The sequence below is a fragment of the Ailuropoda melanoleuca genome, chromosome 1 (genome assembly GCF_002007445.2).
Source record: "Ailuropoda melanoleuca isolate Jingjing chromosome 1, ASM200744v2, whole genome shotgun sequence".
In the NCBI taxonomy this organism is placed as follows: domain Eukaryota; kingdom Metazoa; phylum Chordata; class Mammalia; order Carnivora; family Ursidae; genus Ailuropoda; species Ailuropoda melanoleuca.
Genome location: NC_048218.1, coordinates 92,111,579 through 92,174,756, shown reverse-complemented (window position 1 = coordinate 92,174,756; position 63,178 = coordinate 92,111,579). Strand labels below are relative to the sequence as shown.

The 63,178-nt window shown below is 39.7% G+C and overlaps 2 protein-coding genes and 1 pseudogene across 2 annotated transcripts; all 3 read left to right on the top strand.

Moving 5' to 3' along the window:
• Positions 1-17,355: 17,355 nt before the first annotated feature.
• SEC62 (SEC62 homolog, preprotein translocation factor) lies at positions 17,356-43,161 on the top strand. Its single transcript, XM_002920845.4, has 8 exons — positions 17,356-17,503; positions 24,853-24,961; positions 26,181-26,286; positions 30,667-30,871; positions 31,117-31,209; positions 33,642-33,702; positions 35,942-36,061; positions 40,238-43,161. The coding sequence occupies exons 1-8, from the start codon at positions 17,468-17,470 to the stop codon at positions 40,705-40,707; spliced, it is 1,200 nt and encodes a 399-aa protein (XP_002920891.1). The 5' UTR covers positions 17,356-17,467; the 3' UTR covers positions 40,708-43,161.
• A 3,598-nt stretch (positions 43,162-46,759) lies between these two features.
• On the top strand, positions 46,760-48,259 carry LOC105238376 (RNA polymerase II subunit L). Its single transcript, XM_011226993.3, has one exon. The coding sequence runs from the start codon at positions 47,274-47,276 to the stop codon at positions 47,700-47,702; it is 429 nt and encodes a 142-aa protein (XP_011225295.1). The 5' UTR covers positions 46,760-47,273; the 3' UTR covers positions 47,703-48,259.
• A 4,054-nt stretch (positions 48,260-52,313) lies between these two features.
• On the top strand, positions 52,314-53,546 carry LOC100478161 (annotated as a pseudogene).
• Positions 53,547-63,178: the final 9,632 nt, after the last annotated feature.

Genomic DNA, 63,178 nt, shown 5'->3' with positions numbered 1-63,178 from the left:
GGCTCTTGAAGAAGCCAGCCTCTGTCGCCACGCAGCCCTGCAGAGAGGCCTGAGCGACTGAACATGGAAATGGATCTTCTGAGTCCTGTCAACAGCCACACGAGGGAACTCCCCAGCCAGATGTTGACATGGCGCTGCGTACAGCTCCTGGCCACCGCTTAACGGAGGCCCCGAACCAGGGCCCCAGCTAAGCTGCTCCTGGATTCCTGACCCACAGAAACGGCAAAATAATAAATGTGTTGTCTTCAGCCACTACGTTTTGGAGTAATTTATTTCACAGCCATAGATAACTGAAACAAGCAAATAAATTACATTGATAAACATGTGATTTGGAAAGTGGGCTTTTAAAGTTATTTCCCTACAAACCATGCTAACATAACTCAGCTTGGCTTTGTTTCACTTTTAATCTGAACACAGCAGTGTTTTTTGCCAACATAAAATTGTATTATACCCTGAAATACGCTTGTGACTTCCTAGTTTACCCTCTATGGAGAGAGAGAGAGAGAGAGAGAGAGACTGAGGAGAGAGAGAGAGAGAAATTATCCCTCCAAATTTCAAAGTTTTAAGAACGTTTGTCATATGACCTTCCAACTGTTATGATTCTCAGTGTACAGAAGTTTCACAGGATGCCAAATGTGAGTTAACAGATGTTATGGCGGGGGATAAGAAGGAAAGCTTAATTAATATTTTTAGTGGCAAAGGGATCACGTGGTTCCATCCATATGATGGTTTTGAATTTCTTATCCCTGCTTATTGAGTCAGTTGAGTTGGCAACTGGTTCACTTGAACAGATGTGTCTCAATGTTGCTCCAAGGAAAGTGTTCTGATACGCCTTCCTGGCATGTACTATCACCAAAAAAAGCACTGTGCTTAATCTTACATCCCTACATAAAAAAGAAGCAGAGGACACAGGTGAAGGAGGTGGTCCCCAGCTCCCCACACTCTTCTGTGGAAGAAAAGAGGCTGGAGTTACTTGCCCATGCTCAGGTTACTTTCTTTCCCGATGAATGACTCCAGGGTGTGTTTTAGCAACAGATCCATTTTAGGGACAGAAATAATATCGGGGGATGAAAATGTCACTCAGGTTTTCATATAGAAATAGTGTTTAACTTTTCTGCAAATACTACGTCAGTCTTGAGCACACTCTGCACCCTTTGTGGGAATATAACAAAGGACAGCAACCTATGTGTGAAAACCAATCCCAATGAAACTGTGTTTGCTAAATAAGATCTTTGACTTCCGAAATATTCTATTGAGACAGGTTGAGTAAACACCCACACAATGGAGTACTACGCAGCTATTTCCCCTACAGAAGTATTACAGCTATTAAAAAGCCAAAATAGAATTTGAATATCACCATTTTGCACCCCTGAAAAATAAAAGATCTAGATGATGATATGAATGGCTGCTAACATCACAAAAAAAGAACCAACCAGACGTTACACGCCTCCTTACGGAAGTCCATGAGACAGTGATGAAAACAGCAAAACCCAAGCTATGGGAAACTGCACAGTAGAAGCTGTTTAGTAACTGTGTAGTAGAAATGACCTGATTTTCTTCAACAAATTGCGAAGAAAAACAGAGAGAGGAAAATGGAAAATCAATAGATTAAAAGATGCTAAAGATTCAAATCACCCAGATGCAAACATTTTGGGAGCAGGTAGTGACGATGGTTGCACAACATTGTGAATATAATTAATGTCACGTAACGGTACACTTAAAAATGGCTTAAATTGCAAATTTTGTTATATATAGCCACAAAAAAATTATTTTAAGATTCAAATCACCCAGTACAATTATTTGGGTACCTATCGAATGCACTGTAAAAAAAAAAAATTAAACAATTGGGAAAATTTGAATACAATCGGAGATATCCAGTACTATTAAAGAATAATTACCTTTTTTAGATGTAATAATACTATGAAGGTTTTTTTTATTGTAGTAGGAACATTGAAAGTGAAATCCTTCCTCTTAACAAAATTTTCAGTGCACATAATAATATTGTTAACAACGGGCATAATGTTATAGTAGATCTCTAGAACTTATCTCTTTTTTAAAGAGTTCTCATCTTTTAGAAATGTATACTGAAATACGTACAGATAAAATGATATATGTTGGATCTGGGGTTTGATTTTACCTTAGCTACAACCTAATAAATTACCCACTTAGCATTTTATGGAGGCTGGCAGAATACTCAAGACTCTTGAGTCAGAGACAAGGGACTTTATTACTCATGACACAACAAGCAGCCCAAACATTAACATATTTGTGTTGGTTTCCCTTGCTCTCAAGTGCCACAGGGGTAACAAAGATGGGTCTAGAGGAGGTCTGCATGTGCAGCGTCTTGCTTCACAGTTGAGGATCACTGAGTTTGGGAAACCCACTAATTTGGATTCACTCTTTCTAGTCACACCAACAAGGAAGATGAATGCCCCTGGGACAGCACCTGGTCGATGGTCATCCATCTTTGGCTCATGGCCTCTCCCCCTTTTCCCACAGCTTCCTCCTACTGAAATCATTCCGAGGTCTCCTGAATTAGCGCTCTGAGTTTTGGCTGTGCCTTTCCCAGATAAGCAAATTCACGCCAAAGAGTTTTGCCCACTGTGAGAATCTCAATTCTCAGGAGTCTCACCGATCCCACTCTGTGGAGGGATATCCCTCCCTGTCAGACAGCATCCTTTGTTCTGCCTCTTGACTCTAAACTCCTTAGGCCACCAGCCCACCCATTCTAAATTCAGCCTGCCTCACTCCTGAGCATTTCCTGTTAACAGCAGGATATCCATTCTTGCTTCTAAATTGTTCCATCTTCCTACAGTGGTCACCTCAAGCAATCTCCCACTCACTGTCCCGTTGTCCTGAGGAAATAACTTCAGGGAGACAGGATCAGAATCTCTTCTTTCCTGTAGGAAACAGGCCTCTTCACACACACACACACACACACACACACACACACACACACACGGGTACAGAATCTATGAGCTATATTTATCATGTGGCACTGAAACAGCCTTCCTTCTGGGTCTGCAATCCATTCTGCTTCTTCTCTCTACTTATCTGGGTCCTCAAATTCTGTTTAAGGCATTTCTTTTTTTTTTTTTTTAAGATTTTATTTATTTATTCGACAGAGATAGAGATAGCCAGCGAGAGAGGGAACACAAGGGGGGAGTGGGAGTGGAAGAAGCAGGCTCATAGCGGAGGAGCCTGATGTGGGGCTCGATCCCATAATGCCGGGATCATGCCCTGAGCCGAAAGCAGACGCTCAACCGCTGTGCCACCCAGGCGCCCCTGTTTAAGGCATTTCTAAGTCTTTATTCCATAGTGTTGTAGAGCTAGTTGATAAATTTAATGGGACACATTGTGCAGAATCTATAAGGCAAAGTTCCTGTGTATGTTGTACATCAGAAGGCTGTTTCTTTCCTATGGTAGGCTATGCCACCAGCTGCCTTGAATCAAACTAGCAATGCCATTCAACTGTTCTCTGAACACTGCAAAGTGTTCTGTAGAAACTTGGCATTTCAGTGCTTTCTATATGGGCCAGGCAGATAATGTGCTCAACTGTCAACCTGTTTTTTGACGTTGTATGACTAATCCAACCAGTTCTACGAAGAAAGTGCAATATTTGCTGGAGTTCTGTCAGATACAGTGCCGTGCTTTGCCTTGATAACAGAACCCTGCTGCAGTGTTTTTTCACCTACACGACAGAAATTGCAAGTGTTTACAAAAAGCATTGCTACATTTGATAAATAATAGTTGAAAACAGTTCCGCCGATATTTTTAAAACTCCAGTTGCAGATTTCTTTTGAAAAAAAGCCACATTTTCTTTTTAGATACACATTTAGCTCCCCGGACATTGAATAAATAGAAGTAACTTCATTCAAACATCAGAAAGCAATTTGGTCCCTGTTAGTTTTGTTTTGTTTTTATAAATTAGATGATGATCAAGTGGTTGGTTCTTGGTCTTATGAGACTGAAATTACTATGGTAGTCTAACAGGTGGAGAACCTTCTAACATTCTGCTTTTCCTAAGTCTGTTGGTTCTCAGCACTTTATATTCACAGCAATGGTTTGCCACTAAAACCACCCATTTAAGTGAGTAAGCAAATAAAGATTGATAGCACAAGAAACAGAATAAATCAGCCAACATCTGACTGTATAGGTTGTACCTAAGAGAGACGTCAGCCACTCCAAAGGACAGATCCATAAAAGGCCTTTTTAGTCCTGGGAGCATATTTAAAAAGTCCTTATTTTTGGCCTGATGACGATTCTCAGAGGCATAAAAAAAATCATTATTCACACACCTTTGTCTACGCTGACCAGGACTTTAGGCAAATGGCATCCGCAGAATAGATTCTAAGCAGTGCTTCCCTTGTGGAGAATTTTCCAAAGCGAATGGTCTGATTGGGTTGCTTCTTATGATGATGATTATTATTATCTCTGAAATATTTAATTCAAAATCAAGGCTTTGTTTTAAAATTTAGGATAAAGAGGGGTGCCTAGGTGGCTCAGCCGTTTAAGCGTCCAACTCTTGATTTTTGACTCAGGTCATGATCTCAGGGTTGTGAGATAGAAACCCGCATTGGGATCTGTGCTGGGTGTAGAGACTGCTTGAAATTCTCCCTCTCCCTCTACCCCTGCCCCCTGCTTGTGTGTTCTCTCTCTTTCTCAAATAAATAAATAAATAAATATTTAAGATAAAGAATAACAATAAAATGCAAACATTCTTGTGAAGATTCAAACGTTTTTCATGAACATGAAAATCTTTTATTTAAAAATAGTAGTTTGTTTCAATTATCTTGTTTTGGGATGGTATGTCAATTTGGATGCTTTATGATGCAAATGCTGTACCTCTCTGTTCCCAAATGCTTCCCAAATGCTGACTCCTCTTGCTGAATTCAGATAACAGAGAGACTGAGGAAGGCCAGGAGCACTACCAGTAAATGATTTTAACCAAGGACAGCAAAACATACCCCAGGTTTCATTTTTTGAAATTAAAAGACTTTCACGGTACGCACAATGTTTCTAATAATACTATAATGTCAAAGTTCAAAAACAAGATAACATAAAGTATGCTTAAACACTTCCCATTGTTTCAAGAACTTTGTTTTTCCCTGTGTACAATGGCTGGAGTTGCCCTCATTAAACTGAAATGCTTCTATGAGATTTAACACAGCTGACCTCTCAAAAAAAAAAAAAAAGAAAAAGAAAAATCATCGTTTGAGTGTGTCCTGTTGTTTCAAGCTGCTCCAATGACAGCAGTTTGGCCCTTATTTAGCATGGACAGGTATAACAAGTAATGTCACCGTGAGACTTAGTGCAAAGCGCTTGATGTCCAAGATGTGGCCGATGGGGCAAGACAGGGCCACGTGAATACAGGAACAATGCCCTGCCTGTTCCTGCTCTCATGCGGCCAGGGCTTCCCAGAAGACACAGCTTTGGGGGAGACTCGAGACCGCTAAGGACACTTCAGCCTGGGGCTCGAGAACACCTGTGCACAGTCCACCTCGCTCTCTGAAGAACTCACACAGCATATCTTAGTCAATTGTTAAAACTGAAAATAACTTTCTTTCCTTATTCCTAAAGCAATGCATGTTAGTTATGCAGAATGCAGACATTAAAAATTAAGCCCCTCCTCCAAACGGGAGGTGGGAGGGAGTAGCCCTTAATTCCCCCCACTCCCCGGCACCCAACCCCCCCTTCTTGGTTAACATTTTGGTGTATAGTCAAAGTTTGCTCACTCCTCTCCCAATCTTTCTAGGATCTTATTGTAAATATTCTTTTGAGTTTCTTTACACGTTATTAATTTTATTCATCTTTCATTTCTCACAGAACCTAATACAATCCTTCCTGAGTAAGCATTCAGTAAAAGGATAAATAAGTGAAAGTCCGAACCAGCTGCTTTTTTCCCCCATATGCCCCTGGCAATGATATAGGAACCGCTGTAGCACATCTGTTCCCAGCGCCTGCCAAGGGCACACCAGGTATTGGCATTTATTTGAAACCATCGAGAAACCACAGTATTTACTAACTCCCCCAGAAGATCCCTCCTTAAAAAGAGTACTTCACAAGTGGAGAAGCCTGTAATTTGGAGGTAGAAGGTCTAAGTTTGAATTCCAACTGGGTCATTGTATTTCTCATTTTACTTCTTTTAAACCTCCACCTTCCAGTCTGTGAAATGAAGGCATTGACCTATACGACACTTAGCAGTTAATATCCTATGATCTATCACCTATTTGTGTTTCTATGCAAACATACACACACACACACACACACACACACACACACACACATATAATTTTTTAGTGAAGAAAGGGGCCAGAAACTAGTCTTTGAGGTACTAGTATGACAGATTCTGGTTTTGTTTGCGTATTTTCTAAAAACTGAAAATCTTTTTTTTAAATATTTTATTTATTTATTTGAGAGAGAAAGAGTGAGTGAGAGAAGGAACGGGGGTGGGGGGGCAGAGGGAGAGGCAGACTCCCTGCTGAGCAGGGAGCCCAACCCTGGAACTCTCGGATCATGATCTGAGCCCTAGGCAGACACTTAACTGACTGAGCCACCCAGGCCCCCCTAAAAACTGAAAATCTTATAGGAAATTGGCCTATAAACACTTTCCATGGCTGGGGGGCCTGGCTGGCTCAGTTGGTAGAGCATGCAACTCTTGATCTTGGGGGTCGTAAGTTCAAGTCCCACGTTGGGGGTAGAGTTTACTTAAAACAAAATAACAACAACAACAAAAACCCAAAAAACCCACTTTCCATGGCTAAGTCGGGAAAACTGAAAGCATGAAAACCAACAAAGAAAAACAGAACAATAAAAACAACTATGTGTGTGGCTTTCATTAATTTTTAGTCAGATTCTCAGATGAATGTTGTAGTTTTGTCTGAGGCTCCCTCTCTTGTTTCATGGCCTTACATTTTGCTGTGTCATTTTCGAAACACCTGCCTCCCTCCACCCCACTCCCAAGGTTAGAATCAGAGAACAGCTCTTCACCGATCTGTGAGTGATGAGCTCTGTTTAGTAAAGGAACTTTAACAACTGAAGCAAAGAAATCCTAATATCAAAAGACGTTGAGACAGGAAAATGATTAGTAACTCAAGTTACTGGGTGAAGAGAGTAAGAACCATCACTGTTTACTCTTTCTGGCCCATCAAGCTTGGAGTCATTTTTAAATCCCACACTCATTCCTGGAGAGCATTTAAAAAATGAGATGTTTCCAACATGATCTGGGCTATTCTGGGGTCTCCCGCATGGCCGTGCCTCTTCCCCTGCCTAAATGGAGGGTAAGTGAAGTGTGGTGGGGGGCACTGGGGAGAACCATGCTGGGAAAACCCTGCTCTTTGAAAGTTTATCCACTCAAATGCACCAAGGCTTTGAAACTCACCACCTCCAGTGTCTGCTTTTTCCAAATGACCAATCAGAACAGATTTGCCCATTCCAGTCTGACTGAAATACACCCAATTCTCACTCATTTCCTCTAGCTTGGGACATTTTGACCCTCTGCTTGTAGCACCACGCGCCAGGCCTGGTCCCAAGTGTTGTCTTTGATTCCTGGGGTCTAGGCCATGTCTTGCTGATCCAGTTATCACTATGTGACCACCAAACGGGATGTGGGCTCAACACCTGGGCCCTTCTGTTCCTGTGGTGGTGGGGCGCCAGTTCTGCTTCCAACAGGGCGAGGAAAGCAGTCCTTTGTCTTCAGCTACGGTTGCTGCTGCTACGGCGGCTGCTCCTTCTCCTCCTCCTACTCTTTTGTTTTTTAAATTTGAAATTTTAAAAAATATTGTATTTATTTATTTATTTATTTAGAGAGGGCGTGCATGCAGGGGAAGAGGGGACAGAAGGAGAAGGCGAGAGAGAATCTCAAGCAGACTCCCTATTGAGCACAGAGCCCAATGCAGTGCTCGATCTCATGACCCTGAGATCATGACCAGAGCCAAAATTAAGAGTTGGACACTTAACTGACAGAGCCACCCAGGTGCCCTGCAGTTTGACTTTTATGATTAAAAAAAATCAGTGCATAGGGTCACATGGCTCAAGAAGGTATACAGTGAAAAACCTCTGCTCCAGTCCTACCTGCCGGCTGCTAATCACCCGCCCCTAACAAGCAAAAATGTTACATATATTTTTATCCCCTTTTTATGAAAGCATTAAAATGTTGCGCTTGGCTTTTTTTTTTTAAATGTAACAGAATATAACACTGTTGCCAGCAATGGGTGAGTGCCTATTGCCCCGCACTCTTGCCAACAGTTTTATCAAAACTTTTGATCTTTGCTAGTGTGATAGGTGAAAAATATCAATATAGTTTTCTTTGGTAATACCCTATAGGAAGTAGCAAAAATGTCTGCTGGAGGAACCTGTTCATTCTCTACCTCCTGAAAAGGAGGACAGATGGACCCCAGTGTTCCTTCATCAAGCCAGCCCACCCACCAGCATCCAGCATTATCCCACCCTTGATACTCTTCTTCCTAGAGAGCTCTTTGCCTCTGTCCTCAGTCTAGTAGCAGCTGGAGCCTACCTTATGCCTAAGCCTGAAGGGCCAAGGGGAGGGAACTGTTTCCAGAACCCCAACTGAAAGATTTGAATGGAGAGGGCCACCTAACAAGACCTGTGATCTTCAGTCAAGGACACAACCAGACCACTGCCTCCCAGCAGGGAAAAGAACTGGCAGACTAAGCAACCTGACCCTCTCTCCCCTCCCTCCAATCTCCTGCTGGCAGTCTCCATTGGCTGAATGTGCCCAGAAGCCTGAGCGGGAAGAAGACCCTGATCAGCCTCCTGATCACAAAGTAATGGAGAAGGGTGAGAACGGGGTCTAGAAAAGTGAAAGACACCCAGCATGCTCCCAAAATGGCAAACCTCATGTTCCTTTGGACCTTGTTTCTCAGATTCTTTAGTTTGTCTCCTGAATTTTCCAAGCTACTGAAAGATAAAGGTTTTCAGTCATGACTGTCCATGCCTTACCCCATGTTAGATTTTTCTGGTAGGTGGGCATCGTAATCACAATTGCCTCTGGGTTACTTATGCATTTTATAAAGTTCAACAACCAGATCATGGATTAGCACAATTAAAGTCATATAGAAGACAAAGTTCTGAATAAGGATGATGCAATTATTATTATTCATTTGCAACAAAAAGATAATGTTTCATGAAAATCTGCTTGTTTCTCCATGGGTTGGAAATAGCTAATATGTGTGCTCTGAAGACCAAGCAGACTAGGGTAAATCATTGTTTTAACCCTAGATCCTGGTGCCTCGTTATCTTAAGACAACAGGTACAAATGAAGCCCTATAGATATTAATATCGAAATCTCAATTATACCTCATTCCCACTTGCTCAACTCTCTGTAAGAGGTCCAATTTTTAATAGTGTCCTTCTTTCTAGAAATTGCTAGAATCCTCGGGGGTCTTCCATGTGTCCATGTGTCGGTAATGTTCATGTATTGCCATTCCTGTGATTTCGACTAGTATTTCAACCTCAGGGGCAGGCGATTCCGTAGAAGTGACACCCAGAACTGAAACTGCTCCTGCACCCCTGGCTGTCCCCTGGATACCGGTGGAGCAGAACCTCGACGATGCCTAGCGCTACCCCTGGTGCCCCTCAGCTAGAGCCGCGTCGCTGGTCTGGTGGAGCTGGAACTGAAATGTTGTGCTTGAGCTCAGAGGTCCAAATGCCAATCTTCCAAAGCGAGGAGGAGAATATTCCCTCTGGGTGATACTCAGGAGCAGCGACGTAGGATCCCACAGTCAGGGTGTGTGGATCCACCGTGCATTTAGTCTCACAGTTATTTTAATGAATATGCTAAACAACTTTTGCCGAGGGTCACGCCCCCCGCCGGAGGTCTATGTTGGGGTAAGTTCTACAACAATGATCAAAATCTCCACCCTCTCTGAGGCTCTGTTACTGGGTCTGACTTCCCTAACCAGGGTCCTTCTTCTCTTATAAGGTGCTCCTATGGCTCTCATGCTCCACGTTATTCCTTCTAAAATTCTGGCTCCTGGGAAGACCCTGCCAGTCTATCACACATATTGTATATGCTTTCACAGAGTTCAAAGCCGCCTTCTTGCAAAGATGTCCAGCCTTAATGTAGATGAGTGGATGCAAACAGATGGATAATGAGAGATGTTCTCTAGGTCCTCCCCACAAAGACACGGGAGCTCTTTTCCAGACCCTCCCCCCACAATACGACGCGCAAATAGCACAAAGGGAGTAGTTCTTATGGGATGGACTAGAGAGCATAGTACCCAAAGGTCGCTGTGTTGTCTCTCCTTCACAAACCATTCCTAAGTGATGGTCTCCAGACAGTCAAGCCAAATCCATAACTAACTAAGTAACTAACTAAACTATTCCCTATAGCAGTATCCCAATTAACACATATGGAGGGAATGATGGAAATAGAAAATCACTGTTGGCAAACATAATAGTAATAATTACTTCAGGCAGAGATAATTAATGGACCCTAAGATAAGTTGTCCAAAAGTATGATGAAAAGCAAAATATTCATGTAGTTTCAAAGTATCACCTCATTTGGTCCACCTGGGTGGCTCAGTGGGTTAAGTGTCTGCCCTCAGCTCAGGTCATGATCCCAGGGTCCTTTGATGGAGTCCCACATCGGGCTCCTTGCTCAATGGGGAGCCTGCTTCTCCCTCTGCCTGCCATTCTCCCTGCTTATCCTTGCACCCACGCTCTCTCTCTGGCAAATGGATAAATAAAATCTTTACAAAAAAAGGTATCACCTCATTAGGTGCTTATTAATTTAAAAGGGAAGATAGTAACTTTCCAGTGGTGAAATGGCAGCTGGCAGATGCCGCCTTAACTAAGTGATCAAAATTAGCATCACCAGTGATAGGACACATCAACTATGTTCCTCTTGATAGGATGAATTGAGAGGCACGATGTCACTTCTATGACATTCTTGATTAAAATGTGTAACCTGAATGTAATCATGAGGAAATATCAGACAAACCCAAATTGAGCAACGCTCTCACTGACCAGTCCTCTTCCAAGAGTCAAAGTCATGAAAGACAAAGAAAAACAGTATTTTGTTTTTTAAGATTAAAGACTAATGAACCATGAAAGCTAAACGCAGTGCAAAATCTTGGATTGGATCCTGAGCAGAAAAAAAGATACATTAGTAGGACATGATAAAATTTGAATAAGTAAATTTGAATCTGTAGATTACTAGGTAGTATTCTGTCCAATTAATGTCCTGCTTTGAAAATAGTACTGTGCTGACATTTGTAAGCTGGATGAAGAGTATATGGTAATTCTTCATACTATTTTTTTGCAAGTTTTTCATAAGTCTGACAGTATTTCAAAATGGGGAGTTGAAAAAAAATTGAAATAAACTTTAAAAGCCATGGCTGAGCAAAACAGACTCATTACAATATCGGTTTTTGAACAAAATAAAAATGTACATGTTAATTAAAAGAAATAACTTCACTCTTGAATTTAAGACTAGACAAGCAACCTTCTCCTTTGATTAGTCACGTGTAGAGTTATTCAGGCATTTCTTAAAAGCATGCTCTAAGCTTTAGCACTTATTTTATTATCAAAACTTGAATATCAGAATAGCAATTGTATGTGAAAGTTCTTAGGTAATTCAGGTCTGTCCTTCTAACAATATGAAAAGACATCAGCTGGGACTTGTTTTATTATGACAGTAGAATTCTAAATACACTGACCTTCAGATCAGCAATTCCTGGGTGGAAGGGGGATGGAAGAGGAAAGTTTTCCAGTTGGCAGATTAAAAAATGAAGTCCCCCCCCCAATCCCTTTTCTTACAAAGTATAGCTTAGGAAAGGAACCTCGTACTTTTTTTGCTGTCTTCCTTGAAATATACCGCTTCAAATGCAGTGAATTCTTTTGGGGGGGCAGGGGAGAGGCTGCATAACTTAGAAACAACCTGTAGGAAAAAAAGATAACAATAATTGGAGCCATGGGAAGCAAAATATCTTACGTGTCACACAGGAATAGAAAATGTTATATCTTAATAGTTGCCTACATAGATAAACAAGGAAAAATAATTGAACAGCTGTAGCTTTAATTTGGGGGTAGACCCCATAATTACCACAGCCTCCAACAAGTTATTTAGATAACTACCTAAAAGCTAAAATATCCAGTCTCTAAGATTTACTGGCCTATTGTTCTTTCTATTTCAGAGAAATCAGCCTTATTGAACTAGTTCTCAAGCACAAGAGCTGTCAGAGGCCAGTGTAAGGAAGGAAAAGGTTCGGATTTTTCTCCCAATGTCCAGGCTCTCCGGCTTTAGAAGCCCTGGTTTTCTTGGCCCCCCTCACTTCTATTCCATGAAGTCTGTGCCAGTTGGACCTCTGTTCTTTATTGCCGATCCTCTCCTCTCTTCCCATCTTCATAGATGTTGGGTTTGCACAAAAAACAAGTTCCAGGTATACTAATAACCTCCGAGGTTTAGCTGCCTTTCAGTATCCAAAAGGCTGTAATCTGAGGCATTTAGCTTTGCCAAACCCTGTATTTCCTCTCAGATTGCTGGGTTGGAGGTAGGTTGAGAGGGTAGATCTTCACAGGTCTCTCTTCTCAGCTAAGACTACACTTAAGAAACCGGGCAAAATGACTGATAGATTGATTCTCTCTTCCATTATGGGACATTATGGGACATTATGGGACAGTGCCTCCTCAACCTAGTCTGGGGGAGCTTCTTATTAAGTCGATTTCCTTTTACATTTCAAGGGGACTATCGAAATAATAGAAGCCTTGGGATATAATGAAGACTTCCCAATATAATTTTGTCTGCCTTATAAGAATATTTCTCTCATTTACTAAAGCTCCAGGGGATAAGGACCTGTCATTCTCATCATTTATCATCTACTCCATCGACATCTATTCACTCTGAACCAGGCACTGGACTAGACATTGACAACAGTCTGAGTGTTTCACGATCTGGTAGAAAGAAAAACAACAAATTACAATGTAAATTTATATACTATAGCTGTGAGTGCACAAAGTGTTATGAGAGCCGTAGAAAGACACAATTGAGTCTGTTGAAGAAAAAATTCAGGGAAGGTTTCACCGTGGAGGTGATATGTTGACTGATCATTGAAGGATATGGTAAGTGGGAAGGAGAAAAAAATGGGAAACATGTGAGTGTGAACGTGCACATGGCAGGATGGGGGAGTGGGAGGAGAAATGTAGTCTTTTTTTTTTTTTTAAGATTTTATTTATTTATTTGACAGAGATAGAGACAGCCAGCGAGAGAGGGAACACAAGCAGGGGAGTGGGAGAGGAAGAAGCAGGCTCATAGCGGAAGAGCCTGATGTGGGGCTCGATCCTAGAACGCCGGGATCATGCTCTGAGCTGAAGGGAGATGCTTAACCGCTGTGCCACCCAGGCGCCCCAGAAATGTAGTCTTGATGAGGGATAGAAGCGGGAAAATGTTTACCTTTCACCCAGAAGGCTGACCTATAGCCTACATAGTTTTGATAAGGATCAAATACACAGTGGTTGCTCCATTGTTAAAGGGTCTCATGATTGCCTGTATATCTCACTGATAGTCAAAATCAAACCCAATGATAAGCAGCAGAGAAATGTAGCCATTAGCTTTATACAGCAAAAGTGCAGCCCTTTCCGCCCATGGGTCTTCATGCTGCTTAAATGAATATTACTAAGTTGCACCCTGAAATGTCTCAAGATTTCTTTCCTGGCCCTTGCACTCCACGACCCTGCGACAGTCTCACAGCATCAAAGACGAAGGAAGAAAGGTAGACATGAACCAGGTGATTCTAAGGAAGAAGAAAATGGTTGGATGTGGTCAACTAGCACACAGCAGAAGATGGAAAGCTAACGTGTTCATTTCCCAACTCCCTTACAATTAGAGTTCTGGTTCTAATTCGATGCACTGGCAGGATATCAGGACAAAAGTAGTGGGGAGGCCATCTTCCTGGCCTTTACTCTGCTGGCAAGCAAGGCCATGGAGACACAGGGCTTTTCTACAGCTTTGCTCCAGTGTCCAGTCTTGAGTGTGGGAGTTAAGAGGCAGTCGTAGCAGTGCTGGCAACAGTTTCTGATTCTGGCTTCTTAACAGCTGGGTCACAGTTATCCTAGTAGTTTCTTTTTTTTTTTTTTTTTTTTTTTAAAGATTTTTTTTTTTTTTTTTNTTTTTATTTATTTATTAGACAGAGATAGAGACAGCCAGCGAGAGAGGGAACACAAGCAGGGGGAGTGGGAGAGGAAGAAGCAGGCTCATAGCTGAGGAGCCTGACGTGGGGCTCGATCCCATAACGCCGGGATCACACCCTGAGCTGAAGGCAGACGCTTAACCGCTGTGCCACCCAGGCGCCCCTATCCTAGTAGTTTCTTGAACTCAGTGTGGCTAATTCTGGATTCCTGTCTCCCCAAATGTAGAGCTGCAGGGTTCTGGCAGTCGCTCAGGCAGCCCCAGACTTGAATCTGCTCCTCCAATCTTTCAAGGATTTTGGAAACATCTAATTCCCCTAATTAAGTTCCTTTCTTATTAAAATATCTAGATTAGTTTCTTTTTACGCACTGAACCCTGACTACTAGGGTAAAGGAAATTGTAAGTATCCAGTATCTGAATGAGATTGGTGCTGCTAGCATTTGTGTTTGAAATGACAAAATCATTACCATTTCAGTTAAAAAGACAAAGTGATTTTTTAAAATATTTTTTAATATATATTTTTAAGATTTTTATTCATTTATTTGAGAGAGAGACCATGGGTGTTGGGAGGAGCAGAGGGGGAGGGAAAGGGACAAGCTGACTCTGTTGAGGGTAGAGCCCAATGGTTTGGGCTCCCTGCTCAGTGGGGAGCCTGCTTTTCCCTCTGCCTCTGCCACTCCCCCTGGTTGTGTTCTCTCTCTTGTTCACTCTGTCTCAAATAAATAAATACAATCTTTAAAAAAAAATTAAATCAATTTTCAAATAAAGTAGGGCTTACTGTATTTTATTTAGTATTAAATACATTTATATTACATTTATTTTTCTTTGTAATAACAGCTCTAAGTCCTTGACATTATTAACTATATATTTTTAAATGCTCTTATAAAAACCATGCCCCCAGGGGCGCCTGGGTGGCATAGCGGTTAAGCGTCTGCCTTCGGCGTGATCCTGGCGTTATGGGATCGAGCCCCACATCAGGCTCCTCTGATATGAGCCTGCTTCTTCCTCTCCCACTCCCCCCTGCTTGTGTTCCCTCTCTCGCTGGCTGTCTCTATCTCTGTCAAATAAATAAATAAAATCTTTAAAAACAACAACAACAACAACAACAACAACAAAACCCATGCCCCCAAAAGTCCTGGCCATTTGTTTGCTATACTTCCCTATGATTTCTTTCTTTTTTATTTAGTCACACATATATAACATATAAAATGGACCCAGAGAAAGTGTTATTTAAAACAAAAATCTGAATGTACCAGTTTACCGTTTACTTAAGTCTGACCAGTGGGAATACTTCTATGTACTATTCCCTTCCAATTACTGGGATGGTAGAACCCAAGAAACTGAATTTTTCAAACCCCCCACCTGTTCATCAGTCCTCCAGAAATGAGATCCAAAGTGGAGAACCCTTGTTTAGTAGAGCATGGTAATGAGTCTTTTAATCTATATGCCCAAAGGAATCCAGTAGAGAGTGAAGACCTCAATTTCTCTATTCTGTGAAGCAAGAGAAATCTAACTTTCAGAGGGAGCCCTAGGGAGAAGAAGTGACAGAGCCCGGAGGCAAAGAGAAGTTTTGCTTTGGCAGAAGACAGGAAAAGAGGCAATGCTTCTCCTTTGGGAAAGAAAGAACGGTCAATTGCCAAGAGCGAGACTGTAAATTCAAAGGGAAATCAGAGCAAGAAGTGGCTAGGAGAAACTCCCTGCTACCACCATCAAATATATAAATGGAGCGCTGGGAAGAGTCTTTGAGCTGTTTTTATATAAATACTAAAGAGAAGAAATGTGAAATTTGGCTTATACATATGAACATTAGCTATCTTGAATGCTGTACACAATTGGGGAGCCATGGGGTGGGAGAGTGGAAGACCTTCAGAGTGTAGTGGAGAGGGTAGGTGGGGCAAATGATCAGGAGTCTTTTGCAACAATAGTCCAGGTAAGTAATGCTAAAGACCTGACAAAGAAATGGCAGTAGGAATGATGAAGAAGGAAAGAATTCCAAACATCTCAGTTGTAGAATCAGTCGGATTGGTGACTGATTAGCAAAGCATGGTTGGGATACCTCCAAGGTTTCTAATATGAGTAAATGAGTGAACAATGATAAAGTTATCGCAGATTCAAAATACAGCCAAAGGGGCAGGTTTTGTTGGGGAAATGGTAACTTTTAATTGAAAGTTCAGTGGAAATATCCAGAAGACAGCTAGAAATAAACCATGCAGTATATTTTGAAATTAAGCTGTAAGCATGATTGAGAATCTCCGGGTTAATAATAGTAGTAAGAGTAATTCACCAGACTTTAAATAGCCTGCAGTCGTCTTCACTCCCAACTTCTTAAGACTTTCTCTCACCTATCTTACTAGTTGCTTGTACTTCCCTAAGTTCTGACTCGGATTCTAAAAGTGAGTTTTGAGAAACAAGGTAGAAAATTGAATGGAGGGGCGCCTGAGTGGCACAGCGGTTAAGCGTCTGCCTTCGGCTCAGGGTGTGATCCCCGCGTTGTGGGATCAAGCCCCACATCAGGCTCCTCTGCTATGAGCCTGCTTCTTCCTCTCCCACTCCCCCTGCTGTGTTCCCTCTCTCGCTGGCTGTCTCTGTCTCTGTCAAATAAATAAATGAAATCTTTAAGAAAAAAAAAAAAAGAAAGAAAGAAAAGAAAATGGAATGGAGAATCCAAACTTTAAGATAAGCTGTACTACCCCGCACTTCGCATGGAAAAAGAAAATTGGTTTAGATCTCAGCTTCGCCGGTCTACCAACTGTGGAGACTTAGAAAAATCAGTCCATATCTCTGCCCCTCAGTTGTTTTCCCATCTCTTAAATGGGTTTAAAAGAATTTGCACTTCGGCCAAGTCTTGTTGGTGGGTCAGAACTCATTGACAATGTAGTAATTGTCACAGAGAGGTCCGGAATTCCGTAGATCTTAGTAAATCTCTCTGTGAAAGGCCCCACCCCAAATGTACTGACTCTGAGCGGGGTGGGGCCCCGGGAATCTGTATTTTAGTAACTTCCCAGGTGATTCAGATGCTCACTGGGGTTGGAGAACCAAGAACTCTTTGCAGCCCTCCTGTTCTCTGAACCACTTCTCAATTTCCCTCTGGTCCCACAGATTCCCAGTTCTCGCAACAAAAGGAGACGCGTGAAGAGAACGAAGGCGCCAACAAAACCCTCCCGGTCGCCAGGGTCCCAGCCTCTCGCCGGCCTTTCCCGTCCCCAGGCGCCCGGCGCCAGCCGCCAGATTACATAACGGGCCCACGCGCACTCTCGCGAGGTTTCCACCGCCCCCCTCCTCGCTCCACGTCAGAAGGAACCGGGCGGAGCGGCCAACATGGCGGAACGCAGGCGACACAAGAAGCGGATCCAGGTAGTAGAGGCGAGCCCTGGGATAGGGGGCTTCAGAGCGCTCGGCAGTAGAAAAAGCGAGGGAAGCCCCCGGAAGGGCGAGCGAAACCGAGGGCGAGACGAGCTGGGGTTCCGCTGCGAGGTCTACGGGTGTGGGCTGCGTCGTTGTGAGGGACCTGGTGGGGGGGCGGTGTTGGCGACGGTGGAGAGCGAGGCGGACGTGGTGGGGCAGCGGCGGAAGGCGAGAGGCGCCGCGCCCCGAATCGGCCGTGGAGGCGCGGCTGCCAGCGTAGGGTTCCTGTGACTGCTCCGGCCCAGGCCTGCGCTGGGAGGTCAGCCTCCTCCCGAGCTCAGACACCGACCTCCCCGAGCTCTCCTCCCCTCCTTTTTCTGCCTCATCCTGTCGCCTTAGTTATCCCGAAATTAAGGCCATGGTAATTAGAGTAGAAGGAGTTGGAGGACCTATTGACCTAAAGCAGCCGGTTCTTTGTGCGTAAATAGGCAGAACGTAGGAGAAGGAGTAATCTAGGTTTGGTCAGCTGCCCCGGGGGCCCAGGCGACGGTCCGCCTATCCAGATGTTCAGTTGCGTATACCCTCCTTTCTCCTCAATGTTACTAACTTAATAGTCCAATTGAAGCTTTTCGGCTCGCTTTCAGGCGACACAGTGTAAATAAACACAACGTCGTTGGTACTGCAGCGTCCTGGTCGCGCCCAGAAACCTTTCACATGCCAGTGTGTTAGCCTCATAACCTACATAACATCCCTCCCTCGTTCCACATGCATGTCATCTGTGCACTTCTTCCCTGCAGTTTTCCCCGTTGTTCTAGCTTTTTGCCAAGAGGATTAAATACGTGGAACATTTTAGACTCAGGATGTTTTTTATTAGTTATCTCATCAGCTTATCTGCCTAGAAACCTTCATATGTCATCATATTGATAAAATGTTGTAATTTGTTAATATACTAATCACAAATTGTAACACTTATTGTCTTTTTGTTTCTTTGTATTTCATTGCTTAAAATGACTTTTTCGATTTAATGTTTCATTCCTGCATTAAAAAAAAAAACAACTTTGCCACTTAATTGGCCTACACCACAGGTGATTTGAGCCATGCAGGTTAAAATTCTCTGGAAAACTGTGAAGTACTAGGAAAAAAAGATGCCAGTGATCAGTAAATTTGGAATTTTGGAGTTGGGCAGAAGTAAGAAAGTAGTTCCAAACAGAGTACAGAAGAGAATCAAGAAGAGACAAATTCTCCCAAGTTCTAACAGGTCATCAAACTAGAGCTTAAGGTTATTATGGAAGAAGTTTCTAATTATGCTATTCCTTGTTTCAGAATTTAAGGTTATTCGTTGGGTATGGATATATAATACTTTCAGTATAATGTGTATTGAAGTTGGTCAGAATTGCTGTTACTTAAATTTATACATAAAGTACATGTTATGCCCTTTAATACACATTATTTGTACATTTCAGCTTCTCTTTAACATTGTTGTAAAGGTGATCCTTACTCACTTTTGAATAGCTGCTCTTTTTTTCAGTTTTGATCTACATTAGACAGTAAGGCAGACTAAGAAGCTGCGTAGTAGTGGCAGTGGCAGGGAGCTAAAACTTGAGCCAGACTGTGCCTGTTTGTACCCTCGTTTCACTAATTATTAGTTGTGTAACTTTGGGCAAGTTACTTAACTTTTTACCTCTATTTACAAATTGTAAGAAAGGATATGTACTTCAAAAAAGGGTTGTAGAATTGCGAAAATTAGATGAGTCAGTGATTTGTTATTAAAGGTTGTAGAAGTTAGTAAGGGTGTTTGGCATATAACTCCTTCCTTTTCCTTTCTCCAAAAGGAGGAAGGATTTAGGCTAGTTTGTTTTGGTTTTTGTTAACCACTCTGATATGCTGAAGAAAGATTAATAGCTATCTAGTCAGTAAATAAACCATTAGGTTGAGAGTTATTGTTTATTTGAGGATCAGATAAATATGTGAGGATCTAATTGTTAAAAATCAGCTGGACATATTGCTAAATGAAAATATATAACAGTTACTTTTCCCATCCTGGAAGTTTATACATAGCTGCGCTAGAAGGCTGTGGAGATCTTGGGAGTGCTACTTGGAGTACTACTATGCAGTGTTAACAAATTAATAAAAATGTAAAATATCTTATAACATCCTTGGGTTTCTCTCCACCCACCCCACCCCGAATCAGAAACTATAATTTTGGCATCACTTTAGACAAAAAGATCAAATGGAATGACAAAGTTCAGAGCTTAAGTTACAGAAAAGATTCTATTGTAAGACTTTAGGGCAAAAAGGTCTGTAATATCAACTGAATTTCCTGTTGTTTGTTACTCGATGTTTCATGTTTAGAAAAGATTTTTATGTTTAACAGATTCAAGTAACCTTGAATTGTAATTTGTACATTTGGGGAAATGATTGATACAATTTCAGGGTTTGGAAAAGTAGCTAATACATTTGCTTTTTCTAGTGTTGCATAATTTCAGATTCTGATATCCCATCAAATTTGGAAGGAAGGGGACTATTTTGTCACATTTTCTTCCTGGATTCACTTTACTGATCACTAAAAACTGGAAGTGAGCCTATATGTTTATTAATGTTATAATAGGAAATTTTAATGATTGAGATTCTCAAATGAGAATGATGTCAATCCAAAGTAATGGACCATTTGAAAGTAAATAATTTTAAGATTTAAGAAATGAATTATGTAAGTTTTTAAGAATATACAGTATGTGCTTGTTGGTTAACAAAGTGCTTACTGGTTTGGAATCCTGGTGTCATGAAATTTTAGAGTTAAGAAGGATTTTCAGATAATAGAATTTGTTTGGAATCTTTTTGCACAAATGCAGTTTTTATGTAAAAGCAGGATGATGGGCCCAAAGCCCTATCACCTCAGTACCCTACTACCATCATCCCATACCTCATGGTCCTTTAAGCTATTTTTAGGACTGACATCTACAAGTTTATTAGGTATAAAACTTACTGATCTAATATATCACCATCATTTTATAAGATAAACTAAGGTTCAGTGAGGTTATGTGATTTGACCCAGGGTCACTCATCAAGGTAGTAGTAAAACCAGATTTAGACCAAGTCTTCTAATTCCCAGTTGAGTGTTCTTTCCACCTCCCCAGTGATAAAATAAAAATAAATTGTTCAAAATACTTTAATCCAGAAATACTTATATTTAATTGTATAACATAAAGATTTAACATAACTTGTCCCTGCTAAAGAGAGAAACATCCCATTTAGTATTCTGCTTATGTGTATTCAGTTGAGTTTTGGGACATTTAAATGGGTTGCTAATTCTTAGAACTTTTATGATCTTCATCTCAGTTAATTTTATTGCACCCACCTGTCTCCCTGATAATAAAACCCTGACATATCATGGGCCTATATGCTTAATTTCAGAAAAGGGAAGGAAAGAGAAAGTTTGTGACTATACAGTCTGACTCTCTGAGACCTTCTGAAGAAAATAGAAGGATCCCAGGAAGCCAGTCCTAAATCTGAAAACTCCCCCAGAGGCTTAATGGAGGGCTTGCAATAGGAGTGAAACAGTGGGGTATTTACAGAAGGGCACTGTCATAGTCAAGATGCAGAGACTCCTGAAAAGCTTTATTAGTAATGTGCTGTGTGACTTTTAAGCAAATGATTTATCTAAGGTCCGCTCCAACTTTCAGATTTTACTCTGTTAATCTATTTGCATTTCACAAGTGTTTTATACTGCTTGTATGAAGATAACAAATTTATGATTTGTGAACTAATCTTTTTCTGTTTTGCTTACTTCACTCGACAAATCAACCAAGCTTATTTCTACTGAATATAACAATTTAGAAAATTCTGTAAGATTGAAGACTGGTTTATTGACTCTTGATCTAATATTTTTTCCTAAAAAGATTATCGTAGGTACTGGCTAAAATAATATGTCGTTAAAAATGGTAACCCCTATTTCATTATAGTATTTGCGTCTTGATCTATTCTAAAGTAAAAATAGTATTTGTTAACTAATTTAAAAAGAATGTTCTAACCAGACTTTCAACTTAATATAATTTTGGATTGTGAGTTGAGACAGCCAGCATTTTGGTATTTGGGTGCAAAGATGGCAGGCCAGTCTCAAAACCTTTTGGCTCTTTGCTTTCTCTTTCTAAGACATTTGCACTCACTCATTGAGCTATGAAGCTCTTGTCGTTTGAGGGTTGATGAGCTGGCTTCTCTTAGTGCTATTCCCAAAAGGCCTTCACTTTTTGTTAGAAGGTTTCTAGAAAAGTTATGAAAATATTCTGAAGATTTGTTCACATCAAAAGGGAACAAAGAAGGGAAGCACTATATTCTAATGGATAAGACAGGAAGAGGATAAGACTGTTTTATACTCTTCAGGCTGCAGCAGGGGAGCAGTGAGAGTGAAGACAACATGCAAGATCTTCTAACCAGCTTCCCATGGTGGTGTTCTCTTGGTAGTCTTTTATAGCGAACTTTCTGTCTTCAAAGCCCCAGCAGATGGCACAAATTCTATCCTTTTTGCCTACAGGCATTCTACAATATGTATAACTTGTATGTGGTATAATGAACATTTCATAATTCACAAAAGAAAATAGAAACTTATTAAGGATTTGAACTTGAAGAAGGAGCAAGGAAGATTATCAGTTCTGTTATACCAATATCTTGATAGACTTCATTACTTTTCTGGTCATTTTCAAAGGAAGTTAGTGATACTTTAAAAAAGTTATCGGTGGATAAAGTAACTGTGTCTACTTGGGAAAGATTATCCAAGTCCATGTTTTCTGGGTCTCCTCTGTTTATTGTAACTTGGTAGTACTTTTACCAAGGAAGGGAAAGAAATAAAAATAGATTACTTGAGTGTATCTTGAGGTTGTTTGAAGAGTTTGGTGAACTTCAAGTTAATTGTTAAAATGAGGTTTAAGTGTTGTGGATTCATGTAGTATCAGATTCCCTGGTATATAATAGTAGAACGGACTTTTGTGTTTCTTGTGTATCCTTATATCAGATTTTACATGTGGTGCCTCTGTCAAAAATCATTACATTAGTACATTTGTACCTCTGTTTAGTAAATAGTCTAATTGAGCTGTAGTATGAGTATAAACTTGTCACATCTAAAGTTGATGTGCTTGGAAAATATGTACGATATGTTTCTGGAAAATAACAAATGCTATTTTGGATAGTTGTAACAGAGTATAGGTATCATGCCTTACAAATTTTTGTATTAACTGAAACACCCAAAGGTATTTTAAGGTATACACTCAGTAAGTATGTATTTGAACAATTTATGTTTATTTAGACTTATCTCCCATGGTCATTTTCAGTCAAGCATATACCAGTAACAACTTATCAGTTAATTACATAAAACTTTTGACAACAGATGTATCAAATGAGAAAAAAATTGAACGTATGTGGTGTGATTATAAAATAGAATTGGTTTCCATAAACCAATTAATAGTATCACATTATTTTCAACTGTTTATAGTATCACTTTTTTGGCTGTACCATGAATATATAGTTTATTACATACTAGTAGATGAGCCTCCTAGAACTGCATTGTATTGTACAACTATAATTAAATACTATCGTTTAACATATGATACTGACATATATTAATATATTTTACTGTGATTTCAAAAATTGAAGTATAGGCTTTTCACTTTTTACTTTGTCAAAAAGTATATTTTGTGGCTAAGCCCCAAATCATTATGAACCTTTTAGCTGTTAGTGAACTTGGAGTGTTAAATTCTGTTAATTAATTTTGTGAATAGTGTTAATTTTGAATTTGCAGTTTTTTAAGATTTTATTTTTCTGTGATGCTTTTTATATAAAAACTAAAACCTTTTTATTCACACAAATATTTGTTTTTTACTGTAGTCTTCATTTGGATTGAATGGTTTGAGCTTTTAATTTTTATTGCCACATATAACCCACATATGGAGTACTAGCAGAGTATAAGAATCATGCACTGTTAATTGGGCACTTGGAAGTAGAGCAGTTGGAAAACACAGAGGAAGAAATAGGAGAAGTAGCTGCCAGGTGATCTAACAATCAAAGCACAGGCTTTCACCTCATCCAACAAATTACTCCCTTTCAGGATAAAATTAAAGCTGGAAGCTTGGTTTGTTCATTGTTTCCTCATTTTCATCAAACATAACTGAATTCAGACTTATCTAAAATTTACAGGAAAACTGACATAAAGGCAGGTGATTTGGGTAGATTATTTTTTCCATTTTGTGTTATTAGGAGGTCTTGTCTGAAACATAACTGTCTTTAGTAGCATTAATTGTTTTCAGCATCCTAGATTCTCGGCAGATAATTCTTTACTAATATTTGGCATTTCATTTAGTTAAGAAATAGACCCTCCTGAAATCATTCACATTTAGATTATACATTGCTGGAAATATTGCTGGAGTGCTCTGTGTATCATGCTTAAACATGAAATTAAAGACAGTACTTTTGTTCCAGTAACTTATAACAATAAGACAACTTATAAAAGTTTATATACAAGATCTGTAAAATGTAGACTGCCTTCATTTTCTTCAGTATATGAGTTGTGAGAATAAGTACACAGGAGGAATTGTCAAATTAAAGGAGTAGTTCACAATGTAAGGAAATAAGAAGATAGGGAATGACAAACAATGAAGAAAGTAATAGAAACTTTGGAGAAAGGAGTGGAAGAAAAAGAATAGGGAAGGATTAAAGCAGGCTTTCCAAACTCCTTTGTGTACTTCCATTAATGAGTTAAATTAGATTATAATTTATCTCTTCATCGCATTTTTATTTTTGCTTCACCCCTACTAGGGAAGAAAAGAAAGACAAGGTGAGAAAAAGAGTTTCAAATAGTTGTATGGCTCCCACACTGAGACAGCTCTCTTTGTTTAATCTAAGAATTCCTCCTGTGGTCCTTTGTCCATTGTTCAAGGTTCATAGCTTTGACTATTATTTAACATTTATTTATGGCACCTGTTTCTACTTACTTTAACATTTGGGCACTAACTATTGGCAACCTCTTAATCTTTTAAATTATTGCTTTGTGGCTTATAAAAAGAGATCAGGCAAGAGTGAAGGTGAGCTAGTACAAAGTAGTTACCATACTGGAAAAACAACTCGAAATAAATAAATGCCTTGTAGCTGAGACAAAGAGACAGGTTTTGGCCCTCTCAACATGTATTTGAAAAACATGTAATTTTAAAAATCTCTATTCTGTCTTTTGTATACATTACCAGGTCTGCTCCATAGAAAGCTTGAAAGAAAGGCTTATACTTCACTTTAAAAGATTTGCAGAACACATCTGTAAATTCACTGCATGAATTTGTGAAGTAAAATGATTATATGAAATTAATATTCTTATTTTGCAGGAAGTTGGTGAACCATCTAAAGAAGAGAAGGCTGTAGCCAAGTATCTTCGATTTAACTGTCCAACAAAGTCCACCAATATGATGGGGCACCGAGTTGATTATTTTATTGGTAGGATTATATCAGTAAAATTATAGTAGTGTACATATTTTATGAAGATAACTAAATTTCAGTTTTGTAGATGTTTTAAAAGTGCTTTCCAAGTATGCTTGATGATGCTGGGTGATGGGCATATGGCAATTGATAATTCTGTTCTTTCCTTTTATGATTGGAAATGTCAATAGCAGAAGATAAAAGGGGCACCTGGGTAGCTCAGTCCACTAGCCGTCCAACTCTTGATTGGGCTCAGGTCATGATCTCAAGATTGTGAGATTGAGCCCTGCTTAGGCTCCTCACTGGGCATGGAGCCTGCTTAAGATTCTCTCCCTCTCCCTCTGCCCCTCCCCTGCTCTCTCCCTCTTTAAAAAAAAAAAAAAGACAAAAGATTAAAGAAAGTGCTTTATAATAACATTTGTTGCAGCTTTTAAAAATAAGATTTCAGTATTATTACTACCTTTTGTTCAGATAGTGTATGTACTTGGAAAAATAATCTTTTTTAAAAACTCTGGATTAGAATTCATTGTGAAACAAGTCTGTTAGAACTAATGTAGGAGCTTTGGTTCTTCACATAATCCAGAGAACCTCATTATAAGCTAATGTCATCTATAATATAGCCCCATAATTCAACCACTAACCACTAAGTGGTTGAGTTTGCCCGTCTCATTGATTAAGATTGAATTGCCATTATAAAGAAGAAATTTCTTTATCTTCTGTTTCTTTGGTGTTATGATTAATGATTTCATGTTCATTAAAAATAAAAATAAATGCTATTCTCTTCAGATCTAACATATTTAGCTTCTAGTGGTAGCAGTAGGTTGTTCACAGAGCTTATTTCTCAGTGGGTAACAGTAAAGCTTGATAACAATTTCTATTACCGTGGGAGAGGAAGATTTTTGGTTTGTTTAGCCTACATTTAATTGTGATTATTTGATTAAGAGTGATACTTAACATTTAAAATGTTTTTTAGAACATTTTCCCATAATATATCTTGTTTTACTTAATATTTTTGAATGTCAGTTTTTTCCCACTATTACTTTAAAAAGACCCTTATTGCTATGTTTCATAAATTGAGGTTTTGAGAAGAGCTGCTTATTTATCATGATCATGTCCAACTCTGGATTTGTTTTTATTTTGTGATACCAGAATGTTGATATTTGTCTTATAAATTATTATTTAGATAGACATAAATTCCCGTGTACACTAAATTTAAAATGACAAATTTCTTCTTTAGCTTCAAAAGCAGTGGATTGCCTTTTGGATTCAAAGTGGGCAAAGGCCAAGAAAGGAGAGGAAGCTTTATTTACAACAAGGGAGTCTGTGGTTGACTACTGCAACAGGTAGTGTTTATTTCTTAGAGACAGATAACATAAGTAGTAATTTCAAAATACTCGCCATAGTCTGGAAGCTCCTTACCCATTTTTATTATTAAATATAGTGATATTATGACATAGCTCAAACAGAGCTTTTACATGCAACCTGGATTTTTTCATTACCTCTAAAATGGCATTTATTTGGTGTTAGATACGATATTTTCATTTTAATTTGTGTTCTGTTATATTTGTACATTTGCCAGGCTGACTGAACTGAAGGATCAGCAATAAAAATCATATACCAGTGCCAAAAGTAACTAGAAAATGCTTTCTTTTCTAGGGCAAATGGCTAGGGAGTCTTTTCCAGAACTTTGGCAGGGATTCCTAATAGACCTGTTATCACTCGGTTGGTTGGTTGGTTATTTTTGTGCCTACACAGGGTTATTAGTCAGGCACCCCTCCTTATTTTGTTAGGTGATTGCTCATGTATTCCCGGTAAAATCAAGGCAACTATAACATCTGCCTTTTCTTGATTCCATGGTGAAGTATAGATAGTTCGGTAACATATCCATGTTTTTCATAATAGGTGCTTGGGAAACGTCAAAACTGAAGTTTATAATCAGTAGGAATTTAACATTTCAGATTATTTTATATCCTTGGTAGGGAGATACAGTATTTACTAATGTATTGTTTAATGGCATTTAAAGTATCAGCCAGATAGACCCATCTAAAAACCAAACCACTGTTTCACAACCTGGTTTTAAAACTGTGAAGTTAAAGAAGTATCAAATATTTCTTAAAATTTTTAGTCACTGGAGTCACTATTGGACCTTTCAAAAACAGTGAAAGTTTCACTGTTGGGGCAGGAATGAGCTAACAGTGATGTACCTGGCATTTTTCTTTACAGCCATTTATGTAGAACTCCAAATTGCAAATTTCCCTGCCTGCCTCAAAGTAGATTTATTTTGTACATACGGTGTGAAAATTAAGAGATGCTACACATGCAAAAACAGAATTTACCCAAGGTCACACAGCTAGTAAGTGGTAGAGCCAGAATTCTAAATCCAGCACTTAAATTCCATAGTCATGCTCTTAACCACTGTGGTATATTACCTCCTCCGACAAAACCAGGATGCATTTAATGAAGCAAAAATTAAAATGAAGATTTCATCTCTCACTACTATTTGAATATTAAATCTGTGAACCCAGACAGAGCAGCTAGTATTAATCCACATCTGTTGTCCTTTTAGGAGCCTTCATACTGTGTTCTATGAAAAGCCCTAAAGACATAGAAATACACTCACTTTTCATTGTATATGTTATTCCCATTCATACCAGGTTGTGTGTGTCCTTTCTACACTAAAATAGAGAAGCATAACTACCTAAATTCTTCAGAGCCACTTCTGATAACAACCATAGCCAGCCCTCACGGGTTCCAGCCTGACTACAAACAAAACCAGGAAGGGACATTTGTCTAGTCTCATTTTATTATGAAGCTGATAAGTGGACTTGAGGGAATCTGGAAAAAAAAACAAAAAACAAAACAAAACAAAAAAGAAAACAGGAAAGTGTAGGATGATACACAAAGCAACATTTTCCAATATGCTGTGTGCCTCTTAATGGCCTGATTTGAGTATGAACCTTTGATTTAGCACCATTCTAACTCCATATGACTTTGCATCTCCAACCCACTAGCCCAGTAATGTCCTTCTCACTCTCATTCATATACCACTTAATAAAACTTCACCATTGCCACATAGGCGAAAGTCTTGAACACATGTCTGGCTTTACTAAGTGTTTGTAAAACCTGGAAAAAAAAAAAAAAGAGGTGAGGAAAAATAAAAGCAATTTATTAACTTTGTACAAAATGCTTTTAACAGTCCATTTGTGTATTTAACAAACATTACCAAATATCTATTGTATTCCAGGCCCCAAGAATACAAAGATGACTGTGACTTGGAGCCCATCTCCAAAATACATATTCTAGCCTATTAGAGAAGATTCATGACTAATTACAGTGCATTGCATTCAGTAAGGAGGACAGGGATGAGAAAACTTTAAGAATGGCTTCACAGGGAAAATGTTTAATCAAATTTTGAAACATAGAGGTGATTACCCAGGAAACAATGGGAGAAAGGACAGTCAATCCTGGCAAAGGGGACAGAACATACTGGGAGAAGGAAGTAGTTCTGTGAAAATCTAAGGGAGCTTTGTGTGAGTGATTTGTATTATATGATGTGTTAAATAAATGGAGACACTGATTTTATAACAATAGTAAATGTCATCTCACTTTTCCAGCCATTGAGTGAGTTGAAGTAGGCATTCTCTGAAGACCTATCAAGGAATAAGTCAATAATTTTACTTATTACTGAATAGATTGATGCTGTAATGTAATAATATGAAACCAAAGTGTGTGTGTGTGTTCCATAACTGTTAAACAAAACTCAAGATTTTGCTATAGCAATAATAATGCCTGACTTTGAGTACATATATTCCAGGCACCATGCTATAAGCAATGTATGTGCTTCTCATTTAGTCCTAGAAGCCCCTGTGAGGTAGTTACCCCATTTTAGAAATTTTACTAAAATTAACTAATTTACCAAAACCCACACAGTTAAATGGTAGACATGGTATTTGAACTCATGTACCTGAATGTGAACTTTTCAAAACCAGTTTGATTGGTTAATAGTCTGCAGTTGACCCTTGAACAACATGAGGGCTAAGGGGTGTCAACCCCCACACAGTCAAAAATCCGTATTTTCAACTCCTCCAAAACTTAACTACTAATAGCCTACCGTTGACCAGAAGCCTTACTGATAACACAGTTGATTAACACATATTTTGTATGTTATATGTGTTATATGCTATATTCTTCCAATAAAGTAAGCTAGAGAAAAGAAAATGTTATTAAGGAAATCATGGGGGGCACCTCATGTCAATGCGGCTCAGGTCATGATCTCAGGGTCCTGGGACTGAGTCCTGGATCGGGCTTCCTCAGCAGAGAGCCTGCTTCTGCCTCTCCCTCTGCCTGCCTCTCCCCCTGCTTGTTCGTTCTCTCTCTGTGTCAAAGAAATAAAAATCTTTAAAAAAAAAAAAAAAAAAAAGGAAATCATGGGAAAGAGAAATGCATTTACTGTGCATACCATATCTATCGAAAAACAAACGTGTAAATGGATATTTGTAGTTCAAAACTGTTTTGTTCAAGCGTCAGTTGCACCTGGGTAGTAGATATTGGCGGTAGGCTCTTTGGGGCATTTCAGACAGTTGCGCAATTATACGCTATATAGATCTTCTGAACAAGTGGAAGGCCAAATGAGAAAACCTAAAAGTTAGTTTTGTGGAGATGTTCATGGGGCGGACCTAATCGGGCTGCAGAATGAAGCCCAGCCAGGCAGCTGAAAACATAGATGCTTCAGAGGGCACAGCATAATGACCAGAAATAAGTGGTCGTTGGGCAGGAGGGAAGCATCTGGTTAACAAGTGGTATGATGTGCTGGAGGTAGAAAGGTGGGTAGTCAGCAGGCACAAATAGTGGCAATAAGACCTAGCTTGTAGGTTGTGTTTTGGTAGTTGTACATTATCAAGGAAATCAAGGAAAGAATGAGGGAGCAAATCAAGAACTCTGAAATTGGAACATAGGATTTGATTTGAAAGGATGGCTTTTAGGTAACAAAGGTAAGGGCAACCCAGTTTCTTGAGTAGGATTGTGAGGTTAGAAAGGAACTACCACCTAGATTGACTTAATTTTGGGTCTTCTAAGCTCATCAGATAAAGAAATGAATAAAGACAGCAAATATCCCGTAAGTAGTTTATAGTCTAGTGAAGGGGGCAGACAGACATAAATTGTATATTAAGTTGGAAGATAAATGCTATAGATATGATAAGAGGTAACAGGAGGGAGGGTAGCAGTGGGTTTATAATTTTAAACAGGGTAGGGCTTGTTGCGAATTTGAGGGAAGACTTGCAGGAAGTGAGGGAACATCGAGAAAGACAGCGGAAGACATGGTTTAGATCAGTCAAATCATGGGTACATTTTTAATCTATTTTCTTATCTCCTGTTTTATGTCTGCTCTTGAATTTGACAATTAACACTTAAATAAAACAATTTTGATTTACTCTTATGAATTCAGAGGAAAATTTCATAAGGCCTATAATCTGTTATATCTAATTTATGTAGTTGAAAAATGAAAATTAGGTTGACAAACTATTATATATTCAAATTGGAAATACAGTTGTTTTTTTATCAGAGGTGGGGTTGACTATTTTTCTGTCGATTTACTAGTTGTAATTTCTTTTGCGAGTTGCCGATGTAGTCTTGCTCATTTTATTTGCGTTTAGTGTTTTTTTCTTTTCAGTTGGTATCTGTATAGTTGATAAGGAATATAATGTCATACATTTTTTCCATAGGCTTTTAAAGAAGCAGTTTTTTCACCGGGCACTGAAAGTAATGAAAATGAAGTATGATAAAGACATAAAAAAAGAAAAAGAGAAAGGAAAGGCTGAAAGTGGAAAAGAAGAAGATAAAAAGAGCAGGAAAGAAAATCTAAAGGATGAAAAGGCAAAAAAGGAAAAAGAAAAAAAAAAAGATGGTGAAAAGGAAGAATCCAAAAAGGTGATTTCAGCTACATTTAAGTAGAAATAAATTATGTGCACATGATCACTGGCATATGAGCACTTTTGAAATGCTGTGCAACAAGCACTTAAGATAACTATATTATTAGGGTTCTTATAAATACCATGGTTGAGAATTTTTATTTGTGTCTCAAATAGTGAAACTTTTTTTGACTATGTGAATGTCTTACTGTTTTTTGCTTTTTGTCAGTGTTTTTTTCTTCTGTTTAACTTGTATTTTAATAGGAGGAAACTCCGGGAACTCCCAAAAAGAAGGAAACTAAGAAAAAATTCAAACTTGAGCCACATGATGATCAAGTTTTTCTGGATGGAAATGAGGTGAGAGTATCAAGCTTATAAATAGAAATTCAGTTTTCCTTAGGAGTTTTTAGAATATTCTTTGATAACTTTACTAAGAAAAGAAGTACTTTTGGTAAATCTAACCACGTAGATACTACTGTTTTTTAAAAAAATGTAATTTCTCTGAATTTAGAGTTACCAAAAATATGTAAGAAAATTAGTCAGAATTAAGTTTAGCTGTCTATGAGTGATAGGAAATCTGAAATAACCATGACTTAAAATAGGTGCTTGTTTCTCCCTCATCAGTGAAATCTGAAGGTAAGTAGTTACAGATCTGGTAGCTCTACGGTGGAGCTGTTTGAGGCAGTTAGTAAAGGTTACCTTATGGTCCAAAATGACTGCCAGCCTTATATCTGCAGCCAAAGGAGCAAAGGAGAATGAGGGACTTGCCTCCTCCTTAAGGACACCTTCCAGGAAGCTAGCAGTTGCATTTCTGTATGGATTCCAGTGGCCAAAACCTAGTCCCATGGTCATGGCCTACATGCAGTCAAATCTTAGAAATGCGCTTTTTATACTGCTGGTCATTTGCCCAGCTTAAGTGCAGTATTTCCTTCACTATCAAAGAAAAAAGAGTAGAATGGTTAATGGAGGATACCTACAGTTTTGTGCCTCTTATAGTCAGACACACTACTTTAGGGGCCTAAAATTTTCAGTGTTACTTGATGCTTTACTCAAGGAAGTTGTTTTTATTCTTTTGTGATGGGAGATTTATGTGATGGTAGCCTTCCATGAAGATTGCTTAGTCATTTAACAAAAACATTATAAATGTTTTTAATGTTTTTTAGTCAAAAACATTAGTTACATACTGGCCCTTGAATTCTTGTGAATTTCAAGACATATTTCTTCTGCTATACCTAATACAAAAGTAGTATATCTAAAGTGGTGGTTCCTAGAGCTATGGGTTTGATATTCTGTGAAGGCTTGTCAGGAAGTATGTGCCCTTGGCTCATTCCAGACATACTTGCATGAGAATCTGTAGTACGGAATCTAAGGGGGGGTGTGGGTGTGGGTGTGGGTGTGTGTGTGTGTGTGTGTGTGTGTGTGTGTGTGTGTGTGTTGTATGACGTGTCCCAGGGTGATTCTGATGTGAACCACTGGTTAAGAACCACCGTAATAGAAGATAACAGGTCTTCACTAATGTGAAAGCGCAAATACCTTCAGTTAAACATCAAGCATTAGCTATATGCAAAGACATTTTTATAGGTGCTGGGAATAGCATGATAAATAAGCTAAATTCTTTTCTTGGAAGTGCTTTATACTCTAGCAAAGATACAAGCATTTTAACATTATCACAGTGTGGTGAGTGTTATGATATGAGAACATCAATTAAGAATAGTAGATTTAATCAAAACAGGATAAGGAGGGTCTGGAGACCTTGAACACTTGAGCTGAGATTTGAAGGACGACTGGCAGATTACCAGGTGCACTGGGCAGGAGTTACAGATCTATTAGATGAAGGAAACAGCCTGAGCGAAAGCCGGGCTGCTTGCATTCTTAAAAAGACTATATTTTATTCTATGGAAAGCAACATGCTTTCAAACTTTTAAAGCTGGGAAGTGTCTTTAAAAACATTGTTTTTAGAATGCTAACTGGCAGAAGTGAGGTCTGTGGATCTGATTTCCAGGGGAAATGTGCAGTTAAAAAAGAGGAATGTATCCCTCTGTGTTAGAAATAGAACCACATCAAAAAGACAATAACAACTCTGGTCAAAATAAAATCGGGAAATGGAAGAGTATTGATATTTATAGAAACTAAGATAAAACTAGGAGGTTTAGATGGTGATTGACCAGAGTTCTGATTATTCTGAAAGAAGTAAACTTCTCTTGTGCAAAAGTAAATTAAGCTTTAAAGCAGTGGTTCCCAACTTACAGGCTACAGACCCTCCACAAGGGAGTAGGCAGTGTAATTATTGCAGATAGTCGTAGAATCTTTATATTCACTAAGCATGATCTTCATTAATGATTCTTTGCATTTCATTGATGGGAGGGAACAAGGTAGAGTTGATTGCTGCTGGATCTCTAATAGGGCCTGGCTGGATCTATCTTAACTGCGCTCTTAGCCCAGACTGCTTCTGCTTATACCAGTGTATAAGGGACAAAAAGTGTATAATTGCTAGTCTTTGGGTTGAAAATAAGTAATGGTTTGCACACGTGAACAAATTGTTAAATTCATGTAAGTATGTGGCAATTTACTTAAGTGTATTACAGAATTTATAGTTTTGAAAGTAATTTTCTAACTAAATGGATACCCAAAGAAACCCTACTTACTGAAGGAAGGGTCTTTGGAATTTGTTTACCTTAGGAAATAGTTCTTATATGTTAAGAAGTTGAAAGCGACTGTTGTAGAGGATATAGAATTAAGCTTACCTTACTAATGTAACCTTAAGCACTGAGGTTTCTTGATTTTTCTAGGTATTTGTGTGGATCTATGACCCAGTTCACTTTAAAACATTTGTCATGGGATTAATTCTTGGTAAGTACAGTCTCTAAAATTTAGAAAGGAAAATAAAATACAAAAGCCATAAAGAAAAATATTCAACATAAAATAGTTATTTTAAAAGAGGTAGGCTTTAAATATATTCAGAAGATAAATGATAAACGAGGAAAATATTTACAAGACATGAAAGCAAAAATTAAGAGATTAACAACCTGGTAGAAAAATGGTAAAGGTAGCCCGCAGATAAAGAAATACAGCGATCAGTAATCATGAACAAAACTTAATCACACGTAATAAACGTACATTAAAGCAACCATGATGTAGAGGATTATAAAGTTTGATAGCACTGAGTCTTGGTGAAGGTCCAACACTTAGGAGAAACCAACACTCCCCAACAATTGATGATATGTCCATTGTTTTAGTTTTTGTGGAGAACAGTTTGGTGATGTCTTTCAAATTTTAAATGCATACACACTAATGCAGCTGTTCTAGGAATTTATCCCATGACTGTTCTTAATACAGTTACACAAAGTATCTATTCAAAAATGTTCATTGACACATTATTCCTTTTTTTTTTTTTAACATTTTATTTGAGAGAGAGCTTGTGCCCATGACTGGGGCAGGGGGAGGGAGAGGGGGAGGGAGAAGCAGATTCCGCAGGTCCCCAGGGAGCAGGGAGCCTCTATGCAGGGCTCCATGCAGCTTCCAGGACCCTGGGATCGTGACCCAAGCTGAAGGCAGCCACCTAACTTACTGAGCCACCCAGGCACCCCCCATTGACACATTATTCTAATCCAAGTCCCTCAGACTATATTTAGGGTAATTAGCAAGTATCTTTTAAATTTTAAATGTCTATACTTTTTAACCTAATAATTACACATCAAGGAATTTATCCTATGAACTTATCCTGCCTATACTACCCTAATCATAGTTGCACAAATATACCATACTTTGGTATTTCTTGCACTCTTGTCTATAATAGAATAAAACTGGAAACAATTCAAGTTCCTGCATAGGAGAATGGTGGAATAAATTATAGCACAACTGCACACTAGAATATCATGCAGCTTTTAAGAATTAGGTAGGATATGCTGATGGAAAAATATCTAAAATAGATTAAATGAAAAAAAACTATAAACATAAGAATCCAAGCTAATTTTTGCAGAAAAAAATGTAGCTAGTTTTAATTATGCATAGGCAGTCTCTGGCAGTATGAATTAGAAACATAATAGTAGCAACCTCAGGGGGGTGGGTAGACCAATAATTGAATGAAAATCTCACTTTATACCTTTTGGGTGGTTTTTCTTACCATGGGTATGTGTTATTCTTGTAAGTTCAGGGAGCTTGGGGAGGAGGGTATTTAACAAGTAGAAAAAATAGATAAGCGGTCAAATAAGTAAGTGTGATCAATGTGATAGCATAGGATCCCATTCAAAATAACTCAGTTAAACCCTACCCCAAATTGCTAATAACTATTGATCACTTACTATGTATTAGTCACTTCGCTAAATATTTTACATGCATTATTTTATTTCATCCTCATGACAACCTTTAAAAAAGTGGAAGAGGCACATATTAAATACAAGGTTCTTAGCCTTGAAGGGGTTAAATAACTTCCCGGAGTTACTTAGCTTAAAAATGATAGAGCTAGAATTTGAATTCTGGTCTCTCTCGCTCTAAAGACCTAAAACCAGACTTCTGATTTCTGCTGATTATTCCATGTGATACCATGGTACTTTAGAAAAACACTGGAGATGTTTGTATCCAGTTTCCCTAACTACCAAAAAACCATCAGAATCACCTGCTGAGCTTTTCGGTCTCTAGATGCCAACACTGCACCCCAGACTCACGCCTCCCCTGAGGGAGGGATCTTTGGAATCATTTTTGGTTGGTGGTGGTGTTTGGTGATGTTCTTTAAGCTCCCCTATTCGTTAGGCACATATATTAAAAAAATACGATAGACATTGCTTGAAAACAGTAGCAGTTGATTATTTAAGGAGCTAACAATTACACATTTTTAGATACTTTTTTCTAATCATATGTACTTTGTACTAGAAAAATCCTAACCTAAAAGCAATAGTTAAAATGTTAGGCTGAACTATGTGAAATGGCTGATAATTTACCATTTTTACCTATAAAAGTGGCAATTTTATATGTTTCAGTGTGTTTATATTTCGGTTTTGCCCCCTAGGAAGATATTCACTGTTATTACAACCAAGCCATTTAGAATTTTAGTCTCAAGTGATCTGTGTAACTTTGTCATTTCTTGTTCTAGTGATTGCAGTGATAGCAGCCACCCTCTTCCCTCTTTGGCCAGCAGAAATGAGAGTAGGAGTTTACTACCTCAGTGTGGGCGCAGGCTGTTTTGTAGCCAGCATTCTTCTTCTTGCTGTTGGTAAGTATTGTTATTAGTAAATTTGAGCTTAGTAAGGTAGATACCAAGTGGTTTGGACTGTAATCTGGTGCTTTAAGTAAAGCTTAACAGCAAAACTAATGTTGGCAAATCAAGAAGTATATGGACCTACTTTTTGGGTCACACAAAACTGACTCGGGCTTGAAGTAGAACACGTACCTGGTCAGGTGCGGTCTGTTGTGAAGGAAGAGTGATGTCTCTTCGTCTGCGTGTAGATATGTTTTAAAGTTTAGCTGTCACAAAGACTTCAATATTTTACAGTGGTTGATCATTTATGAGATGTAATACTTTTAGTAAAGCATTTTTATATATTGACTTAAGGCAAATGAAACTTATATTAAATATGTAAGTTCTATGTGTGTATTCAATAAATGATTCTAAACAATTGATTTACCATTTTGGGGAAAATTTTAAAAATTAAACAAAACATAAGTAATGTTTTTTTACACTTCTGAATGAATAGGGTCTTTATAGCCAAAAACAAATCAATATAAAAATAACTCACTTCAAATGAGGAAATTAAAAACAAATGATTGATAAATACATGAAAAATTCTCATCACCAGAATCAATAAAATTAAGATAATGAAGTATTTTTTTGTTTGTTTAATTAGGAAGATTTTTTTTTTTTTTAAAGATTTTTTATTTATTTGACAGAGATAGAGACAGCCAGTGAGAGAGGGAACACACAGGGGGAGTGGGAGAGGAAGAAGCAGGCTCCCAGCCGAGGAGCCTGATGTGGGGCTCGATCCCATAACGCCAGGATCACGCCCTGAGCCGAAGGCAGAAGCTTAACCGCTGTGCCACCCAGGCGCCCCAGGAAGATTTTTTTTTTAATGGAAATACTCAATGCCAGGGAGGGTTTGGCTGGAAGGAGATACACCTAAATATAAATAATGGTGATAGTTGTGAATAATTTTAATGTTGTTCTTTATACTTCTCTGTATTTTTTACAATGAGTATGTTACTTACCGTGAAAAAAACCAACAAATATTATTTTACTTAAAATCCTGGTCTTTGAAGATTTTCCCATATAGGGTGGACAGGTCTAATTTAATTTTTACTTTGAGAAAGAAATGGAAATTTTTCTCAGATTATCTAAAGCTGTATATTGATTTTTAAACTTATATATATAATCCTTTGGTTCATGTAGAGTTTATATTGGCATATGATACTAAGTTCTGATTATTTTCCCCAAATGACAAATCCACCTTCCACCAAGACGTAAGAGAGTATTTCCTGTACAAAAAGAAAACACAGCACCACATTAGTGACCTAACACCTGTTGTTAGAGGACGTACTTTGACTAAGATTATCCGAGCCGAGTACACGTTATTCTGAGGTTCTGTAATATATAATAGATTCCTTTATTATAAAGCATTACTCATCTATCCCTAGGCAATTTTCCTCTGCATGTCCATTCACGCTGGATATCAGGGTGTCCTGAATTAGTGCCACCATCCCTGGACCCAGTGGCTCATGTAGGATTTTCATTCAGTTAGCATGTTTATGGGCCTCCCTTTTTCTCTGTGATCTCTGACTGTGTGAAGCTTTCTTCACCCACCTTTCGTATTTTCGTCCTCTAGCTTAGTCACCTTGACAAAATCCCCTGATGCTTCTGCACGTAACACAGCACATTTGTAGACCAAGAAATTAGATCTAAGATTGTGAAGCAGCTAACTAATAGTAGTATACTACCTGCATCAAGAATGAGAAGCTAGGGGCGCCTGGGTGGCTCAGTCGTTAAGCGTCTGCCTTCAGCTCAGGGCGTGATCCCAGTGTTCTGGGATCGAGCCCCACATCAGGCTCCTCCACTAGGAGCCTGCTTCTTCCTCTCGCACTCCCCCTGCTTGTGTTCCCTCTCTTGCTGGCTGTCTCTGTCAAATAAATAAAATAAAATCTTTTAAAAAAAAGAATGAGAAGCTATAAACTTTGATCTGACATTCGATAGAATCAAATTGGTATCTCCAGGCTCTCAAATCCCTGAAAATTTAGAAGGTCTTTGAAAAATTTTAGTGAAGATTTAATTCTACTGAATAGAATTAACCCACTTACTTATTTTTTATTTAAACTAGTATTCACAATAATTTATGGTTATTATATCATTTTGCTCTTTACCATTTTTTCAGTAGTGTTTTCTATCATTTTTCACTTTAAATGTGCTATGAATTAAAGTATGCATTGTGGATTAATAATCTTGTGAATTAAACCAGAAAACAAACCCAACATTTTGTTTCTGTTAGAAAATGCAATTCCAAATATACTTTCAAATAGTTTTCATCTGTAGCCCACTTATAAACTGGATATTTATTTTTTATTATCCTGTGAAGTGTTGCATATTGGTCAAAATTTATTTGGCGACCTTTGGCAGTTTTCTAAATGTGTCCTTTTTAGTTTAAGAGCAGTATGACAGTAAATACACAGTGGTTTTCCCTGATTCTTCTATGTTTGCCCCGGTAATTTAATGCCACATAAAACCTGTTAGAATTCTGCTGTGCCCAGTTTATATATGTGGAAAATTTAAGTTTATTTGTGCCATTTCTGTATTGTTTTTTTGTTGGATTTGAATCAAGATTTCCAATTATGGACAGTCTGTCTTACAACCCTACAATGTCTATCATAGTATCATAATTTTATTTGGAGAAAAAAATGTGCAGCCTCCTTAAAAGACATTCATTATTTTTATCAGTGGAATTTATTCTTAAATCATAATTTCAAACATATTTGCCTTTTCTGTTTGTACCTCAAAAGGTACTAATGTGTACAGACTTTCAGAATATTTATCTTCTTTGTGAAAATAGCAGTTACTACTTCATAAAAGTCAAGGCAGTTATAACCATTTCCTTTTATTTATCCAAAGCAGACTAATGGAGGAGGCACAGATAGCTGAGCTTTTTTCAGACTTAATATGAAAATGGTGATATAATTGTAAAGAAAATGAAAAGCAAAGCAAACCAAAATCTGTCATTATTGTTTGTCCAAATATTCACATAATCACTATGACCTTCAGAAAAAAAAAAAAAAAAAAGGGGGGAAAATCACACAGCTCTGTATAACTGGTAAATTAAGAGAAAAGTATATGAAATACTGGGGTTTGTGTTTTGAAAACTCATTACTATAAAATTCTCAAATTCTTCCATTATCTTTTTTTTTTTTTTTAAAGATTTTATTTATTTATTTGACAGAGAGACAGCCAGCGAGAGAGGGAACACAAGCAGGGGGAGTGGGAGAGGAAGAAGCAGGCTCATAGCGGAGGAGCCTGATGTGGGGCTCGATCCCAGAACGCCGGGATCACGCCCTGAGCCGAAGGCAGACACTTAATGACTGAGCCCCCCAGGCGCCCCAAATTCTTCCATTATCTAAGCACAGTTTTGAGTGTGAGTTTTGAGAGTATTAAAAGTCCGTTTAAGCAATCTGGCTTAGCCAGATTAGCATAGTATTATTTCCTAATATTAGGAGAGGAATGGTCCCTAAATAAGCAGAAATTATTTAACTTATAAACAAAATTGTAGTTAGGAAAATGTTCTCTTACTGTTGAGAAGTATGTAATTTTACTTAGAGGACTTATCTTTCAGGCAGAGTAGGCACATGCCTTGGATCCATGACATATTTAGGGCCCTGTAGAAATGTATTTCCGTTTCTTTTAAAATCAGAAGTAGTAATATATACATATGTATAATAACGAACCTATGCATATTTCCGTTTATACCATATTTGTATTTGTATCATAAAGAGTATAATTTTTAATATTTCTTTACGGAGGAATTGCTTCACAAAGGTAAAAGTGCCAAGAGTCCAGGAAAGTCATGATGCAGCCTTGTTTTTTCCCTTTTAAGGGTTTCGTAAGATATCCTTCATCCCTGACTACATTTATTTCCTTTTTCTTAAACCATGGCCTCGTGCATCCTTAAACGTCCGAGCGAGGCTATGCTTGTTGACCTACAGCATAGCAAAGTGTGCCCGCAGGGTCAGAGCAGAATGCTCTGCACCAGGAACACTGTGGTTGCTGCTGTAAACTAGCCAGGATGTAATTGTCTGTATTCAAGGTACATGTAATGTGCAAATAATAAACTGAGTGTTTTTTCAGTTTTGTATTAAAATATTCCCCTCTATCTGAGTCAATGCTTGAATTATTCAATTAGAGACTTTTTTCCTACAGCTCGTTGCATTCTGTTTCTCATCATTTGGCTCATAACTGGAGGAAGGCACCACTTTTGGTTCTTGCCAAACCTGACTGCTGACGTGGGTTTCATCGACTCCTTCAGGCCTCTGTACACACATGAATATAAAGGACCAAAAGCAGACTTCAAGAAGGATGAGAAATCTGAAACCAAAAAGCAGCAGAAGTCCGACAGTGAGGAAAAGTCAGACAGTGAGAAAAAGGAAGATGAGGAGGGCAAAGTAGGACCAGGGAATCATGGAACAGAAGGCTCAGGTGGAGAACGGCATTCAGACACAGACAGTGACAGGAGGGAAGATGACCGATCCCAACACAGTAGTGGAAATGGGAATGATTTTGAAATGATCACAAAAGAGGAACTGGAACAGCAAACAGATGGGGATTGTGAAGAGGAGGAGGAAGAAGACAATGATGGAGAAACAACTAAATCTTCACATGAAAAATCATAATCTGACTACTTTGGGACTAAAGTGCAAGAGGTTGGATTTTCTATGTTGGCTGATCATCCTAATACGCAAATGACGTTTGTAGCATTCTTTAAATCCGTTTGCTGAAATGTATTTGACATCCAAGCAATTATATTCAGTCCTTCATTTCATAGAATACTATTACTGGTACAGTCTAAAGCCATTTATAAGTTGTATCTATTTAATAATTTTACAATAAATAGGTCTTACTCATTTTGATAGTTATCAGAGATGCATTTTCCACAATGATATTTAGATTAATGGCATTTTTGATAGTTGTACGGCTTTTTACTATTAGATTAATCAAAATAACTAAAAGGGATAAAAGAGAAACATCAACATTTCAGATTATGCATAGTTATGTAGCCATTTCACAGTTTTCTTTAAAAATGAAATGCTTAAAGTCCTTGTTGATAGTTAAGCTTTGGTTGATTGTAGAAGTATACCAGGAAATTTCTAAGATGCTGAGTTAGCAGGGTTCAAAAGCATTTTGTGGAAACAAGCCAACTAGTAATACAACAACACTTTTAGTTTAGCTACAAATTCTCCTTTTCCAACTTAGGAAATCCAAACTGATTTGTACATCTGACTCAGAGAAAGACAGTCCTCTCCAACAGAGAAAGTAAAACAGCATTGGTTAGAAGGCGATGGCTCTTCTTCCCATTTCCTTGTCGTAAAGTAAAATGTATTCTGTACATAATTTACAAATAAACATTTTATTTTAATTGTTACTTATTATTTAGACATTTTCTCAACACTTAAATTTGTAAAATTAAGACCATGTAAGGGTATGTTTTAGAGAACTGGAAGTTTCAATAACCCACAGAACGTCTGTGATCTTTCTACAGCGGCTTCAGTTTTGTGCCAACATTCCATGTATTTGAATATGAGTTAAAAAGATCCTTATTAAATAAGAGCAGACTTAAATAGCTGTTTTTACGCCTTAATGTTCATTTTGATTTATCTTAAATCTCTACATTTAGAAAGGAGGTACTATATTATCAGACCAGGAGGCACTGCTATGAAAGATAATTTACTGTTCTAAAATATCAATTTAAAATAAAGAACATAAAAGAAAACATAAGAGAACCATTGGGCTCTAATTGCTTTGAACTAGTTTTGCAGTTTGATTTTATGTTTTGCACACCTTAATTACAAGTCTTTCAGAAAAATCTTGTGTTTACCTATGAGCCTAATACCATTCCTTGGACTTCTATTCTTATGATAATGAATATTAAATTATTTTCCTTCAGTCACAGAGCATTTTGCTTTGTAGTTGAAATAGGTGTTGTGGATAGGTCTTTTTTTTCTTTAGGCTGTTTCCCATCTAGTGTTTGACTAAAGATGTTAAATTTTTCTAATTGTGAAAAAAGACATTTTCTGTATAATGACACCTTTTATTAAATATGGCTTGACTGCTTCTTTATAGTATTCCTTGTAAGTGGACAGAAATATGGCTATTTGGTGTTAATGCAACTCTGTCAAGGCTGCAAACAGTCATTTAAAAAGTTTCCTCCTAGCAAATGTTCGTTGATTTAAGTGCCTGGGTGTTTTCCCCTCACATTTTCAGAGCTCTGCTGCTTATTTCCACAGTAAGAGTATGCATAATTACAGCTTCTGAGCTTCTTAATCACCAATAGCACTAATACCTATTTTGGGGTATGGTAATGGTACCAAAAGTGTTTTTTCAAAAATAAAAAATGACTTAACTTTTACTACTATGATAATACCCAGGCACTCAATATTTATCCTAAAGCTCTTTATAATATAGGTAGTATGTCTAGTCTTAAAGACATTTGGAGCATGGCAAGAAAGTCAGCTTCTCATTGATGTTTGTGGATTCTTACAGAATGTTAATACAAAGTTTTATAAATATTTGGTGGTCCCTGGGGGAAAATATCATTCTTACTATGGTTAGAAAGTGAGTTAGAAATTTCAGCTCAGTGTCTTCTACTATTCAAGGTTGTATACTTTAAACAACTATAAAAATCAAAAGGTTGCCACTATTAGATGCCTCAGAAGAATAGCTGGCTGTCTTTGTTGACTAACATTAAATATTCTTAGGCCAGAGCATGGAGGAACTGTTTACATTAGTCAATGAAATGGTGATTTTTTTTTTAAAAAGGAACTTCAAGCTTGCTATGCTACTGTTAAGTCGAAGCATGAAGCTTTTGGATGATGTAGGATTTATTGTGGAGTAGATATAAATTGGCCTAACTAAGGATTGACTTAACCAGCTGAGTCCAGATAATAAGAATAAAGCATATGTAATTGTTCTTAAAGTCAATGTATTAAATAGATTGTTTTCACTTTTCCCTCCCACTAATTTCTTTAATTTTCCAACTATATGGCCTTCTAGAGAACTTTAATTGAAATAATTTGGATTTAGTCAAATACTATTCAGAAACTAATAAATTTTAATGTAACACATCCAAATTATGCAGTGGTGATGGGTTTTAATGTTTCTCCCCTTTTTAGTTTTATATTGTAAGTACCAATTCGCTGCTGACCTAGAAAAATCATGTCTTTTGTAAATTGAATTTTCTTTTTTGAATCTTTAGTGGGAACTGGAAAACAGCAAGTACAGTTGATTTGTTCTTCGTGGCAGTTAGATTCTATAGTCACCACTAACACAATTAATACTGAACCATTGCTCCTAGGGGAAAAACAGGGCTATTGTTCTGCAAGCTTCTGGTCACATTTTTATCAACTAATCAATACATAAGCTTATTTCAGGCGTCTTTCTGTTTTGTTGATTTACTAACGTTGAACTATGGTCAATAGCCCTATAACTTCGTGCTTGACTAAAGCTCACCTAACACATGTCATTTTCTCCATGAGGCATGTCATAGCCTTTTGTACCTGTTAGGAATATTAGACAGCCCCTTCAGCACTACATCTGAGGGCCATTTTAACCAGGGAAATCACCAAAGAAAGGACAAAAATGCAAAAAACATGGCACTGACTAGAGCAAAGGATACTCATTTACAATATGAGAGCTGGAGCACCTTGTTCAACCTCAAGTGGGAACATACGCATTGAGTAAGTCAAAATTCTTACTCCACGGGTGACCATGAAAGCACCAGGAAAGTTTTAAAGAAAAGGTGAACATCCAAATACAGAATCCATGAATAATGGGCTCAATTGTACTTAACTAGATTACAAAGCTATGATATCTATCTGCCTGATCTACAGAATATATTGCTAAATCATGTTCCTGTGTGTCCGTAATATTTTAAAATTTTTTTTAAAGATTTTATTTAAGTAATCTCTCCACCCAACATGGGGTTCAAACCCACAACTGCAAGATCAAGAGTCACACACTCCACTGACTGAGCCAGCCAGGTGCCCCTCCGTGACTTTTTTTATTATTACTATTAAAGGTTTTATTGGTTAGGGACGCCTGGGTGGCTCAGTCGTTAAGCGTCTGCTTTCGGCTCAGGTTGTGATCCCAGGGATCTGGGATCAAGCCCCGCATTGGGCTCCCTGCTCAGCGGGAAGCCTGCTTCTTCCTCTCCCCTCCCCCTGCTTGTGTTCCCTCTCTCGCTACCTCGCTCTCTGTCAAATAAATAAATAAAACTCTTTCTTAAAAAAAAGTTTTTTTGGTTAGGAATTATTTATTTATTTATTTATTTTAAAGAGAGCGTGTGAAAGGGTTCCGGGGTGGGTGGTGGCAGAGGAACAGAGAGAGAATCTCAAGCAGACTCCCACTGAGCATGGAGCCCAATGTAAGGCTTGATCTCACGACCCTGAGATCATGAACTGAGCCGAAATCAAGAGTTGGAAGCCTAACCAAGTGAGCCACCTGGGTGCCTTCCCCTCCATAACATTTTAAATGTCCATTGTCTAAAAGTAAATAGTTCCTAATTGTAGTAGATAGTTTGGTTTTACTCTTTGTTTCAGCAACATTTCAGTTCTCGGTTTAATCAGTAATACTGAGCACTTACTGTGTACCAGATTTTTATTAGGCACAGCCATGAATTTAAAAATTACAGTTCTGCCCCCTCAGGCCATCAAATGGTGTGATACGTGTTCTGGTAGGGACTAGTCAAATGTGCTGGATATCTGTCCCCCTCCATCTTTTCTCTGCCCTCTTTCCCATGAAGCTGATGAATGGACAGCAGCAGTGAGCTCCTTTGCTTCCTGGCTTCCAAGTGGGCTTGGCTGAGGAGTGTCCCGGTCAGAGAGAGAGAGATGGTCAGCGTGTCTATTCTTTTGGCTCTGTCATCACTTCTTCCTAACTCGCCTTCACTAATTTCCTTTGACTTGCCACTCCCTATGCTTTTTCCTTCTGGCCAAGAGGTAATGTCATGTCTGCTGCCACTAACCTGGGGCTGCTAATGCTAGTGTGCTTCCTGTTGTAGCTCCCCGCACCCATGCCTTTGTACAGTCTCCTCGGAGTATCTTACTTTAAGGACCATCTACTTCCTGTTGGAACCAAGACCAAGATACCAAAGAGGAATTCCTAGAGAACAAATACTCCAATGACTTTACCTCTGACAGGTCCTTGTCACCAATTACCAGGACCTCATATATGACGGAGTATGTCCTAACGGTTTTGAGAACCCGAATCCTATTCTAGTAGATATCTATGCAGATACAGCATAAAGAAATGAATTTGTTTTCTCGGACATCTCTTAAGCCAATGTCTGCAGCACTTAGTTGTGAGTTTATGAGCAGGTCTAAATGCATTTACTCCACTCTTCCAGCCTACCCTGGGGACCCTTAGAAACTTAAATAAGTCACACAGCTTTTCTATCCAAAAAGATTTTCCATCTGAGAAAGGACATCTTTTCTTAGATCTATAGTTTTAGAATTGTCCAAAAGGCCTGTGATCTCTATTCTTAGCCTGGAAGTAGAGAGGGCAGGAGGGCTAGGTTTCTCTGGAGTCAGATCACCACACTTTGGTCTCATTTCATTTTAAGTGAATGCCAAGATCCATTCAATTTTCTGTACCATGGATCCTTTTTCAGAATAATGTTTTCAAGTGCAGAAAATGAAATGCAGGGGATTACAATGAAAACCAATTATATTGACGCATAAGCTATCAAAATATGCAAATGTGTGACTAATAAATGTGTTCATTTAATACCCACATCTAGCAGGAGGTTTAATAACTGCTCTGACATCGAAGTAGCATAAACACTGTATTGAGATCTCTGCAACAACTAATGAGATATGAAAATACCTGCTTTTGTTATTGACAAAGTCACAGTCACTGTCTGATAGGGCTCTGCATTGTTGCATTTGTAACCAAAAGAAATACTAACTTCCACTTACAGTTTAGAGAAAATGATTTTTGTTCCCATCCAACTTCACATATCCTCTGAATTCTACCCTTAAATCTGTTAGAGGTCTGTGGACTCCAGGTTAAGAATCCCTGACCTAGGGTGCATGGATGGCTCAGGCGGTTAAGTGGCTACCTTCTGCTCAGGTCATGATCCCTGGGATTGAGTCCCACATTAGGCTCCCTGCTCAGCGGGGAGTTTGCTTCTCCCTCTGCCTGCTGCGACCCCTGTTTGTTCTCTCTCTCTCTGTCAAATGAATAAATAAAATCTTAAAAAAAAAAAAAAAAGAATCCCTGACCTAGCTAACCAGATATGGGTGGCAATATTTCAAGTGGGACTATAACATCATATTCAAAGGCCAAAGATACTTAATTCAGCATAATTTGGTATTTAATATTATTCACATCTCATGTTTACTTGATTAACATGTATGTAGCAAATTACATGTGTGAGGTTTTACTTAAAATAGGTTGTACCTTGGGGTGCTTGGCTGGCTCAGTCGGTAGAGTATACAACTCTTGATCTCGGACCTGTGGGTTTGACCCCCACATTGGGTGTAGAGATTGCTTTAAAGAAAAAATTAGGGGCTCCTGGGTGGCTCAGTTGTTAAGCGTCTGCCTTCGGCTCAGGGCATGATCCCGGAGTCCTGGGATCGAGCCCCACATCAGGCTCCTCTGCTGGGAGCCTGTTTCTCCCTCTCCCACTCCCCCTGCTTGTGTTCCCTCTCTCACTGGCTGCCTCTCTCTCTGTCAAATAAATAAAATCTTTAAAAAAAAAATAAATAAATAAAAATTAAAAAATTTAAAAAAACTTCAACAAAAAGTAAAATATTCAAGAAATTCAAGATTATTTGTAGGAACTTTATAAATGGGGAAAGCAGGGTATGATCTGATCCATACTGACGTTTTCTTCCAATCACTCAGTAAACATTTGTGGACCATTCATTATGCAATCACTGAACTCGAGGAGCTAGTTCAGTGAGGGAGAGACAAATGCTTACGTAAACAAGTCCTTGCAACAGAATGTAGTGTGATGTCGAGAGTATCAATGATGTGCTTGTGGGAGCACGTAAATGTACACCCAGCCCCGAGAGGATCAGGAAGAGCTTGCAGGATGAGTCGGCAGTAGGTAAAGAATAGAGGAAGGCCACTTGTGGCCAAGCAATGAGATGCACAGAATAAAAGACAATGAAGTGAGTCTGCCACGTTCCTGGAACTGAAAACAGTTCAGGCGCAGCTAGGAAAGAGATGAGTCTGGAGAATGCAGAGTGTGGCTGATGGTCGGACAGCCCAGGGAACCAGCGGGCTGCCATGCAGCTGCCATGGCCATCCTACATGCTGCTTCACCTGTGGCAAGATCGCCGGCAACAAGCAGGAGGCCTACCCGGGGTGCTGCAGGCCCTACACCGAGGGGGCTGCCCTGGATGCACTGGGCCGGAAGTACAACTGCAGGGGTGGCATGCTGCTGGCCCACACTGACCTGTTCGAGAAGCTGCTCGAGTGTGCGCGCCTGGAGAGTGACCATGCTGGAGCCTCCCGCTGCCCTGCTGACCACAGGCAGGCCGGGTCGGGCCCAGAGTGTGTTCCACTGAGGCAGAAGAGCTGCAAGCAATGCCTGACCACAGCCACGTGGGCCTGTGGACTCCCACTCTGGAAGGAACCATCCAATAAAGGTCCTTGCGGAGAGTGAGAGAGAGATGAGCCTGGAGAGGGAAGAGATACAGGCCACAGGTCATGGTTTGCCAAGAATCCTTTCCTTTCAGAAATACCCATTCTCCTCTGCTGTTCTCATCGTTTCATTCTAGAGTGACTGACCAAGGAAGAGCACATGACCCAACCCAGGCCATCCCCGGGCCTCTCCCTTCCTCAGGATGAGTTTGAAGGACCATGGGTTGCCAATGACTGTGTTGCCTCCACATGGACAGAACCTGTTAGAAACAAAACTAACATGAGAAAAAGCAGGACCAGAAAAGATAGTCATTAGGGGCACCTGGGTGGCACAGTCGTTAAGTGTCTGCCTTCGGCTCAGGGCGTGATCCCTGCGTTCTGGGATCGAGCCCCACATCGGGTTCCTCTGCTGGGAGCCTGCTTCTTCCTCTCCCACTCCCCCTGCTTGTGCTCGCTCTCTCACTGGCTGTCTCTCTCTGTCAGATAAATAAATAAAATCTTAAAAAAAAAAGAAAAGATAGGCATTAATGCCATCTTTGAACTCCTTGATCTAGCCCTCCCTGAAGCCAACCCCGGACTCTTCAGTTACATGAATAAACAAATTCATTCATTTTTGCTTAAGCTACTTTGAGTGGGGTTTCTGTCACTTGGAACTGAAAGGTGACCGACTTTCATAGGACAGTAATTATGAACAGTGACACTGACATCCTTTTGGAAGGGATTGACTCAAAGCAAGGAAGTGACACCATCAAGTTTGCATCATGGGCGACACTGACCATTGGAAATGGGCTGACGAGGGGCACGTCCAGAGGGAAGGAGAATGATGTGGCTATTGGAGGGACCGTCACCTTCTCTGAATATTTCTAAGACTCCTTAGATTTACATGTTCTAACCACAACTCCCCTCTTGTTTCAAAATAACCTGAGATTTTTTCTTATTATAGAAAACTCAGAAAATACTCAAGAGCAAAAATAAGGGAACAGAAAACCCCCAAAGCTACCCTCCAGGGACAATCACTGTTAAAACTCACATACATCTTTCTAAAGCCTTATGTGTGTGACAGGAAAAGGTATAAGCAAATGAGATCATATCATATGTACCTTGCACTTCAAATATGCAAAAATCAACGATCTGTTAAAAGAACATCTGCAAAACCACAGACGTAACATTTTTCCAGAAGAACAAATCACTAATCAGCTTATGATTTTGCATTGTGTTCCTGTTCATCAACTTCAAACTTCGAAATGCAAACTTATGTCAGCCTTAGACTAGGCGTATGCCAAACGCAAGCCACAGGTGAGGATTTCCACATTGCGGTGTGTCCGATGATCAATGGAAGAAGGGATCAGAAGATTTCATTATTAACTTTCCCATATCTTCAAATATACACCGTCACCTCTTACAGTTATGAGTTTTAGCCCTGGAAAGAAAAAGTAAAATCACTAACGAGCAAATTAGTCTAAAACTGAGGGAAAGCAGTGTGTAAATAGGAAGTGGTCTGCATTTTTAGAGTCTACTCAATATCCGTCAGACTTCACAACTGTGAAGAGCTACTGGCGCTAACGAAGTAAGACAGGTGGCATCTCTGACCCCACTCCTCAGCTGCCTGGCATCTGCAAGGTTTACAAAATTGAAACTCTCATTCTTAATAACCTTTTCTCTCCCCGAACTTTAATATAAGAACACCCAGAGTTTTCCATTTCTCAAATTCCTATGCTCTTTTTTCTACCTCACCTTCCACCCTACCCTCAACTTGGTCTCTTCCCAAAGGTCTGGTTGCAAATTTTACTTCTTTAAAACAGCATATGCAAGGACTCTGAGATGTCTAGTACTTCCCTCAGCTTCCAGCCAAAGGGACTTATTAAATAACACTATTAGAAGGGAGTATGTAATGTTTGTTTTAAAGGTTCCATCAATGCCAAGCCACAATTATAAATAGATAAGCTCTCTATAGCAGGGGAACTAACCCCTGGGAAATAAGCTCCAATTTTCAGCCCCATTGCCACCTCAATTTCTTTCTTCTGCCCTACCCAGATTGGGAGGAGTGTGGCAATCAGTGGGGACAGGAGGAATGCCCCGTAGACTCTTTTTTTCAGGGGGCCATTACAGTTTCCTGCGGCACTTGGGAGGCAGGCCATCTGAAGGATCTTGAAACTGGAAGACCTGATCCACTATCCCTTCTTGTCTTCATTCAGCCGGCCAACACTTCCCGAAGCCCTGCTAGGTACCAGACAATGGAAATACAACATAAGGAACCTGCAGCCTCTGCCCCCAGGCAGCTTGGAGTCCAGGGAAGGCGCCAGCAACCAGCCTCTGGCACGCAAGAACAGATAAGGAACAGGAGCCCCATTTCTACTCGAAGCCCTACAGTCTCTGCCACTGGAAAGCTTCCAGCCTGGAGGGGGATAGGGCAACTACAAAGCCAAACCCTATGTGCCATAGAGACAAAACACCGATGCTGTGGGACTTTGAGAGAATTGGAAGGCGAGATTGGGGAGGCAAAAAGAGGAGACCAATGAGATCATGTTTATCCAGTGAGGATTTTACAGCTGCCATCACTCATTCCCTGTTTCTTTTTTACCATCAACAGATGCTTTCCAAAACTGAGACTATTGCCCACCAGGAGTTTACAAATCCAAGTGGAAAATAACCACTACCTGTTGGAGTAGAAAGGCAGGGGGACAAAAGGATAACTCTTTGGGCCTCTGTGATAGAGGCTTCCAGTACCAAGCCGTAACATCAGGCTAACATCAGGCACAATATCAACTAAGCATTCCGTTTCTCTCTGAAGTATTTTGCACTTATTATAGCTAAAGTTAAACCTGCCTAAAATAAAATCCACCAGGATGCTCGTTTTGTTTACCCTACCCCCACCCACCACGTTACAAAGAGGAAGCAACCCAAGACATTGTTCTAGGCTGCTGAGAACAATACCATTTCCTTCCTATTGGGTGTTAGTTTTTTTTTTCTTCTTAATATGACGTGCAATTATGGGGATTTTTTTCCAAATACATATGTGCTCTAAAACTTAATCCCTCCTGGAGCAACATAAGATCCCCTGCAGATGAAGGCAACCAAGAACAGTGCCTTCAGAGAAGGTGGTTTGCTTTACTGCTGTGTATGACCAACTTCCTGTTGCTTTTTAATGTTCTGCTGCTAGAACAGTTTAAGTGGATAATCAATTTAGAAATGTATACATGCACAGCAAATATTTTAAAACAAACTTTTAACATACCTAGAGAAAAATGTTCAAATCATTAATGCATGGCTCGGTGAATCATCACAAAGAGAACCTACCCACGTGACCTGGGTCAGACCAAGGAGTAGAACACCGACACCTTGAAGCCCCCCATGCCCGTCCCAAGCACCTGACTCCTCCTCTCCCTGCTGTGCTCACTTCGACACCATGCTTAGTGTGGCCTCTCTTTAACTTCATGTAAACAGAACCATTACACGTAGTCTTCCGTGTTGGACTCTTCAACATTGTGAGATCTATATTGTATGTAGCAGCAAAACCTTCATTTTCTCCACACCGGCAAATAATAATGGTCTGGATGGGAGAGAGAATGACACAGATGAGTGCGAGGTCTGCCTCAGACTGGGGCTCCAAGTGCGACTTCATTTCCTCATCTCCCAGGCTAACCTTGGATAAGCGCAGCTGCCGTTATCCATTGAGGGTGGATTCCTGGCTAGAATAATAGTTTCCTGAGAACTTGCTACCCATGGTAGCTCAACTCCTATTAAGAATTTTTCTGGAGGCGCCTGGGTGTCTCAGTCGGTTAAGCATCCGACTCCTTTTTTCATCCGACTCTTTTTTTCAGCTCAGGTCATGATCTCAGGGTTGTGAGATGGAGCCTGCTCAGGGCTCCGAGCTCAGCAGGGAGTCTGCCTCTTTCCCTCTCTCTTCCCCTCCGCCTGCTCTCACAAGAGCATGCTCTCTCTCTCAAAATAAATACATAAATATTTTTTTAAAAAGTCCTAAATATGTATGCACCTAAGAACAAAGCTTCAAAATACGTGACGCAAAAACTGTTAGACTTGCTAGGAGAAATAAACTGTCCTACAGATTATAAAGACTTCAGCACTATTATCTCAGAACAAGTAGAAAACTCTGAAAAGGTGTAGAAGAGAATTACACTGTCAGCCTATGTGATCTGATTTCCGTCTAGAGGACACTGCGCAATCAGCAGAAGGCTATTCAAGTGCACATGGGACATGTGCCAGGATAAATCATATTCTAAGCCATAAACATTTTAAATGGATTAAAATCATACTAAAATTTCTGTCTACAACAGAATTGAAATGGAAATCTAAAATGGAAGGTAGCTGGTAAATCCCCAAATGTTTGGAAATAAAACAACATGCTTCTAAATAACCCATGGGTCTAAGAGGAGTTCAAATGAATGATCAGAAAATAATTGGGGCGCCTGGGTGGTGCAGTGGTTGGGCGTCTGCCTTTGGCTCAGGGTGTGATCCCCGCGTTGTGGGATCAAGCCCCACATCAGGCTCCTCTGCTGTGGGCCTGCTTCTTCCTCTCCCACTCCCCCTGCTTGTGTTCCCTCTCTCGCTGGCTGTCTCTATCTCTGTCAAATAAATAAATAAATAAAATCTTAAAAAAAAAATTCGGGGGGGTACCTGGGTGGCTCAGTTGGTTAAGCAACCAACTCTTAATCTTGACTCAGGTCTTGATCTCAAGGTCATGAGTTCTAGCCCTGCTTTCATCTCCATGCAGGGCATGGAACCTATTTAAGATATATACCTATATCTATATATAGATATATAGATATATCCAAATGAAAATAAACATAAAACATATCAGAATTTGAGCATATAGCTAAAACGATGCTTAGAGAGAAATGTATAGCACTAGGTGTTTATGTTAGAAAAAGTACGTTTCGCTCTTCCCCACTTTGCAAGACGGTGAGTGAAAAAGCTGAGAAGTGGATACTAAGGAGAAGAAATCTGAAGCCGAGACTGCTGATGCTAGTGGCAAGGTTAAGGACTATAACCTCAGGGATAAAACACCAAGGAAGGGGAAGCCTCACTGCAGCTGAAACCCTGTCCCAGTCAGAGGAATTGACAGTGGTTCCCAATCAGCTGTGTATTCCAGAAGGGCCATACACAGAGGGAGTGTTGAGCAGCTAAATCCAGGGTCGAAAAGACAAAGAAGGAGAAGATTCTTTCTACTGTTACAAAACCAGTTGGTGGTAATGAGAATGGTGGTACCCACGTGGTTAAACTTTGTGAAATGCCTGGATATTATCTTACTGAAGATGTGCCTCAAAAGCTGTTGAGCCATGGCAAAAAAAACCCTTTCAGTTAGCATGTGAGAAATCTGTGAACTAGCATCACTCCTGGGACCATTTTGATCATCTTCACTGGGTACCACAGAGGTAAGAGGGTGGTTTTCCTAAAGCAACTGAGCAGTGGCTTGCTACCTGTGGCCAGACTTCTGGCCCTCAATCAAGTTCCTCTGCATAGAACACACCAGAAATTTATCATTGCCACCTCCACTAAAATTGATATCAGCAGTGTGAAAATTCCAAAACATCTCACTGATGCTTGCTTCAAGAAGAAGCCACATAACCTCAGATACCAGGAGGGTGAGATCATCCACACAGAGAAAGAGAAATACTAGTGCAGGGTTGATCAGAAAGCTGTGGACTTGCAAATTCTGCCAAAAATCAAAGCTACTTCCTCAGCTTCAGGGTTACCTCCACTCTGTGTTTGCTCTCACAGACAGAGTATATTCTCACAAATTGATGTTCTAAATTTCTTACAAAGAACCTAATTAGATAAATGATCCACAAAAAAAAAAGAAGGAAAAAAAAATTTCAAATCAAGGATCTAAGCTTCTACCTTAAAAAACCAGAAAAAAAAAATTAAGCCCAAAGCAAGTAGAAGGAAACCATAAAACAAAAAAGGGATATCAATGAAAACAGTATAGTAAAATCAATGAAACCAAACTAGTTATTTAAAAGTATTTTAAATGGATACAATTCTAGTGAAACTCAAGGAAAAAAGAGAGAAGGCACAAATGACAAATACCAGACACCTATGAACATTAAAGAGATAGGAAAGGAATATTTTATGACAATAAATTTGATAAATTGGGTGAAATAAAATTCCTTGAAAAATACAAATGATCAAAGCCCACTCAAAAGGAAATAAATAACCTGAATATTCTTATACCCTTTTTTAAAAACTAAATTTGTATTTAAGAAACTTCCCATAAAGAAAATTCCAGGTTCAGATAGTTTCACTCATAAATTTAAAAATGTTATATACTTTATGATTTCCTTTATATAATATTCTCACAATGCAAAACTGTAGAAATGGAGAATGGACTGATGGTTACCAGGAGACAGGGATACTGGTTGAATATAAAAGGGTAGCACAGGGGAGTTTTTTTGTGGTGATAAAATGGTCTTATATCTTGATTATGGTGGTAGTTACATGAATCTATGTGTAAAATAAAATTGCATAGAACTATACACACAGGGGTGCCTGGGTGGCTCAGTGGTTAGGCATCTGTCTTCAGCTCAGGTCCTGATCACAGGGTCCTCGGATTGAGCCCCACATCGGGCTCCCTGCCTGCTTCTCCCTCTCCAGCTGCCTGCCACTCGGCCTGCTTGTGCTCTCTCTCTCTCTCTGTTGGTCAAATAAATAAATAAAATCTTAAAAAAAAAAAAGAACAATACACACAAACACAAATGTATATTAAAAATGATGAAAACCTTATAAGATCTGAAGCCTAGTTAATAGACTTGTACCAATGTTATTTTCCTTGATTTGATATACCTTTGGGAGAAACTGGGAGAAGAGTACAATGGACTCTATGTATGCTTTTGCAACTTCCTGTAAGACTATAATTATTTTAAAATAAGTTATAAAAAATGAACTGTGTATTAGTGAGCTGTGGAACAACTTTAAGTAGTCGAATATGTGTGTAATTCGAATCTGTGAACTATGAGAGAGGACAACTGAAAGAACATAGGAAGAAATAACGACCAAAGTTTTCCAAATTTGATGAAAACTTTAAATCTACAGATCAAAAAGTCCCAACAAAACCCAAGCACAAGAAACATGAGAAAAAAAAAAGAAAAAATAACTACGCCAAGGTACAGCATAATCAAAGTGCTCAAAACCAGGGATAATCTTAAATGCAGAACTAGAAAAAAACATGTTACCTGCAGAGAAACAAAAATAAAGGTGACAGTGAATTTCTCATCAGAAGCAATGCAAGTGAAGGCAACAAAAACAAAAACAACTAAGTGGGACTACGGCAGACGAAGAAGTCTCTGCACAGCAAAGGAAATCATCGATGAGATGAAACGGCAACTCCCTGGGTGGGAGAAAATATTTGCAAATTATTTATCTGATAAAGGGTTAATATCTAAAATATGTAAAAAGCTCATACAACTCAATAACAAAAATCAATCTGATTAAAAGAAAGGGCAGAGGATCTGAATAAGTGTTTTTCCAAAGAGGACAAATGGGTGGCCAAAAGGTATATGGAGGTATGTTAACTAAGTCAAGAATTTAAATTAAAATTTGAAAAAACAAAAAACAAAACAAACAAAAGGCACGTGAAAAGGTGTTCCACATCACCTATCACCAGGGAAACGCAAATCAAAGCTGCAAGAAGATTTCACTTCACACCTGTCAGAACGTCAAAAAGACGAAAAATAACAAGTGTTGGTGAGTACGTGGAGAAAAGGGAACCCTGGTGCGTTGTTGGTGGGAATATAAATTGGTACTACCACTGTGGAAAACAGTGTGAAAGTTACTCAAAAAATTAAAAATACAACTACCATATGATCCAGCAATTCCATTTCTGGGTATTTTCCCGAAGGAAGTGAACATACTCACTTGAAAAGATATCTGTGCCCCGACTTCCCTTGCAGCATTATTTACAATAGCCAAGGGAGCCACCTAGGTGCCCATCGATGGACGAATGGGTAAAGAAGATGCGTATATAAATACAATAGAATCTTATTTAGCCATTAAAAAAAATAAGGAAAACCTGCCATTTGCAACAACATGGATGAACTTTGAGGGCGTTATGCTAAATGACTTTATGCTTTCTCTGTCAAATACTGTATGATCTCACATGTGGAATCTAAAAAAAATAAAATAAAAACCTGAACTCAGACACAGAGAATAGATGTGGTCATTGCCAGAGGCAGATGGTGGAGTGTGGTTGAAATGGATGAACGTGGTCAAAAGGTACAAACTTCCAGCTGTCAAATTAGTCCTAGGAATGTAATGTGCAGTATGATAACTGTAGTTAATAATACTATATTGTACATTTGCAAGTTTCTAAGCGAGTAGATCTTAAAAGTTATCACAAGGAAAAAATGTGTTACTATGTGTGGTGATGGATGTTAACGAGACTTACTGTGGGGATTCTTTCGCAATCCCATACAAATATGGAATCATTACGCTATACACCTCAAACTGTTTTCACGTGATAGGTTAATTGTAATCGTATCCCAATAACAGAAAAGAAATAGTTAAAGTGAAAAGACAGCGGGGCAACACCATTAATATACTGAAGTAAAACACTGTCACCCGAGAATTCTACCACCCCAGTGAAAATATCTTTCAAGGGCCAAACCAAATACTTTTTTCAAACATACACGAGCTGAAAGAATTCATCACCAACAGACCCACATTGCAAGAAATGTAAAAGGAAATTATTCACACTGGAGGAAAATGGCGCCAGATGGAAGCAGAGATCCACACGAAGAATGAAGAGCACCAAAAATGGCAGCAGTTCTCAACAGCCGGCCTGGGGACTGCTGGTGGTCCCCTTCCAGGAGGTCTGCAGGTTCTAGTTATTTTCATCATAATGCTAATATGTTCCTGCCTCTTCATGCCCATTTTCTCAAAGTGTGCAGTGGAGTTTTCCAGTGTGATACCGCAAAGCAGAGATGCACAGGCAGATGTGAGAATCTAACCTTCTATTAAGCCAGACATTCAAGAGATTTGTTAAGAAATAGTATCAGTTTTTCTTTGAAAACATATTTATGTGACTCAGGTTAACCTGCAATCTCTTCCACTGTTGTTTTAAAATTAATAATTTTTTTTAAATTTCTGCTTTTCGATTTTTCAATGCAGTGAATGGTCCACAGAAACAGAAGCTTTTCTAGCATCTTCAGTCACTTTTAAGATTATTTAAGGAATCCTGAGACCAAAAACATGTGAGGGCTGCTGTTCCAGAGCAGTCTAGCATTTAAAGGCCCTTGACAAAGATATGAAAATGAGGATTTGGTGCCATATCGAGCCATGTGGTGAGAAAAGGGATGAAGGAAAAGCTTTAGAAACGAGGCTGACAGTAGAAGACCAGAAAACCCAAGCTGGATGTTTGCATAAAATAAAGGAAGGACAAAAGCTTTGGGGAGATTGTCTCTGGGGTGTAAATCATTTACCTGCTCGCTGTGGACCGGTTGTGCCTGCAAAGAGAACTGCCCGGCAACTTTGGCCACGGTTGTTAGAGACATAGATATGATTGCGGATTGTGGCTGCATTTAATAATACTACCATTTAAATTGCATCGACGGCTCCAGGCTGGCTCAGTCGGTAGAGCACGTGACTCTTGATCTCAGGGTTCTGAGTTCAAGCCCCATGTTGGGCATGGAGCGTACTTAAAAAAAAAAAAACTTAAAAAAAAAGTAAATTGGGGAGGAGGTTAAGATGGCGGAGGAGTAGGGGACCCCTTTTTCAGCCGGTCCCCTGAGTTGAGCTGGATAGGTACCAGACCAGCAGGAACATCCACGGAATCAGCCTGAGACGCAGGAAGATACATCTGGATCTCTACAAATGAACATCTCCAGCGCTGAGTATCGAGGTACGAAGCGGGGAGCCGTGAAACCGCGCACAGATATCGGAAGCTAAACAGAAGGGGGAGGGAGCCGCCGTGTCAGGGCGCCGGGAAGCGGTAGCCACCTGCAAGGGGGAGCGGACAGACCGCGGACCCGCACGCTTGAGACAGCAGGCTGAGAAGGGAGCTCCGGGAGCGCACGCGGGACGGCTGGCGGTTGGCGGGCCACCTGCACGGGGGAGCAGGCGGACTCGCGGACGGCACCCGCGAGACAACAGACTTAGAACGCGAGCTCCAGGAGCGCGCGCGCAGGGCGGCTGGCGGGCCACCTGCACCGGGGAGCGGGCGGACCGCGGACCCGCACTCTGGAAACGGCAGACTGAGTCCGTGAGCCGGGAGCGTGCACCACCAAGCATCTCACGGAGCTCCGGAGCTCCGGTGTGCTCACTGGATCGAGGCTGAGACCGGGAGCTCCGGGAGCGTCCGCGGGGCGGCTGGCGGCTGGAGGGCCACCTGCACGGGGGAGCAGGCGGACTCGCGGTCAGCACCCGTGAGACACCAGACTGAGACGGGGAGCTCCGGGAGCCCGCGCGGGGCGGCTGGCGGCGGGCGGGGTTGGAAACACAAAGGACAGAGACGTGCCGGCCCTGGAAGTGAGGGCTGGGACGCCGGGTGTGGGGCGCACAGCCCGGGATGCTGCAGGGTTGAGCAGCACCAACAGAAACAGAGTTAAAGTGGCCAGAACATCAGTGGAGAACGATCCGCGATCCCTCTGTTCTGAGACAGAGGCTGAATTTCAGCCGCTGCTGCTCTCTCAGAAGAGGCATAGCAAACCGCCAGGGAAAGCCGCCAGAGAACAAAAGCCCGGAAATACCGGCTCACAGGGTGCCCATCCCCATCCCCCCTCGCAAGGGACACAGAGACTCTACCCAAACAGGGTTTTCTGAGTACCGGCAGGCAGGCCCCTCCCCCAGAAGGCAGGCTGAAAAATCAAGAAGCCCACAACCCGGAGCGCCTGAGTGGCGCAGTCACCAAGCACCTGTCTTCGGATTAGGGTGTGATCACAACGCTCCGTAAGGAGTCCCTCATCGGGCTTCTCCACCGGGAACCTGCTTCTTCCTCTCCCACTCCTCTGCTTGGGTTCCCTTTCTTGCTGACTGTCTCTCTCTCTCTCAAATAAATAAATAAACTCTTTAAGGAAGAAGCCCACATCCCTAAGATCTCTATAAAACAAGGGCGCACGGCCTGGGTCCCAGTCAACACTTGGGCTCTGGACAACCCTGCAATCTCTCTTCATCAGAATGACGAGAAGGAGAAGTCCCCCCCAGCAAAGAAAAGATAATGAGTCTGTGGCCTCTGCCACAGAATTGGCCTCGGCCACAGAATTAATACATATGGATGTATCCCAATTATCAGAAATGGAATTCAGAGCAACAATGGTCAAGATGATGAGTAAACTTGAAAAAAGCATCAGAGAAAGCGTTGCTGAGAATATAGAATCCCTAAGGGCAGAAATGAGAGCGAATCTGACAGAAATTAAAAATTCTATGGGCCAAATACAGTCAAAACTAGAGGCTCTGACGGCCAGGGTCACCGAGGCAGAGGAACGCGTTAGCGAATTGGAGGATGGGTTAGTAGAAGAAAAAACGAAAATAGAAGCTGGTCTTAAAAAAATCCACGCCCACGAATGTAGATTACGGGAGATTACTGACTCTATGAAACGATCCAATGTCAGAATCATCGGCATCCCTGAAGGGGTGGAGAAAAACAGAGGTCTAGAAGAGATATTTGAACAAATTGTAGCTGAAAACTTCCCTAATCTAGCAAGGGAAACAAGCATTCGTGTCCAAGAGGCAGAGAGGACCCCATCCAAGCTCAACCAGGACAAACCTACGCCACGGCATGTCATAGTGCAATTCGCAAATATTAGATCCAAGGATACAGTATTGAAAGCGGCCAGGGCAAAGAAATTTCTCACGTACCAAGGCAAAGGTATCAGGATTACGTCAGACCTGTCTACAGAGACCTGGAATGAGAGAAAGGCTTGGGGGGGCATTTTTAAAGCTCTTTCAGAGAAAAACATGCAGCCAAGGATCCTTTATCCAGCAAAGCTGTCATTCAGAATTGATGGAGAAATAAAGACGTTCCAAAATCGCCAATCATTAACCAATTTCGTAACCACGAAACCAGCCCTACAGGAGATATTAAGGGGGGCTCTATAAAGGTAAAAAGGCCCCAAGAGTGATACAGAGCAGCAAGTCACAACCGATACAAAGACTTTAAAGAGAAATGGCATCATTAAAATCATATCTGTCAATAATCTCTATCAATCTAAATGGCTTAAACTCTCCCATAAAACGCCACAGGGTTGCAGATTGGATAAAAAGACATGACCCATCCATTTGCTGTCTACAAGAGACTCATTTTGAACCCAAAGATGCATTCAGACTTAGAGTAAGGGGATGGAGTACCATCTTCCACGCAAATGGACCTCAAAAGAAAGCTGGAGTAGCAATTCTCATATCAGATAGACTGGATTTTAAACTAGAGGCCATAGAGAGAGATACAGAAGGGCACTATATTATTCTTAAAGGAAGTATTCAACAAGTGGATATGACAATTATTAATATATATGCCCCCAACAGGGGAGCAGCAAGATACACAAGCCAACTCTTAACCAAAATAAAGAGACATATAGATAAGAACACAGTAATAGTAGGGGACCTCAACACCCCACTATCAGAAATAGACAGAACACCCTGGCAAAAACTAAGCAAAGAATCAAAGGCTTTGAATGCCATACTCGACGAGTTGGACCTCATAGATATATATAGAACACTACACCCCAGAACCAAAGAATACTCATTCTATTCAAATGCCCATGGAACATTCTCAAGAATAGATCATGCTCTGGGACACAAAACAGGTCTCAGCCAATACCAAAAGATTGAAATTATCCCCTGCATATTCTCAGACCACAACGCTCTGAAATTGGAACTCAACCACAAGGAAAAACCTGGAAGAAACTCAAACACTTGGAGGCTAAGAACCATCCTGCTCAAGAATGACTCGATAAACCAGGAAATCAAAAAACAAATTAAACAATTTATGGAGACCAACGAGAATGAATACACAACGGTCCAAAACCTATGGGATACTGCAAAGGCAGTCCTAAGGGGGAAATACATAGCCATCCAAGCCTCACTCAAAAGAATAGAAAAATCTAAAATGCAGTTTCTATATTCTCACCTCAAGAAACTGGAACAGCAACAGAGGGACAGGCCTAACCCACTGACAAGGAAGGAGTTGACCAAGATTAGAGCAGAAATCAATGAATTAGAGACCAGAACCACAGTAGAGCAGATCAACAGGACTAGAAGCTGGTTCTTTGAGAGAATCCATAAAATTGATAGACCACTGGCAAAACTTGTCCAAAAACAAAGAGAAAGGACTGAGATTATTAAAATTATGACTGAAAAGGGAGAGGTCACGACCAGCACCATTGAAATTGCAAGGATTATTAGAAACTTTTATCAACAGCTATATGCCAAAAAACTAAACAATCTGGAAGAGATGGAGGCCTTCCTGGAAACCTATAAACTACCAAGACTGAAACAGGAAGAAATAGATTTCTTAAATAGGCCAATTAACTATGAAGAAATTGAGTCAGTGATAAACAACCTTCCAAATAATAAAACTCCAGGCCCAGACGGTTTTCCTGGGGAATTCTACCAAACATTCAAAGAAGAAATAATACCTATTCTCCTAAAGCTATTTCAAAAAATAGAAACAGAAGGAAAGCTACCAAACTCATTCTATGAGGCTAATATTACCTTGATCCCCAAACCAGGCAAAGACCCCCTCAAAAAGGAGAATTACAGACCGATTTCTCTAATGAATATGGATGCCAAAATCCTCAACAAGATCCTTGCTAATAGAATCCAACAGTACATTAAAAGGATTATCCATCATGACCAAGTGGGATTCATACCTGGGATGCAAGCATGGTTCAACACTCGCAAATCAATCAATGTGATACATCATATCAACAAGAAAAGACTCAAGAACCATATGATCCTCTCAATTGATGCAGAAAAAGCATTTGACAAAATACAGCATCCTTTCCTGATTAAAACCCTTCAGAGTGTAGGAATAGAGGGTACATTTCTCAATCTCATAAAAGCCATCTATGAAAAGCCTACTGCAAGCATTATTCTCAATGGGGAAAAGCTGGAAGCCTTTCCCTTAAGATCAGGAACACGACAAGGATGCCCACTCTCGCCACTATTATTCAACATAGTACTAGAAGTCCTTGCAACAGCAATCAGAAGACAAAAAGGGATCAAAGGTATCCAAATCGGCAAAGAAGAAGTCAAACTGTCTCTCTTTGCAGATGACATGATACTCTATATGGAAAACCCAAAGGAATCCACTCCCAAACTATTAGAAGTTATAGAACAATTCAGTAAGGTGGCAGGATACAAAATCAATGCCCAGAAATCAGTTGCATTTCTATACACGAATAACGAGACTGAAGAAAGAGAAATTAGGGAATCCATCCCATTTACAATAACACCAAAAACCATGCGTTACCTTGGAATTAACTTAACCAGAGACGTAAAGGACCTATATGCTAGAAACTATAGATCACTTTTGAAAGATATTGAGGAAGACATAAAAAGATGGAAAAATATTCCATGCTCATGGATTGGAAGAATTAACATAGTTAAAATGTCCATACTACCCAGAGCAATCTACACTTTCAATGCTATCCCGATCAAAATACCGAGGACATTTTTCAAAGAACTGGAACAAATAGTCCTTAAATTTGTATGGAACCAGAAAAGGCCCCGAATCTCCAAGGAACTGTTGAAAAGGAAAAACAAAGCTGGGGGCATCACAATGCCGGATTTCGAGCTGTACTACAAAGCTGTGATCACAAAGACAGCATGGTACTGGCACAAAAACAGACACATCGACCAATGGAACAGAATAGAGAACCCAGAAATGGACCCTCGGCTCTTTGGGCAACTAATCTTTGATAAAGCAGGAAAAAACATCCGGTGGAAAAAAGACAGTCTCTTCAATAAATGGTGCTGGGAAAATTGGACAGCTACATGCAAAAGAATGAAACTTGACCACTCTCTCACACCATACACAAAAATAAACTCCAAATGGATGAAAGACCTCAATGTGAGACAGGAATCCATCAAAATTCTAGAGGAGAACATAGGCAACAACTTCTATGACATCGGCCAGAGCAACCTTTTTCACGACACATCTCCAAAGGCAAGAGAAATAAAAGATAAAATGAACTTATGGGACTTTATCAGGATAAAGAGCTTCTGCACAGCCAAGGAAACAGTCAAAAAAACTAAGAGACAGCCCACGGAATGGGAGAATATATTTGCAAAGGACACCACAGATAAAGGACTGGTATCCAAGATCTACAAAGAACTTCTCAAACTCAATACACGAGAAACAAATAAACAAATCATAAAATGGGCAGAAGATATGAACAGACACTTTTCCAATGAAGACATACAAATGGCTAACAGACACATGAAAAAATGTTCAAAATCATTAGCCATCAGGGAAATTCAAATCAAAACCACACTGAGATACCACCTTACGCCAGTTAGAATGGCAAAGATAGACAAGGCAAGAAACAA

What these genes read in the sequence shown, in the direction of transcription:
- SEC62 (XM_002920845.4), top strand. Translation starts at nt 17,468, where the DNA reads ATGGCGGAACGCAGGCGACACAAGAAGCGGATCCAG. An exon ending in AAAAGGAAGAATCCAAAAAG is followed by an intron (nt 30,872 to 31,116) that starts GTGATTTCAGCT and finishes GTATTTTAATAG; the next exon opens with GAGGAAACTCCGGGAACTCC. An exon ending in CATTCTTCTTCTTGCTGTTG is followed by an intron (nt 36,062 to 40,237) that starts GTAAGTATTGTT and finishes TTTTTCCTACAG; the next exon opens with CTCGTTGCATTCTGTTTCTC.
- LOC105238376 (XM_011226993.3), top strand. Translation starts at nt 47,274, where the DNA reads ATGCAGAGTGTGGCTGATGGTCGGACAGCCCAGGGAACCAGCGGGCTG.